Source organism: Pinus tabuliformis, chromosome 6, assembly GCF_031772625.1.
Source record: "Pinus tabuliformis cultivar Carrire ecotype Pingquan chromosome 6, CPIR1, whole genome shotgun sequence".
NCBI classification, from domain to species: Eukaryota; Viridiplantae; Streptophyta; class Pinopsida; order Pinales; family Pinaceae; genus Pinus; species Pinus tabuliformis.
In genome coordinates this window covers 488,731,641-488,803,729 of record NC_142292.1, presented here as the reverse complement: position 1 = coordinate 488,803,729, position 72,089 = coordinate 488,731,641, and the positions used below count along the sequence as shown (strand labels likewise).

The 72,089-nt window shown below is 37.2% G+C and overlaps 1 protein-coding gene and 1 pseudogene across 1 annotated transcript; one reads left to right on the top strand and one right to left on the bottom strand.

The window, feature by feature from the left end:
* Positions 1 to 20,886: 20,886 nt before the first annotated feature.
* LOC149259449 (uncharacterized) lies at positions 20,887 to 36,177 on the bottom strand (annotated as a pseudogene).
* A 3,021-nt stretch (positions 36,178 to 39,198) lies between these two features.
* LOC149259448 (polyubiquitin-like) lies at positions 39,199 to 41,562 on the top strand. The gene is made up of 2 exons (XM_089375776.1): positions 39,199 to 39,289; positions 40,033 to 41,562. The coding sequence occupies exon 2, from the start codon at positions 40,065 to 40,067 to the stop codon at positions 41,436 to 41,438; it is 1,374 nt and encodes a 457-aa protein (XP_089231902.1). The 5' UTR covers positions 39,199 to 39,289; positions 40,033 to 40,064; the 3' UTR covers positions 41,439 to 41,562.
* Positions 41,563 to 72,089: the final 30,527 nt, after the last annotated feature.

Sequence of the window (72,089 nt, the reverse complement as noted above, 5' to 3'; positions counted from 1 at the left end):
ATTCATGGGGTTTTGGATAGATGGTAATTGTGTGCTTTGTTAAAGCACTTTTAGAAATTAAGTCACTAGTTCAATGGAACAAAATTCTAATCACGGAAATTTAGCCACACCTTACCATGAAATCCTGAATCTATAACGTCTTACTTGTCCATACCACATGCCCAAAAAATCATAACTAATTTCATATGACACTTGTTCATATGACATTTTTTAATTAATCATTGTAATTAAAAGGGAAAAAATGGCATAATTTTTTGGAGATAAATCTCAACCTTTGATTTGTGTATACCACTAAGATTATTTTAAAATATTCCATGAAGGTTAAATCCCTACCATCCACCTAATCCCTACCATACAGCTTGAATGGGCCTAATGGCTAAGAGCATGTGTTTCCTCCTAAGAGGTCACATGTTCAAAACCAAGGGGGGTAGGGTATGTATTCCTTAGTAGACTTAGCATTCAAATCGCTCCACGGAGGTGGGTCCCTTGTCCCACAAACAAGGGGGTCTCATACACTAATTTGGTGTTTGGCTTGGCCGTGACCTTAAAATTGGATAATAATAATAATAATAATTAAATTAAAATTATGGAAGCCTTATTTCAATTGGATAATAATAATAATTATTATTAAATTAAAATTATGGAAGCCTTATTTCAAAATAGAAACACCTATCCACTTAATTACATGTAACTAATAATAAACTAGAAATAGAACTCATATCACTTGAATTCATAATTATGTTGGCATGGAAAGAAGTAGATAAAATAATGTATCCACTAAAATTTGTATGCAAATGGATACATTGAATTATAGATTTTGTTTGCAATATGTTTATGTTCTTTTAGGGGTTCATGGACTTGAACATGAATATTGGTACTGATATGGTTCTAAAACTGAGACGAAGTTGTGGGAGTAGATGACAATTTATATCGTGAAAAATACTAAAAATTGAGTAATGAGTATGCTGAAAGAAAAGATTAGGAAGATAGGGTAGATAGAATGTAATAGATTCATTTGATGAATAAATTAATAGAATAATTAGAAAAGAACAAAATAAACATAACACTCCCCAGATGGGGTGTTAGAATTGAGAGAGGGTGGGGGGCAGGTCGTCGTCGTCTCACTAGGCCACATGCTCATGAGGCGTAGTAGCATGCCCCCGTAGTGGTATGAGAGGTTTCATGTAGCGTGCATGGGAGAGTATTAATACATGTTGCCTAATGGTCTGCATGGAGCTTCACCCTTATTATGACATCCACTACTCGATGATAAGCAATACCATCTAACTAGATTTCGTATCTTTGGACGAATTTAAGTTCTCACGGTGTTTATTTGGAGAACACTCCTCAACTCTTTCAGTCTCATTGTCATTTCTTTCTTGTGAAGAGAGGGTTCAAGATTTTGTCTTTTATGGTTTTGTGTCCTATGGCTATTTTTGGGCAACATAGGCACTGGCAACAAAGTCAGACATCTAAGCTGACATCTTTGGCCTACCTCAGCGGTTTCTTGGTGACCTATGTGACAACCCCAACACAGGTTTCCTGATGAAAATTCAATGTAAATATTTTTACAAAAATATATAAAAATGGGTTGAGTAAAAGGGACACGAATTCCAAGCTGAGGAGGTTACTTTCTTGGGATGTATGAGGTTTTCTTGTGCAGGAAATAGGGATTGTTTTGCCAGCCATTAAAAGTTAGCTTGTGTGTGTGTTTAATGGATTGACTTTTTGAAATTAATGGGACTGAAAGAGAAGGACGAGGACCATGCTTTCTTCGAAAACGTTGCAAGGTAACAAGGATAGTAACATCAACCTCAGCGCAAAAGAGGAAAAAGAAGGGTGTCTAACCTCAGTGGGATAGGCATGATTCGATTCAAGCAACCACAAAGCAAGACAAATTTAATATTCACAGAGAGACAAAACAACGCAAAAGAGGAGGAACAACAAGGAGTTCTACAAAAGAGAAGAGAAGATGGTGATATTAGTTCAGTTTGCAAGATTGGAATGAAGAAGGCCTCTCCTTGGTGAGGAACAATGGCCACTCGATTCCTTGTATAGCTAGATGGTGCAGATGGGATTTCTCAATATTTCCTTGATGGCTAGGATAGAGGGTTGTTCCTTGGATTCCTAGAGGGAGGATCTTAAAAGCCTTTCTTGTTGTTTATTTTAACAATATGTTTTGGATTCCCCAAAGTGGGTGGAACCACTTATTTTGTTTGAAGGGTGGATACTTGCTTCTCTAAACTCCCTTTACATTCTTGGGTGGAGGCAATTGGCCTATGGATTCCTTGTTTGTGCTTGAGTGGAGAAGAATCCTTTGGATTCCCTGTGTGTTTGATTGGCTTCCATTAGGTAGCTGGAGGGTGGAGGCAGTTTGCTTTTGGATTCCTCGTGCATTGTTTAACTATTGGGTGGCTGAAGGGTGGAGGAAGGAGGTCCTCTGGAGTCCCTGTTTCAGTTGGCAGTTGGTGTTTTAATCCTTTGAGCAAGTCCCTCAGACTCTAGAATCTGGGTGATAGTTGTAAGTGAGCTTGGCTACAACTCTATGTTTGAGTGGAGATTCCTTGTCCGAGACTTAATTTCTTTTAAAATTACAAGATAAGTGATTTTTTGCATTTTCTTAACTAATAATGCATGTACATGTCATTATTGAATTGTAATGGTGTTGCATAGTATGATTTATGACTACATTTAGATATTATGATAATGAAGGGTTTATTGTGCAATGCCTTCACATGATAACAATAATTATGTTGCATTTCTGGATTGAAATGATGTGACGTGTGAAATGCTTGATTGTGTTATTAATAACACACAATAAATAACATAATGTGCAAAGTATAAAGGCATTGAAAGGATCCATAAGGATCTAGATTAAATCATAGCAACAATTGACATAAGGATTTAATTTATTAAAGTATAATTATTACAATGGAGACAACCTATTTGACATTGTTTGTGTGTAAATACTGGTCACAAGCCCATTGATGAGTCCCATCAATAGGTACATTTTGAAGATCATTATGCCATCCTCCAATCTTAAAATTATCCTTCTCTTACATTAATTCATATTTTTTGTTATATTATGCTTAGTAAGTGGAGTAAAATGTGTTTTTCATAGCATGTGGCCTAATGTGGTTTAATTGTAGGAAAATGAAGCATTTTTTAGGCTATTACTATGTAGGGTCTTGATGGAGACAACTAGGAGTGAATCTAGGGGGTTTGTCGATCTCCTTAACTCCCTAAACTCATCTTGGGATCAAAATATTCTCTCTCACCAGTTCGAATTCATTGGCAGCCGAGTGACTCCTACTCCAAGTGAAGACCAAGAGGGACAAGATCCACCATTTTCGAGATCAAGGAGGGTACCACTCCTACTTTCAAGGGAGCTGCTTCAGCTGTGTTTTTGTATAAATAAACTAAAAGAAGAGCTCATTAGGATTCAATTTTTTTTTTCATCTAGGTGTAGCTATTGAGCTTCAAGCTTGACGTTGTTACTTTAAACTTTAATGTGATGTATTATACCTGCAATTTTTTATAATGAGAAGTTGGATTTTAAGTTGCATCTGAGTTAGTTTCAAAGGGATGAGACCCTTAGGTTTGGGCCCAACCCAAAGGCTTTGGTCCCTCTTCTTGAACTCATGTTTCTTCTTGATTCCAAGCCGTTCATAGTTTCTTGCATATCAATAGACATTAATCTACAAAATCTTGTGGTTACAGCCTCTACATCACCTCTCTTGTGGGAGATTGAGTGGAAGGATTCACAACCATAATGCAAAAATATTGTGTTTATGATTTCTTGGAAATAGATTAGTGTTATTTGTCCTATTTTACATTTTATTTTTGTAGCTTAGAAGTCAATTTAGTGATTAGATCAGTGTTATGGCATAAATTAGATGTTATTTAAATTCAACTCATCTTTTCCATCATAAGTTATTTAATTTTGTTAATGATAAATGGATGCATGCATGTGATTGATTGCAGGGTTGGTTGATTTGCAGGGAAGGGCACCTTTACCACTTCCATATTTAGCTCCTTCATCTTCTCTTTCCACTTCCAAATTTTGTCCCAAAACCTTGTTTTATAAGCCATTTTTCCTAGTATACCGAGAGCACTCATCCTAGTGCAAGACAGGCCTCTAAGAGGTCCTAAGCTTGGCTAGGGGCTCAAACCAACCTCCCTCCATTTGCTTCAACTTCCATCCACCTCTCCATACCCTCAAGACAACATTTCCACCTTCAAAAACCACTCACATGCTCTCGTGTAGCATTACAGGCCTTTCGGTAGCATTACAGGCCTCCTGTAGCAAAGATGTAGCATCACTTTCCTTCATTAGTTTGATCCCTGACTTAGTCTAGATGAATGACGACCCCCAACTGTGATTTTATGATCAGGGGAAGCTCTTAGGCTACTCCAACCATTCCTTTTCTTCACTGCAAAAACATAGTAGAGATAGATTTTTATCACAAGTATGATGCAAGTAGGTTAATGATTTACAAGCAAGTGTAAACTAGGTAGATGGTACATGCAATTATGATTGATAGTTTGATGAATTATGCAAGAAAAAATAGTTTCCTTTCTGTAAGTAGATTTGGTAGTTTGATAGATTTTGCAAGATAAAATAACTTTCTTTCTGCAAGTATATTAGCCTTTGTCCTTTAATGAGTTGATTAGTTAGCATTTACAAGTTGAGTCAATGGCATTTCCACTTTCATAGCTAGAAGTAATTTCCAATTGGAGGAATGGTCTTTGAGCCCTTTTTATCTAATGTCATAATTGTGGGTGGCATGAGTGGAATCCTATTTGATGTGCATATAAAACTGTCACCTCGAATTTTGTATGAACCTCAGGTCGCTAATTGGAGTTGAGTAGCCCTTGGGAGTTGTAACATTCTTGGTGCAATACCAGGGCTCACCACTTTTTGGCGTCGTTCTCGGGGAGGTGTCTAAGTAGATGTTGTTTCTGCTTAAGCATTATTTTATGTTTTACATACATTTTTTGAAAAAGTAAAAAAAAATAAAAAATATTTCTTCCATGCCTCGTAGGATTAGGGACAATCAAGTAAAATTCTTACCAAAAAACCCCACACCCTAAAAAAGTCAACCTTCACTCTTCTTTGGTGACTACGAGATTACCTCTCTAATTACAGGGGAGTTAGAAGACCCTCTAGGTAAGTAACCTGAAATTTTTGAAAACCCTATTGGGGAAGAAGAAAAACCCACTTCACCTACCAAACTATGGCTCAAAACATGGATAATGAGGTTTTTCCTATCAGAAAGACTAATGGAGAGGCTAGAATGAAGAACATAAGCCCTACTTCCCTTCCACACTTCCATGGCTTAACCTCTGAGGATACTGACACCTTCATGTTTGAATTTGTTGTTGTCTATAGGACCTATGACTATGCCTCTAATGAGAAGAAGTTAAAGTTATTCTCCTCTACCCTTAAAGATGTAGCCTTGTGCTGGTTTATGGGTTTGCCTGGGGGTAGCATCACTACCTGGGCCCAAATGCAACATGCCTTCAATAACAAGTACAGGGACTACTGTAGGTCCAAATAAACCAAGGAAGAAATCTTTAGGATGACTCTTGGACCTAATGAATCCCTAGAAGACTATGAGGAGAGATTTCAACTCAGTTATAGGAGGCCAACTGTACTCTTGATCCTGTGTCACTCAAGCCAGTTCTTCTTTGAGGGATCAAGGAGGATATCTTGGAAACCCTCAACTTTTTGTCTGGAGGAGATATCTATTAATTATCCTATGATGACATTAAAAATATGTTCAAGAATCACTCTAGGGCTTCTAGGTAGAAGGGTAGGGATATTCAAGGCTTGGTTAGTTCCTCTCCCTCCACAACATCCATTAAGAATGATATAGGTAACTTGTTAGAGGATTTCAAGAGTGAAATGTTGCATACCTTTGCATTGCAAATGGATACCATACAAATCAAAAGAAAGTAGGAGGAAGTAGAAAGGGAACTAGCTATTTTCTGCCCTAGATGCACCAAAAGACATCCTAGGAATGAATTCCCATTGAATGTCATAGAAGTCTGCCTAGTCTGTGAAGAAAATCACGCAACAGACAAATTCCCTTCTTTTCCAGGACTAAAAGCTATATATTAAGGGGTAGAAGGGGGATCAAAGAAACTTTGTTTCATTAATCAAAGAAGACCTCAAGGACCTCAACCATATCAACAAGGCATGCAAGGTGCACACTACTCTTATTATAATACAAATCAGAATGCACCCTTGCAACCTTGGTACTCTTCCACTCTTCCATCCTAGTCCACAACTTCTTCTTGGCCTTATGCTCTTCCATATCCTCCTCAACCTGTCAACCATCCTTTTCAGCCATATCCACTACAATCTTTGTTAAAATAGCAACAAGAAATGCTAAAAATAGAAGTGCTAAATTTAGCACTACTATAAATAGCATTTCGGGATACCTTCGTATTTTAGTTAGTCCCTGAACTAAAATAGAGAAGTAAAATTAGAATTTGATCTTAGCAGATGTTTGTAAAATAATTAATTAATTCATCTTGAGTTAATTAGTTGTAGAAAATCAAACATGACGTGAAGACATGCAATAGTTTCTCCATTGATTGAGGAATTTATCCCTTAGTTAAAGAGATAAGGATGAGTTGTAATTTGAGTTGTAATTAGTTAACTCGGTTAACTGAGTTAAGTCTAGTTAGATTAGTTCAAATAGTTTGATGAACTAATTGTGAGTTCAGTTAGTTAATGCATGCATGCATGTAACTGCTGCACTTCAGATAACTGAATATTCTCTCATAAATAACTCATGCATGTCAGTTTAGTCAGAGACCCAGTTGAGATCAGATGGAGGGACACTGTACTATCAATTGCAGGAATATTCCATTAAGAATATCTCTTGCATGCAAAAGGAATTCATTCCTTGGAGATTACGCAGTTACTTCTTCAGTTTAGTGAGTGTGTGATGAGGCCAATCACACAGGTGGCATCATTGGACCCCAAGAAAAACTGCGCAAGGAAATAGGAGGCTTGGAGGGCTGAGGGAAGACATATCTTATGTATATTCAGTCCGTGAGCTGTATTTTTTTGATTGCAGAGAGAGCAGGATAGCTTGTGAGCTGATTCTTTTTGTAATCTGAACATATTTCCACTTGTATGATAATACAGAGATTGGGGTTTTAGGTTGAGGCTTCCCCCAGGTTATTCTTTTGTGTTCATGTGTGATTGATTTCTCGTTCTCAGTTATATGTTTTCTATTTGATCTTGCTCATATTCAATTAAGCTTCCGCAAAGTTTGTTGTAGAAGTAGATCATGTATTTTTCTTTAGTATATTGCATAGTCTGTTGATCTACAGTGGGAATTTCTACATGGTATCAGAGCAAAGGTGATCAAAGGAGAGAACAATATACAAGAAGTGAGAAGTTCAAAGTTTGAGGTTCCTGAATATAGAAATCGAGTTCTTATCACATCTCAATTTCACCAATGGAGTTTAGCGGTTTAAGACTCGAGTATGCCCTTGATGGCAGCTCAAATTATATAGCCTGGAAGGATCGCATGGAAGCAGTGTTAGAGGATAACGGTCTAAAGGAATTCATTGATTAAGAAGTCCCCAAGCCTGCAGCAGCTAATGCTACATCATTGGCAGAATGGAAGAAATGTGTGGCTAGAGCAAGGAGAATCCTCCTGGAGGGAGTTCGAGACCACATTGTGTCGAGCCTCCATGGGAAGGAGACACTGTTTTCGATGTGGAAAACATTGAAAGATCTATATCAGAACAACAATGATCAGAGGAAGTTGGCGTTGAAAGACAAGCTTCGGAAAAATCAAGTGTGAAAAGGGCGACATGATCTCTACATATCTGAACAAGCTCACCACCTGCAGGGATGAGCTTGGAAGTGTAGGGATCACGACAGGCGATGATGACATGGTGAGTCTTGCACTCCTCGATCTTCCTAAGAGCTGGCATAGCTACCAAGACTCGATTAATGGAAGAGAGAAACTGCCAGATTGGGAACGACTTTGGTCGGATCTGATGCAGGAGGAGATAAGAAGAAGCACTAGAGATGGATCCTCATCAAAGCAAGATGATGAGGAAAATATAGCCTTAGTGAGTAAGGCGAAGAAAGGGAAAGGGAAGGCGTCCCATTCCAAATATAGTTCTTCCCATGGTGGGAAGAAGTTTGAAAAATCAAAAGTGCGATGCTTTCATTGTCATGAAGTGGGCCATTATGCTACAAATTGTCCACAGAAGAAATCGAAGAAGGGATCCTCGAAGGGATATGATGGACGACATCTTGTGACCCTTCGCTAATGCATTCATGGTGGTGTATTTATATGACATCTTGATCTTCGACCAGAGTTGGGAAGAGCATCACCATATTCGACAAGTCCTTCAAACCTTGCGACAACACAAGTTGTGTGCCAATTTGAAAAAATGCACTTTTGGCATAACTCAAGTTCAATATCTATGGTACATCATTGATGAGCAAGATGTGCATGTGGACCCACCCAAGATACAAGTCACTCAGGATTGGACAACCCGAACCACTCTAACAGAGCTCTGCATCTTTCTGGGTCTTACTAATGTCTATCGCAAGTTCACGTTGGGGTTCTCTCATATCACTTGGCCTTAAAGTCAAGTCACCAAGGGGAGAGCGAAGAAAAATTTCTTTTGGTTTGAATACCAACAGAAGGAATTTTCCAAGTTGAAGGATCACTTCTTCTCTGCACTAGCGCTCACATTACCAGACCTGTAGTAACCATTTGAGATTGAGATAGATGCCTCTGACTATGCTATTGGTGCAACTCTTACTCAATAGGGGCATCCAATGGCATATTATAGTGAGAAGCTTTCAGACACAATCTGAAAGTATCCCACCTAAGACAAAGAGATGCATTCCATTGTGCAGGCTCGCTGACAATGGAAGCATTACATTCTGGGGAAGGAAAATGTCATCCACACAGACCACTGACCCCTGTAATTCATACAAACTCAAAGGAGGTTGCAGAACAATCGCCATCAGAAATGGTCCACATGCCTGCACCAGTTCCATTTTAACATTAAGTACAAGAAGGGTAGCACCAAAAATGTTGCAGACTACCTTAGCCGACCACCGGCCATGGCATTGACCACTATGCTCGACTCTTGTGGGCACGAGACTGCGGGGTGGCCGCATCCTTACAAGAGTGATCCAAAATTTGGCAGCACATACCCAACACTCCTGGAAGGTAAGCAAGTTCCAAATTTTCACCTCCAGGATGCATATTATGCCACCTGGGACACATTTGCGTTCCTTCAAGTGAGCGCGCCAAGATGATTTTGGAGGCGCACTATAGTCGGGTCCCTGGACATTTTAGGGTAGAGAAAACAATGGCAGTGCTACTATAGTATTTTTATTGGCCGAACCTTCGATAGGATGTTGGGAAGTACATCAAATCATGCATTTCCTATGCCATTGCGGTCCTTTTCCTCCTCCTAGTTGAACTTTAGAATCCATCTCCATGGATTACATGTTGGGACTTCCTTCTACTAAGCATGGAAACGACTACGTTTTCATGGTCATCGAAAAATTCTCTAAGATGACCATTATGGCAGCCTACAAGAAGAGTATCACAACACAATCCACTACTAATATCTTCTTTGAACGAGTGTGGGTGCATTTTGGGATCCCACAGTCCATTGTCTCAGATCGAGACAACAGGTTCCTAAGTACATTTTGGTCAAGTCTCTAGTCGATGTTGGATACCAAGCTCAATAATTCCACGAATTTCCACCCCCAAACTGATGGCCAAACAAAGGTCGTCAACATGATGATCATACACATTCTACATATGTACAACTCGAAGCATCCACCCGCATGGGATGAAATCCTCCCCTATGTCCAACACAACTATAATAGAGCTCTCCATATATCAACTAGTCATAACCCCTTTTAGGTGGAGTTGGGATTCCAACCACTATGTCCCATTTATGTGGCCATACCATTTTCTACTACTCAGGGAGATTCGGCTCATAAACTAACGAGGCTAACAACTTCATTAAGTGCATTCAGCACATCCGCCAGCAGGTCCATGACATATTGGACAGAGCCAATGCTAAGTACAAGCAGTGTCATGATCAACATCGGGTGCCACACAAGTTCCAGGTGGGCGACAAAGTTTGGTTACATTTGTAGAAGGAGTGCCTCACTGGGCCCCACCGCAAGCTTCACCCGCTCCGATATGGGCCTTACACCATCACTAAGGCTATAGGGGACAATTATTTCGAGCTCAACATTCCACCATTCCTTGGCCTACACCCAGTGTTCAATGTGGATCGCCTTCGACCATACTTTCCACCATTACTGGACACATCAGATATTGCAGAACAACTCATGCCAACAAAGTTAAACCCAGACTAACACGCTACAACTGATTAGATCATGGACACACAGATCAAGAAAACTCACCAGCAGAAGATCCAACTATATCAGGTTGTCAAAGCTGGCCAACTCTTGCACCAAGGCAAGTGGCTCACCAAGGACCAATTTCAGTAGAAGTTTCCCCATCTCATGGAGGCACTCAACGCAATGGAGACCATTGCTTCCTAAGGGGGGAAGATAGATCCACGTGGATATTGGTGGCCACCTGCCTTTTCCACTTGGACCTCCACCATTGTTTCTTTTCAGTTTCCTTAATTGTAGCATAACATACTATTTTTGGCAGTTTTTGGGGTCCTAAACTTCCAGAGCTATTTTGAGGGACTAAAAGTCGTTTTAGGGAAAACAGAGATACCAAAAAAGTCCCGAATTGTCTTGCCAAAATTTTTTCAGCCTCCTCTTCGAGATCTTCAAAACAAAGTATTATGATAGCCAAACAAAGATCGTATGCCAATGTTACAACCCCCGGAATTTAAGGTACCAATTTACCCAAACGGGGCCCATAGTTTTGGCACTTCATATCCTAGGGTTAGGTTTTTGGATGTTTAGGGTTTTCCATAGTTTATCAATCATAAATAGGCCTTTGAGCCTCATTGTAACACAATTCATAGGCATGTAGTCGCCACATCTCTTCCCAGAGATAAGCTAGTTTATTTTTTTTTTCTCTATGCAAGCATATTTCAGTTCATTGATATTAATGAAATGAAGTTTTATTTCTGCCGCATATCTGTGTATATGGGTATTTCTGTATTTTGTTGCGTTCCTGCATAAGTCTAGATTACACTTCATGGGTGTTGCTAAAAGGGTCGATGTTAAGTGTGTCTTTGTTGGCCACTGTGTCACAAATCCTGGGTTTGTCAGTATCCCGCACACCAATAAGGGTATGTAAGAAAATCAAGGCTTTGAGGTATGGTCCCTTCAAGATAATGGAAAAGGTGGGCGATGATGCCTATTGAATCATTTTACCACCATACATGCAAATTTACTCAGTTGTGAATGTGGAGAATCTCAAACTCAATGAGCCTTCTATGCTAGATGAGGAAGAGGAACAGGTCCTACCTTTTTTGGATGATTTGGCACCAAATGCTTAGGCAGAGTTGACAGAAGAAACAATTTTGCAGAAGAGGTCCAAAACTACAAGACATGGGAAACATGCCCTTTGGTCGATTGGGTTGAAAGGACAACTTCCAAGCAAAGATAAATGGTACACCCGAGAGAAGGTGGAGAAAAAATTTCCTCACCTTGTTTAGTAGAAGCTTTTGGGGACCAAAAGCCTCCCAAAATGGGTAGGTGTGATCCAGATTGGATCATTATATTATTTTTCATCCATGTCGATGATTTTAGAGTGGAAAAAGTGGAGGAAGAAACTCTTAGGACCATTTTGATTGGCGAGACCCAATTAGGAAAATTGGGGTCTGAAATCTTTTTGGAGCATTTTGAGGCATCAAACTATGTTTTTTGGGATTAAAACTTTGTTGTTGTAGTGTGACACATTTTTTACCTATTCTACACATAGAGACCTTTCCAATGATGCAATTGTGTCAATCAGAGTTTGTATCTGAGAAGTTATGTCACTCATAAGTTGAACTTCTTGTTTTCACCACCATAATTTGAGAGGATGTCATGTTAGCCCCCATTATTCATGAAAAAGGGGCTAGCCATGTGATTATGATGTAGAAGACTATAGAAGAGTCTATATTGTAACTCTGGTTAAAAGTTGAGATAGTCAAACCTAACCACTAGTAGGCTATCGAGTTGTGTTATAACTAGGTCACTAGGAGGAAAAGGGGTTCCATTCTTTCGAGTGCATTTGTTCCATAGCTTAGAAAAAATAGCCAAGGGGGATAGCAGATAAAGCGCACATAGAGGATTTGTGCATTGTAGTAGCCCACTGACTACAAGCCATACTTATTTGTACTTGAGACATTTTCTATTCAGAGAAAGAGAGCATAACAACCTCACCTTCCAGTTGGGTTTTTCTCCCAAAAGGGTTTCCCAAGTCATATCTTGTGTCAAATGTGTGTGTGATCTTTTATTTCTCTATTCTTTATTTTCTACATAATTTTAATTTGCATACATATACTATTAACAATAATCTATATATCTATAAATCTAAAGAGAAATAAAACTGCAATAGTGTAGAAGCTTGGATTTTTCAGTATAATTTTATTAGATCTGTTGTGACGAAATGTCCAGTGAAATATCCATAGTAGTTTATGAATCAGGTCAGGTGACTCTTCACCTTTCCCCATGACCTTTTAATTACCTCATGACCTATTCGACTTTCGTATGAATTTTTTATATTCTTATGATGAGTTTGGTATTTCTCTATTTACAAAATAAGATTTATAATATGCCAAAAGAAATTATAATGATTCAACCTTTATGACACATGGTCGTGGATGATGAATCAAATCAAGGTTATGCTTGTGTCATTTTTGTTGAGCTATGCCCAATCATATTGTTTCCCTAGTTGTTCTTGGCATCACCTAGTAGACCGATATACTCATGGTGTGAGTATCTGATGTACTTGTTGTTGTTGTAAGCTCATAGAAGTTTGTATGGAGTCTATTCGCTGGTTGATACATTTGATCCTTGATTGGAACTAGCATCCTACATCTTTGTTGACACGGTGAGATGCAAATTTGCATATATAGTGGGAAACACATGGGGCTATCTTGCAATACCCTGCTTAGCTATTGCATATATAGGCAAACCCTTGTTATGCAACATTTCATGGAATTAAATATCAAACCAATATGCCATGCCATGAACTCAAATGCCATAGATGAAATACAATTCAAGAGAATGTCAATTTCATATACTTTCATCCCTTGACTCTTTGTAACATGAGTTGTGTGAGAAATGGGAGGGGCCACCAACAATCTTGAATTAAAAGTAACTACAACAAGATGGAAAAAATAGCCTTAAAATGTAGAGCCATGAAATGGTCTTAAATCAACATCATAGTAATTTTTTTGTTGCCAAAATAAACCCTTGTTTACCCATACAATTTTCTAGGCTAGTAGATGCCAAATCCCTCTAATTGTAGAGCTTACTGCTAGCAAGTTGACTTTAGTATTTTTTAAATTGTTTCCATATCTGTCTACCTCAACATTCTTAAGGATATTATCATTCCCAAACTACATTAAAGAGCTTCTACTGCAAGAAAGGATATTATTTTTGAATTTCACCCCAAATATTCAGCATTTTTATCCATGATTTGATTCAGGTTGATCTAAGTAGGTGGCAATATATACTTCGGGAGCACTTTTTAGGTGACATTAATGGCCCACAAGCTCCTTGGTTTGGAAAATAGTAACCCCTTTTCTGGCTCAGAAAAGATGAATTTCAAGAAAGTTTGTTGGTGCATTGATAATATTGGATCCTACTGCCTCAACTCAATCCCATCTTCCCTTGTTTATGCATAGATCAACATTTTTGTTCTCTCCTTCCTACCTGCAAGCATATAACCTTGCATATTACGTTGGTTATATACATTTACAGTAAATGGATAGCAACAACATAATATATCCAAGGAAATCAAAGAACCAATTTTAGACCCTTGTATAGTCCTTCTCTACACCACAAGATTATTAAGATATGGGTAGTATTTTAACTAAATCAGTCAATAATTTGTTGAGATTTTCTGTTTGTAATGAAATAGGAAAAATCTCAGCTGGTGACAACAATAGGAATTCAGTTCCTAGATTAGCTCCAGTTTGTTGGGAGGGAGTTAATGCCTCCTATATTTGATGTGAGGGAATTAATGAGGCTGTTAGATTCTCTGTGCTATATAACAGGCAACCATTCGGATGTTTGCTAAAAGAGAATGTGAGGATTTCTTGATGTAATCTCCAATTTGATTAATAAATTCCTGATGCCTATGTTTGGTGGACGTAGCCCAGATTGGTTGGGTGAACCACGTTAAAAATTGTCTCCTATGTGCTTGATTGTTCTGCTGTGTTAATTCTGTGTTTATTTAATTGATTTGCTGTGCCTCTGAATTCCAACAATTGGTATCAGAGCAATGTTGGAGGTGCTGAGATTGCATGCTGGAGGGTGAATATCACTGCTGCGCGGTAGAGACCAGACCTGCGTGCTGGAATTGGGCGCATAATTGAATGCTGGTGCGTTTGCTGTGCGTGGTGAGGAGCAGCCGCTGAGGTGAATGCTGGTGCGTTTGCTGGGCAGCCCTGGCGTGGTGAGGAGCAGCGCGCTGATATACCTGGTTAGAGTTGCAGCAGGTTATCGAGGAATTGAGACGAGTAAAGGTTCAAGCCTCGGTCGATCGGCACAGTGGAGGTATTTTTTGCTTTGTTTTTGTTTAACAAACCTGCGTTGAAAACAAAAATTATGGATTGAGCATGGACGCTGTTTGGCATGGAATTATGAGTTGCTGCGTGGAACTTGTGGATGTTTTCTACACGACAGTTTATCTTTTTTTTTAAATCATATAACATATATATATGCTCAAAACCTGTGTGGCGTTATATGTTATAAACCATTGCTGCGTGGAGTTTGTGGCAGTTTTTTTAAAGGGCAGATTTTTTTTAAAGTTATATAACACATATTTGTTAAAACAAAAAAAACACAGCAGAACGCATGTTGGAAAGTATACCATGGTCTTTCACATAAAAGAATTTGATTTTTTCTTTTAGTGAGGAATATACAACGATGGATTTATGAGAAAGCACTTACATTGTTGCTTTAAAATATGGCTTTGACCATTACGCATGTGGACCATTAAGGAAGCACTTACATTGGTGCGTGGTTTGATTGTTGGTGCATGGTTTGATTGCGTAATTTGCATGAAAGGGATGTAATGCTTTCAAGTGTGATACTCAACGGCAGGAATTGTTTTTTTTTTTTGTAAAGCGAAGACAGCGAAGCATAGGCAGTTTTCTTTGTTATGTAAAAACAAAGGCATAGGCAATTTTTTTTTAAATTGCTGGTTTGATATTGGAGATTATTGTGTTTTTTGATACAAAATGGCGAAAACTCAAAGTGCTCAGTTTGAAATTGAGAAATTTAATGGCAAGAATAATTTTGAGATCTGGAAGGTGAAGATGCACGATCTGCTGGTTCAACAAGGTGTGGCAAAAGCACCGTTGGGGAAAAACAAAAGGCCTCCTTCCATGACGGAGGATGAATGGGATGAGATGGACGATAGAGCTCTGAGTGCAATTCGGTTATGTCTGGCGGACGATGTTCTGTTCAACATTGTGTTAGAGAAATCCGCCACAGGCTTGTGGTCAAAGCTTGAGAAGCTCTATATGACGAAATCTTTGACAAATCGGATTCTCCTGAAACGACAGCTTTACGGTTTGCGGATGAAAGAAGGTACCTCAATTGCTGATCATCTGAATGTTTTTAATACCTTATTGGTGCAATTAGACAGTCTAGATGTGAAATTTGATTCAGAGGATAAGGCAATAACTTTATTATGTTCATTGCCTGAATCCTGAGATCACTTTGTTACTTCCATAAGCTTTAGTACATCAGATATCCTTGAATTTGACGATGTTGTTGGAGTCTTGTTGGCTGAGGAGACGAGGAAGAGGTCAAATGCAGACACCTCTACATCAGAGGTAATGATGGCCAGAGGTCGCTCACGGGAGAGACACTCCGGGGGAAAGCATAGCGACTCTCGCTCAAAGTCCAAAGGAAAGAAGCCAAAGGTGAAGTGCTGGCATTGTGGCAAGGCTGGACATCTGAAAAAGGATTGTTGGAAGCGAAAGCAGGCTGCTAAAGAAGGCTCTTCGACAGAAAAGAAGGAAGCCAACACCACAGATACAGGTTCAGTATCTGGTTCAGGTATGAGTGATGAGGTATTGTCAGTTAATATTTCAAAACATGATCAACATTGGTTGTTAGATTCCGGGGCATCTAACCACATGTGTATTCATAAAGATTGGTTTAAAACATATAGATCAGTTGATGATGGAGTCGTGTACATGGGTAATGATGTCACTTGCAGTATTGTTGGAATAGGAAGTGTACAACTACAAATGTTTGATGGCACAACCAAAATATTAACTGATGTGAGGCATGTACCAGATTTAAGGAAAAATTTGATTTCATTAGGAGCACTTGATTCAAATGGATATAAAACTATAATTCAAGGTGGAGTAATGAAAATTTACAAAGGCATCTTACTAGTTATGAAAGCTAAGAAAGTAGGAAATCTATTTCAGTTAGAAGGTAGAACTGGGTCAGATCATGTGTCTGTCTCTGAACATGACAGTAGTTCCATTCACTTATGGCATCAAATATTGGGGCATATGAGTGAAAGAGGATTGAAAATTTTGGCTGACCGAAAGTTACTTTCTAATCTAAGATCTGGAAAATTGGATTTCTGTAAACATTGTATGTTTGGTAAACAAAGTAAACAAAAGTTTAAAACAGGCAAACATACTAGTAAAGGCATACTTGATTATATCCATTCAGATGTTTGGGGTCCAGCCCCTACAACGTCATATGGTGGCTCGTCATATTTTGTATCATTCATTGATGACTTTTCTAGGAAGGTCTGGGTCTACATGTTGAAGAGAAAGTCTGATGTTTTTTCAGTTTTCAAGCAGTTTAGAGCATTGGTAGAAAACAACACTGGTAGAACTATAAAATGTTTAAGAACTGACAATGGTGGTGAGTTTTCCTCCAAGGAGTTTGACAGCTATTGCAAGGATGCAGGGATCGAAAGACATAAGACCACGGTTTATACTCCTCAGCAGAATGGAGTTGCTGAACGCATAAACAGGACCCTTCTAGAGAGAGCAAGGTGTATGCTGAGTAATGCCGGGTTGCAAAAGGAGTTGTGGACGGAAGCAGTGGAAACAGCTTGTTATGTGATAAACCGATCTCCATCAACGGCGATAGGCTGCAAAGTTCCGCAAGAGGTATGGAAAGGACACCCTTGTGACTATTCTAAACTTAGAGTGTTTGGCTGTGATGCATATGCTCTAGTGCCTAAACATCAGTGAACTAAATTAGATCCAAAGTCTAAAAGGTATATCTTTGTTGGGTATGGTGATGGAACAAAGGGATATAGATTGTGGGATCCTACTACCCGCAAAATCATCATCAACAGAGATGTAAAGTTTAATGAATCCTCTCTTGTACAGTTAGATGTAGATAGAAGATTGAAACAGGATGATGTATCTGATTTCCAGCATATTCAGTTTGACAGCATTTCTAATGATAGTCATAATGACCATAGTTCAGATTCTAATCATGAACAGGTTTCAGAATCAGATTATGAACAGGGTTCAGATGGAGGACATGAACAGGTCTTAGATGGCGATCATGAAGAAATTCCTACAGTTGATAGACAGCCACTTATGGAAGCACCAGAAACTTTCTTAAGGAGGTCTACAAGGATCAAACGCCCTCCGAGAAGGTATGATGATCATGTTACTTCAGTTGCTTTGATCGCTAATGATGATGAACCTTTGTGCTATCAGGAAGCTGTAGAAGGTTCAAATAGTGACAAATGGAAAGCAGCTATGAAGGAAGAAATGATGGCCTTAGGTAAGAATGGTACGTGGGATCTGGTTGAACTTCCGAAAGGCAGGAAAACTGTAGGGTGCAAATGGGTCTTCAAGCTGAAACGGGGTGTGAATGATACGGAAGACAGGTACAAAGCACGGCTGGTTGCAAAAGGGTTTTCTCAGAAAGCCGGTATTGACTTTCATGAGATTTTTTCACCAGTGGTTAAAATTGTTTCAATTAGAATTGTGTTAGCATTAGTGGCTTTGTTTGATTTGGAGTTGCAGCAGTTAGATGTAAAGACTGCATTTCTACATGGTGATCTAGATGAGGAAATATATATGGAACAACCGGAAGGGTTTGTTCAGCATCGCAATGAGAAATTTGTCTGCAGGCTCAAGAAGTCATTATATGGCCTGAAGCAGTCGCCTCGGCAGTGGTATAAGAAGTTTGATTCTTTCATGTTGAGTCAGAAATATGTAAGAAGTGAATATGATCATTGTGTTTACTTTAAGCAGTTAAATAATGGCATGTTCATTATCTTAGTGTTGTATGTTGATGATATGCTTTTAGCAAGCAAAAGCATTGAAGAAATCAACAGGTTGAAGACTCAGATGGCAAGGACGTTTGATATGAAAGATCTAGGAGCCGCAAGACAGATTTTGGGCATGGAGATTTTCAGAGACAGGAGTAATGGTAAGCTGTGGCTATCACAACAGAAGTATGTTGAGAAAATACTTTTGAGGTTTGGTATGAATAATGTGAAGCCTGTGTCAGTCCCTTTAGCTTCCCATTTTAAGCTTTCTTCGAGTTTATGTCCTAATACAGATGAAGAAAAGGATTATATGTCTCGAATTCCTTATGCCAATGTAGTAGGATGTTTGATGTATGCGATGATTTGTACTCGACCAGATATTTCACATGCTGTTGGGGTTGTCAGCAGGTACATGGAAAATCCGGGTAAAGAACACTGGTCAGCAGTGAAATGGGTGCTTCGGTACTTGAGAGGCACAAGTAGTTATTGTATTTCTTACAATAAGAGTAGTGAATTTGTTTGCGGATATGTTGATTCCGATTTTGCAGGTGATTTGGATAAGAGAAGATCAACTTCAGGGTACGTCTTTGCTCTTGCAGGTGGAGCTATAAGCTGGATGTCAAAGCTACAGAATATTGTTGCTTTATCCACTACTGAAGCAGAATACATTGCTGCTTCTCATGCTTGCAAAGAGGCGGTTTGGTTGAAAGGTTTGCTTGGTGAGTTTGGTAGGTTACAGGACAACATCAGGTTACTTTGTGACAGTCAAAGTGCAATACATTTGGCTAAGAATCCAGCCTATCATAGTAAATCAAAGTATATTCCAATCAAATATCATTTTGTAAGACAGGTTATCACTGAAAGGGGAGTCTCTCTGGAAAAGGTGCATACAAAGGAGAACTGTGCAGACATGTTCACGAAACCAGTTTTGTTGGAGAAGCTACGCTGGTGTATGGCTTCTCTTGGCTTGCAGAAAAGATAAAATAATAATAACAGGGCATCAGGTGAATTGTTGTCAAGGTGGAGATTGTTGAGATTTTCTGTTTGTAATGAAATAGGAAAAATCTCAGCTGGTGACAACAATAGGAATTCAGTTCCTAGATTAGCTCCAGTTTGTTGGGAGGGAGTTAATGCCTCCTATATTTGATGTGAGGGAATTAATGAGGCTGTTAGATTCTCTGTGCTATATAACAGGCAACCATTCGGATGTTTGCTAAAAGAGAATGTGAGGATTTCTTGATGTAATCTCCAATTTGATTAATAAATTCCTGATGCCTATGTTTGGTGGACGTAGCCCAGATTGGTTGGGTGAACCACGTTAAAAATTGTCTCCTATGTGCTTGATTGATCTGCTGTGTTAATTCTGTGTTTATTTAATTGATTTGCTGTGCCTCTGAATTCCAACATAATTCGCTGCATCAAAAGCTGCCATTTTTTTTTTTTTTTTTTGAAAATGGTGGTTCCAAAACATCAAGAAGGGAATAATATGTCAAGGCCCTTAATAAGTGCACATTACCACCTTTTGTTAGATACACAATAGTGGCATTGTAGAGTGCGGATATTTCATAACCTTTCATCAGCTTTACTGATTTTACTAAGTGATTATTCTTCTTGAGATGGATTAATCTAGTCAAGTCCCTGGTATGCATTAATCCATCCACCTTTATCTTCAAAATCAATTCTCAATAAGTCTCTTGGTAGCTACACGATTCTAAACAGGATCACACCAGGCAATTGTCTTAATGGCTGATTTTAATGGCTGATTTTGCAACAAAAGGGAGCATTTTCAACCTCAACCCCAATAAACTTTGCTTCACAATACTTGGGAGCCAACCACACTCAAGAACCTCGACATTATGCACATCCAGTTATTAGCATATCCGAGAATCAAACCCCGTTCATACGTTATGTCAAACATTTTGCATGCTCATGAAAATGGATTGTGTAACTGCAGTTTTATTAGGTGGGAGTTGATGCGTTTATTAGATGGCTATTTTGGCGTTTACGCATCTCTGAGAAATTCAAATAGTCGCAGCACAAAGAAGCTGAAAATAGCTTCCCTAGTTTGCGATTAAGCGTGATTTGATTCCCTAACTTGTGATGTGTCACTGTTCTTGAGATTAGCGGCAGCGCAAAAACTAGTACTAGGATGAGGCTTGGGCATAATGCATATTCTCCTGGAAATAAAGGCGTAATGAAGATTCCCTTTTTGCGATGAGTGTTATTTGATTGGCTAGTCTGCGATCAAGGCGTTGCTTGCCTCTTTAGTATGTGGTTGATTGCAATTTGCCTTGCTCAGTTGCAATTGTATCACATTTTGTCTAGCTTCTTTGTGGTTGCATCATAATGAACCCCTCAACCTGGTGATACAGTGCTCCATTACCAACTCCCCTTGCTTAACCTCTTGCAGTGTTTGGCTGGAAAGTCCTGTATAAATCGTGGTATGTATTCATCTTTCCATTTTATACAATCCCAAATCATGTTGACTTGGGTTAATATAAAGACCATGTAAGGATCTCAATATCACAAAGACAAGGTACATTAAAAAATAGTAGACCTCAAATATCTCTGATCGTGCAAAGCATAGTACAAGCACACCAACAAATTTTGTAATTTTTATTCTACTGAAGATAGAAGTCTCCATGATTGTAAGTGCTTCTTTTGAGTGTTGTGCCCTGTCTCTTTCACTCACAGAAAATGCATGGGTAATGTGGATGCAGAACTCTATTGCAATACCAATTGACATCACAAGGTTCAGTAGCGAAATCACATTTAATTGAATACTTAGCAGTGCCATCAAACCCATGATATCTAAAACAATCATTGCCCGTATAAGCAAAATTATTGTTGAAAGCAATAAACTGCTGGTAATGACATATTTTGAGTACAACTGAAAGATTAATCAATGTTTTCCTCCAAATGTCTAAGTATTACTCAAAGAAAATATAGAACACTGAGTATGGTAGACTGAAATCTTTAAAGAATCTAAAACTCTTGCAACAAACTCCTTTGGAGCCTTGATGGCATTTTCAAAATCTCTCTGTTTGTTTAAGGGTGTGTGATATGCATGGAATTATGATGCTTGAATTACTTCATTCTCATATTCTTTGAGATCAACACCATTGGTATAAGCACCATGACCCCCTTTTGTACAATCTGTAGATGCCCATGTAAACAAAAACCACGCTAGTTTATCTCTGAATTGTATTGTAGATGGTAAAATTCCAATCAGATCTGAATGTAAGAAGCACGTTGTGCAGTCCTGGAAAGTCCCACTTATACCACAAGTGCCATCTCTAGATGTACAACAAGGCGGTTAATCATCAGGAGGACAAAAGGTCCTATTGGGAAATTTCCTGCAGCATCCAAATGCTTCTGGTGATAACCATACAAGAAAGTCATCTAGTCAAGGTGCAGCCGGACTTGCAATGCACTAGACTTTGGTGTTAAGCAGCCCTCGATATATCATTCTATAAGAGTTTGATTCACATTTATTAATAGAGCACAACAAATTTGCGTTGTCTGATTCCAGGCTGTAATTGTAGTCTTTTACAACAAAGTAAAGTGGGGGTATGACATGTAGATACTCAGATATGTTATTGAAATAAACCTGGAGATAAGAGTCTTGTGGAAGCATCACTTGTTGCTCTAGGCTCGATTGAAGTCTTGTAGTTAGTGCAATGCTTGGGATAGCAAAATCACTGATCACCCCTGCAACTTTTATAGTCGGCATGTTTAGAATAGGTGCATGGATATTGTTCATGTAACGTACCGAAAGATCGGGTTTATTGCTGCTTCTTGCCTAAATTACCATGTTCAAGTTTAGTTTCAAATGAACAAACTTTTATGCAGGAAATCAGTCAACTTTGTTTTCTTCTGTTCTTCTGAAACCAAATGTCATAAGGGAAAAAAATGCAGTCACTTGAAGTAAGAACTCCAATAACATGGCAAGAGCTACAAATATCAAGAACAGTCTACATGTAGCAATAGAGATGAAGCTTTCAACTACAAATGCCAGAACCTCTGAGAAGGTTGAGAGTGTTATGGATGGCCCCACTTCAGCAAGTGTGCTTCCCACTTGTTTTTCCATGGACAACACTACCCGTTGGTGTTTAAGTGCATGCACTAAGATACACATGTTGTCAACTCCCACCACCAGCACTAGAAAAGGATTAACTTCAGTGATGATTGGAGTGGACTTCACTCCAAGCACACTGAATAACCCAATTTATCCTAGTGCAGAAAGGACAACAAGAACGCCTGACAAACCGTGTAGCACTGTGGGCAAGACTCCATATTTACTACAACATAACCATTGCAATCCATCCTATGAATCTGTAATAAGAAATATGAGATATTTCATTCAAATCTAAAATGAAAACCTAAGCCAATCAAGTTAACATGGCAGGGAGCATTTGCTTTGAAATCGATTGCAGCCTCGACAAACCTTAGACGTGGGTAAATTTGAAAGTCAATGTGCAGTATCCTTCTCATGATAATGATTTACCGAGGGCTGCATTCGGTGACAACTGGGGCCTTTTAAAGAATTGGTCTAAGTCAAGCAACAGGCCCAACCGTTATTGTGTCCTCTGGTGTATCCTCAAGAATAAGCATGAAATGAGCTTATCATTGGAGCGACATGAACCCTATTGGAGGTATTATTGGCACCCCTCCTTCATTGACTTGCAAAATGCTACTGCTGACAAATTTGCAATTTTTTTGACCATTCTTGATCTATGTGAGTTTCATTATTTTTGTATGTATTAAAGTACTTATGCTAGTAAAAATTGGATGTTCAGGCCTTGATATTTTGTGTTTGGGAGTTGGTCTCATGATGAGTACCAAATAGTGTTACATGCAGAGGAAACTAGCTAATGATACCCACAGGGTTCCTCGGAAGATGTTTTCTTTTTTAAGAAGAAAGGATTTAATTATATTAACATATACTACAAAGAGTGAGAAATGAAATTCCTTTGACCTTATTCCTCTCAAATCCCTCAACCTGTGTCTCTAAATCTACACCAGAATCATGAAAGTTCACTGTTTGACTTTGTTTATAAGTAAAGGCAGAAGCCATACAACCATTATTACTAGAGATTTGTATCTACTACAATTTAAATGCCTCAAACTAACTACTACAATAAAAAATTATCAACATAGTTATTAATGTCACTCTCCAAAAAAAACAGCTTACCTTATTCTCTTAAAGGATAACAAAACCAAGAAAACAAAAGAGGCCATCAACATAGATTTTATCAAGGCAGAGTACCCTTTGCCCCTCTCTAGAAGTGGTGAGAATCATTCATCTCATTGTGGATTAGGAGCTCCCATAGGTGGTTTAATTACTCCTCGTAAGGAGTCAATAGGGTGTATGCTTTCATTTGTTTGAAGTATGCGGTTTTATTTACTCATCTTGCTCCGAGGGTGTAGCCTTCCCTAGTAGAGGGGAAGAATGGTCCTAATTTGAAGTAATGTAATGGATGTTAAAGTATTACACCTTGAAAGAAATATGCTATTTGAAATCGTGAGAAATAGTTATGGTTTCCAAGCTTTGAAGCCAATTTTGGGTAACTCCTAAAATTGAAATCTCACCTCAAGTTGACACAAGGGTTGGAACCCCGAGTGAGCAAGAAATACTTCATTCCCTGAGAAAGTTCACTGTTTGACTTTGTTTATAAGTAAAGGCAGAAGCCATACAATCATTATTACTAGAGGTTTGTATCTACTACAATTTAAATGCTTCAAACTAACTACTACAAAAGTAGATGTAAAAAATTATCAACATAGTTATTATTGTCACTCTCCAACAAAAAATAGCTTACTTTGTTCTCTTAAAGTATAAAAAAACTAAGAAAATAAAGGAGGCCATCAACATAGATTTTATCAAGGCAGAGTTCCCTTTGCCCCTCTTTGGAAGTGGTGAGATTCATTCATCTCATTGTGGATTAGGAGCTCCCATAGGTGGTTTAATTACTCCTCCTAAGGAGTCAATAGGGTGTATGCTTTCATTTGTTTGAAGTATCTGGTTTTATTTACTCATCTTGCTCTGAGGATGTAGCCTTTTAGTAGAGGGCAAGAATGGTCCTAATTTGAAGTAGTGTAATGGATGTTAAAGTATGACACCTTGAAATGAATATGCTATCTAAAATCGTGAGAAGTAATTATGGTTCCCAAGCTTTGAAGCCAATCTTGGGTAACTCCTAAAATTGAAATCTCACCTCAAGTTGACTCAAGGGTTGGAACCCTGAGTGAGCAAGAAATACTTCATTCCCCGAGAGAGATGACGAACAGATAACAATGAGCCTTCTCAAGGGAGAAGCTCTTTTATGGTGGATAAATGAAGAAACTAAATCATATGTCACTCCTTTGCATGGGAAATGTTTGAGGAATTTTTTAGAACTAGGTTCTTGTCAGAAAAATACAAACACCAACAATATGTCTTTTGTGATAAAATATAAATTTATGAAATTCCTACTACTCATGATGTGGATTTATTATATTGACTAAAAGAGAGCCAATTTATTCAATAAACTCATGGAAGCTAATTTAATTGATGATGGATGGTATGTAATAAATTGATAAATCACGACAAGAATGCTTTTGAGAATTATGGGTTGTTCACTCCATAAGAGAAGTGTTTATATATGATTCAGGTCCCTATATGTCAAAAGACAAATGAAGGGACGAAATAACATGAGGTGGTTCCCTCATACCCCGAAAATCAATACTAACATATGAAGATTATGATATCATGTGAATTCATTTATTATGTTGATATGCCTGACATTATAATGTGATGATATGGGGACATCTCAATCTATTATTTCCAGTATTTCCTATGCCTTCGGGTCGTGATGACAAGTTTAAAAAGGAGGAGGAAATTACAAATTATATATCAACCATAAATGTCTTCCTTCGTGGCCAATGATGTTCCTGTCTTGGTGACAAATGCTTGCCTTGGTGGAAGATGATGTTCCTATCTTGGTGAAAGATGTCCACCTTGGTGGAAAATGATGTTCCTGTCTTGGTGATAGATGCATGCCTTGGTGGCAGATGATCTACCTATCTTGGTGATACACGCTTGCCTTGGTGGTAGATGATCTACATGTCTTAGTGACAAATTCTTTCTTTAGTGGCAGATGATCTTCTTGTCTTGGTGACAGATGCTTGCCTTGGTGGTAGATGTTCTTCTTGTGTTGGTGGCAAACGATGTTCCTGTCTTGGTGACAGATTGTTGCCTTAGTGGCAGATGATATTAAGGAATAATGAATTGCATAACTTTGGGACAAAGTTCATTGAAGTGGGGAAGTATGGCATGCCCCAAATAAAATAAATTAATAAAAGAAATAGAGATATAGGGAAAGAAAAACAAGACATAGGAAAATACAAATTAAGATAAGGATAATTATGACAAGTAGAGTCTTGGGATTGAGTCCTTTATGATGGAAAGACTTTACATAAGAAAGGGAGAAATAAGAAGAGGGCATCACGAGGGTGAATGAAAAAATGGGTACATATGGTAATAATAGATTGAGGTTCGGGGGTGGCTGGTGGTTGAGTTGAGCCTACGGTTGGGAGGAGAGTTGTTCTCATACCATCATTGCAGAGTGAATGAAGTAGCAGGAAGGAGCCAAATTTGGATACCAAGTAGACATCTTAGTATTCATTTTTTTTTGGTATTACATTTTCATTTCCCTCTCATTGTGTCATTGCAACCATGGCACTCCTAGAATATTTTTACCTTTAAGTGCACTTGTAATTTGTTAATATTATTTTAAAATAATACTATTACAACTCAAGTCATAGAATGTTTACCTTATTTACCATGTGAGTATTATACCCACTTCACAAAGCCACACCATTTAGTATGCTTGATTTCTTGCCATTTCATAAGAAGCCTTGGCCTCCTTCACACACTTGAAATATAAATATATACATATGTTCCAAGGGTCTATATTGGGGTATTACACTCCTAAATAAAATTACATTGATGGCAATTTAATACATCTTCTTCTAGGTTCTATAGTCCTTAAAGGACCTTCCTTTTAAAAGTTTCATCATTTTACGGACAATGTTTGACGTCCATGGATATGATTGTAGCATGCAATTGATGCATGTTGCTTAGCACTCTCTGTTCAAATGGGGACTATCCTAGACCTTGTAACTCATCCATCTCATTTATGAAAATTTTGAATTATATAAGAGAGTTTAGGAATCTCTCATTAGATACACAATACATGGGCTCCTTTCAAGAGTTTTTGATTAAGGATTGTGACCATGTTGTTCCACAATTGGATTAAACCACCCATGTGAGTTGAAAGGGTTCAATGCCTAGCCACACATTCTAAATTGAGCAATGCTACATACCTAAGAACTAGTCATGATTCAACTTCTGTGAGAATGTGGTTGAATATCCTCCATCATAGCTCATACAAAGTAAAGGTGTAAGTTTTGTAGAGTAAGGAGAGTGTATGACGAGAACATGAGTGAAGAATGGACGTTGGCAGATAACCCTTCCCATGGTTAATAAGGCACTAACAATTAATTGTCAAGGTGTCATGGAAGGCTCCATATTATATGTACTATGAATGCCTTGCAACAACACACAAGGGCGGGGTGGGTGCTTGAGAACACAAACAAGCCAATAGCATTGAGACTAAGGTTGACAACAAGTAGAGGGAAAGGGGGATCATTGGATGCTGCGAGTTGGGAGATAGATGATATATGTTTCTCAATTTCTTGGCGGCATAAGAAAGGGGTTTCTAGCAAAAAGAGTTTTGGTTCCTTTGGCAGTAACAAGCTTATTTTCTAGTGAATTGAATAATTGATTGAAACTTCTCCTTGTTTGGATAAATTTGTTATTTTCTAAAAGAGATAACTTGATTTTTTTTTCTTTTTCCAGAGAAGATAATTTGATTCATCTTATATGACTAGCTTGAATTTATCAATTGAGATGATTGATAATACGACTCTTATGAAGCCTTATTTTAGTGATTCCTTAATACTACTAATTAAGGCAATGCTATTTTTGTTTGGTTAGTTTCTTTAAGACTAATAAATTCGAAGATATAGTCTTTATGATTTCTCAAAATCCTTCCTACTCTGATAAAACTTAGATTGTCAACATTGTACTCAATTCATCCTCTTAAAAGGGAGCATCTTGGTCATATATTCATTTTGATATTGCTTAATATCCACCCTTTAACAATAAAGGATGTGCATGTAATTAGTTAGGCACATATTTTAGTATTTGTCGCACACCCAAGAACTATACATTTCTTTAAAATAGTTTGTAATAAAAATTTTCTCACGTGAAAAAAATAGCATCTCATTTTATTTCAAGTAGAAGTAGGTAAGGATATATTCAAGTATGATTTTTCAATTGACATTATAAAAGTGCTAAGATACTAAAAATAATATTAACATTATAAATAAATCAATGATAGTTCCAAAATTTATGGATAAAACATCAAACAACAATTATATCGGCAAAAAAGAATTAACTTGGTGTGATCTAAAAATCTACTTATGGGAAAGAGAGGAGACCTTTCTTTTTGTGCCCAATTATAATTAGTAAACTATATTATAAACTCAACTATCTTATTAGCTGGATTGTTAGCATTTGCGTTGTTGTTGTTTATTTTTTAAGCTAGTTCAAAATGATTTCTATTAATATAAAAGTTTTACATTGATTACATAGAGATAGTAATTGTCCATTTAAGGACTTTGACATAGGCTCAGAGAAGAGACTATTATGGAATAGACAGAATGTACAACATCACCCAATTTGGGGATTGCCTTTGGAATGACACTTTTTTGCCTTTCTTTCTCACAACCTTGGTCCAACCTTTAGGAGGCAGATCTACCAAGGTAATCTGTAGGTTATTGTTAAGAGTTGAGGATGGTTTGTAACATCCCTATGCATAAATTATTCATTTACGAAATAGTAATTCTTAAAAAAAAAAAAAAAAAAAAAAAAAAAGATTACGAATTAGTTTTGAGAACTAATTCCTGTTACCCATAAAGCTGTCAATTAAAGAACGACGGAGGTGGCGCTAATGGCGGTTTGGAAACCAGAAAACTGGACAGGTGAACTCCTTTTTGCTTTTCTTGCGCTACGTGTTAGTGCCATCACCCGAATTCTAGGGGTAACTGAATGAGGGTAAATCAAGTGGATTGCATGCATTAAATATGGTTGATGATATCTAGTGCCAAAAACGCTTCAACAGGGGAAAGACGTCTCTATAATGGGGTGCCACAAATTGTGGGAGGTTATGCGATTCGAATCGGAAAATCGTGATATAAGGATTCATCCCCTGTTTATGACCTTTCCGGGGAACACTCCAGTTCACAGCGCGCCCATATCACCAACTCAAATTGCCGGCGAGTGATAAGGGGAAGCCATTTATTTGTTTTGGGTGCGATATGAAGTTCAATCCGGGGGGTGGAGATGTCATGGCCGGAGACGAAATGTAGGGTTAGTATGGATATGAGCTGCACCAAAACATATATTTATGGACGGCCAGAGTCGGACCCCGATAGTGTTGAACACACCGCTTGCGGAAGGGGGGTTGCTGGACATCAATAGTAGCAATGTTGTTGCTAACTTCAACGATTCTGGTGACACACGCTGGAGCTGAAGCTGCAGCTGCGGCCGCCATCATGAGCGCATCCATTGTGCACTGTTACGGTTCCCCAAGCTTCCTCGGCTGGAGCCAAAGAAAACTAAGACTGTTTGAACGGCGCGGCGCTTTCTCTGGTCTTCAAGGGGTTATTCAAATATATTACCATCAGATAAGTAATTATACTCGTTATAGAGAATAATAAGCTGCGTTTATTAATCAGTTGGAAAAATATCATGTGGTTGCCTTCTGCAGTAAAAGATTGATTGTTTTATGTGTTTTCTGAATAGAGAAAATACGATAACGCATGCATTAAAGATGGATTGTTTATGTGTTTTCTGAGTAGAGAAAATACGATAACGCATGCATTAAAGATGGATTGTTTATGTGCTTTTCTGGGTAGAGAAAAGATGATAATGCATGCAATAAATATTGATTGTTTTATATGTGGTTCTTGTCCAAGAAAACATGTTAATGGGTGAAGATAAAGACTGTATTATTTTATGTGTTTTTGGTAAAGAAAGCATGTTAATTTATGCAGTTAAAGACTGATTATTTTTATATGTTTTCTTTGTAAAGAGAATAGGTTAATGCATGTGGTAATGCATGTGGTAAAGGAGTGAATGATCTATTTGTTTTCTTGGTTAAGGAAGTATTTAATGAGTCCATACTTGTATCATTAAAGGATTATGTGTATTGCATATACTAAATAAGGGATACTAGGATAAGCTAATGGATGCTCAAAGAACAGTCATCGTGTTATGGAGATGTGTTCTTTGTATGTTAGCAAAACTATGATAAATCTTGACCATTGTGTTATATGTTTTAGGAAGAAACATGGACTTGTAAACTAATGGTTAGATCTCTTAGAGAGAGATATGCACCAGTGTGAATAAGCATTGTGAAAAGTAGAATAAGATTTTACTTGAATAGATGTACTAGTTAGTAGTATGTGATGCTTGCTCATGCAGATGAGTAGATGATAAAAGATCATTTTTAGAGGTTGTTTAATGGATTATTGATATTGTAACTAATCTTGTTGCCAAGATTGTTGTCAACAGCATTGACATGAAAAGATGGCGGTTGGTGCCAAAGGAAAGTAATGTTTAATATTGGCAGGAAAAGGATTATTCGTCCATGCAGATGAGTTTAGCTGCAGTATTGTCCATTGCTAGAACAATTATGCCACAAGGAATGTTGCAGGTGGCGGTATGTAAATAAAAGATTACATGTAAATTGTATTAGCTTTTAGCTAGTTATGTGACAGCTTAATGATAATTCATTGTAAAGATTTTAATACAATGGTTAAGGGATGGAATCCCTTATAAGCCATTGAGTGAGGGGTGAAAACCCTCACGAGCGTTTAATAATAAGATTAAACGTTTGCTGGTTTTCACCCTACAGGGTTTCCAGGGTATATCCGTGTTCAATGGTGTGATTGATGTGATTGCCTTATGTGTCCGTTGATAATGATGGGTCCTTGATGATGATGGTTCTTTATTTGATGTGACAAGCATAATGTCTTAGTACATGATTATCTAATATGGTTAAGGATATCAAGAAATGAATGCATGGATTCAATTACACAGTTTATGTTATTACAGTGATGGTTAAAGGTCATGCCATGGTTATGAAACTTACTGTCTTGATGGCAATTTACTTGATGTGTTAATGAACACTATGTTTAATGGTAATGATGTTTGTGGAGTAATGAATTGGTTATTTACTTGTGGTAATTTGTAAAGAAAAAATTCTAACTCCCTACTTTTACATGCGAGGTTACCGGGGTATGTGACAAGTGGTATCAGAGCTAAAGGTTGCAGCACTAGCGCCTTTGGGAATTGGTAAGCGGAAAAAGAAATTGAGGTACGCTGCTAGTGGGCATTAACTCAGGTATGAGTTTAATCATTCACATATTGATTTACATAGTACACTATTTTGGCATGATATGTGTGATTCATGTTTATAACTGCTTTGAGTAGTAAGTAATAAAGTTGCTGCATAACTACATTCACAACATTGGATTCCTGATGAGGATAAAGACAATGAAACTTTCGTCACACCTAGGAACAATGTTAAACACTCATTACACGTAAGAACAATACTGAACAGTCATTGAGGAAAGTGACAACGAACTACCAGCTTTTGATTTGCAAGTATGGTAATAACAATGATACATTCATTAAACAAAATTGAAGTTACCATGAACAAAACTTAATGAGTCAATGCGTGAATATAAATTATGGGGAACATCCTTGAATAGGATGACAAATTGTTTTAAAAGGACATTAGAAGAACCCTTAGATATTGAAAACATGCAATGAGTCAAGCAGCAAGACTTGATTGTCATAACTAACTTTTGATTCAGTCTTGTCATGGATGCATGAAGACGATTGGTAGTTGAGATTGGTTAGTATTGTATGACTAACCCATAGAACTTATATGCATTAATTGAATTGGATTTAAGATTATTACAATTCGAAAACAAGTGAAGGTCGGTTGATGTCACATGCATGGAATGTGTGTATGAAGATTCTTACTCTCTCTGTGCTATAGTTCCGGTTGTTTATGAGAAGAGTTCTTAATTTTATTCATCATGGGAATGCATGATGAATAGTATATGTGTATGTCCTAATAGATTTAATGATGATTGCCCTCTAATTAAGTGAAATCCATTAGCATGGTATGTGTTTATCATTACTTGTTGAGAGATAAAAACCATTGGAGCCTCGATTTAATGATGGTTGAATTTATCTCTACTATGGGAATGATTGATTTCTTATGCATGTTGCATTCCGGTGGGAAGTTAATTGAAGAAGCATATGCAGTGAGTAACATTTCTAGGACCCATTCATGGTATAACAACATGTGATAATTATTCATAAATAGACTACCTGTGTTAATACAGTTGTCAGTAAACTCTAACTACCTTCCCCAACTATAGATGCTCCCAAAGGAAAAGGAAGAAAGGAGAAGGAAGAAGACCGTGCTGTAGGGACAGACGGAGATGGGAAAATAAATCGCTAAGTCTGGTGATGACCAGATAGCGCAAGCTTTGGGTGACGGAATCTTGCAGAAGACTATAAGTCTGGGGATGACTAGATAGCGCTTGTTGTGCATGTGAGTGTTCCCTTGACCATGCTCAAGGAGTTGGAAATGATAACTATAGTGTATTCTGAAAAGGTCACATAGTAGTGTTATGATAGTAGTTGCATCTAGCATCAAGTGGTAACTCTGGTGCATGTGCGACACTTAGGAGATTATGCTTCTAATCGCATAAGTAGAGCAGATTGCTTCCGGTAAGGGTGGTTTAATTTGTTAATTATGCATGTTGAACCAAGGATAAGATAAGTATCTTACTCACTTTCTTGAAGAACATGTATGAATGTTTTATATGATCTCTTAGTAGAGAAAGTATTTGAATGCATGCAGTAAAAGAATGGTTCTTTTATAGATTTTCTTGGCAAAGGAAATGTGTTAAGGCATGCAGTTAAAGATTGATTATTTTATATACTTTCTTAATAAAGCAAATAGGTAGTTCCTATTAGGAAGACTCCACGTGAGTCTTGTGTGTGAATGCTTGTCTCTCGTCTACAAAATCCTTGATAAATATAGCCAAAGTATCTTCTTGAGAAAAGAGGATGAGGCATATAAATGTCCTGAGGACAAAGCATGGAAGGTGGCCAAGTTTTTCTTGAATTAAAATATGTATCTTTATTTGATAAAGGCTTCTTGGAAAATATATATATATATATGCTAATTGCATTATGATTCTAGTTAGTTTCTAAGTTCTAGTGAAATGATTATGCATTACATGCATGATAAAAGATAGCTAAGGATGTGCTTCTAGGCACATAGATATTCATTTCTAACTTCTTGAGGAAAGAGTATATTACATATATACATAAATATAGTCTCATCCTAAGAGTATGCATACTTCATGTATGAAGATGCAGGATTTTATGAGAATTTTCTTGAAAAAATAGAGGTTCTTTTCTTAAAGACACATTAGAATAGTGTTCATACAAGAACCAAAATCCTTACTTGTTTCATGAAAAGAACTATGTGCATTGAAGTAAGGTAATTGTGCTAGGAGAACACATGTTGCATATTGGTAGCTATTGTGACTTTGGAATTATAAGTCTGTGTGTACTTAAAGAAAGTGGTCATGTTAGCTTCCTTGAAAAATAATAATCTCTTGGAGAGATTGTCTTGTTGGATGAACTGTGTTGATTGCTTGATTTTGATGCATAAAGGATAAGTAAACCTTGTTTTTATGCCTAAAGATGGATATCTTTAATAATTCCCTGAAAAGGAAGATAGAAGAATGAGGTTAAAATGACTTCCTTTAAGAAAGAGGTATGTGGTTTGTTGTATAAAATGATGGTAGTCTTCTAGTGAGGGGAATAAGTGTTGCATACATTAAAGAAGGGCTTATATGATAAACAATGGTATGCACATAGATTAGTCATTATGATATAGAGTTATGATCTTTGTATGTTAGAGAGATTATGTTTAATTACATTAAACAATGCATGACCCAAGCTAGCCATAGTAAACGTAAGATAATACTCCATTAATGATGATTTGAAATGGGAACAACAGACTATGGCCAAATTGGAAATGCTGAGATTATTAACTCAACTGTTGTTGGCATTTATACATTAATGAATATTTGCATATGCTTTTATACATGATAATATTGTATGCATGAACATTCTTGGAAATGGAATACGTGATAACTGATGCATATTTATAACTAACGTTGCTGATGGGATTAAGTAGTGGTAGCTTAATGGCAACAAGAAAACTCATCACATAAATTGCTGCAATGTGAAATGCAACTATAAATGAGAAAGAATGATGTTATATGATATGCATGAATTATGTTATTTGGAAAATTTGCATGCATACAACGTGTATGATGGATATGTTTCCCATCAATCTTGATGTTGTGGACCCATGTTGGGGGTTAAGTGTAAATGCATGATATACACGCATGTTTGTTGTGCTAATGATAAGGATTATATGGTTCATTGTGTAAATTACTTTGAGAAAGAGTAATAAAAGAGAAATTTAACATGCCAGACAGTTGTGGATAGTTGGGCTGATGACAGTTACCTGCCTGGAGGGGTTGATGGTACCTGTCTGCCCGGATTGTGAAAGGCTTGAATGCCTTGGGTTGATGACAGTTACCTGCCTGGAGGGGTTGATGGTACTTGTCTGCCCGGATTGTGAAAGGCTTGAATGCCTTGGGTTGATGACAGTTACCTGCCCGGAGGGGTTGATGGTACTTGTCTGCCCGGATTGTGAAAGGCTGGATTGCCTTGGGTTGATGGTACTTGTCTGCCCAGATTTACTCTCCCTGGAATTCTTGAGCTGGTTGGCCAGTGGAATTCCATGTTAGACCTGGTAAGGTCTCTATCAAAGAAACTGTCTGGATGTGAAAATGACTCGGTTTGGTTGTGGAAACCAGTTCCCATGGGTTGGGAATTCTTTAGTCCATTGTGGTCTCATGGCTAAAGGAATTAACTAATCAGCTATATGTCATGTTAGAAATGAATTTTACATATAGTTGTGTAAAATATGTTATGCACATTTAACAAGAAATGAGCTTAGTGCTCAATAAGGAGTAATTGGAAATTTTAATTCCTTTATTGTATTATTAATTTTGTGAACATCTTAGTGGGAGCTAAGACAATTTTTTTTGCTTGATGCAGTGATAGACTGTTTTGATGATTAGAGAGCTAGGTGCTCTTTTGGTACATCTAGAAGCACTTTGCGAATGTCTTTAGTGAGAACTCGTTCAGTGATTCATCATTTGATGATTAGTGTTAGTGCTCTTTAAGTACTTGTAAAAACACTGTGATTTAGAAATCATCTAGCATTGCACAATTGTTTGATAGTCAAACGTATTTCATTTGACTTAAAATATAGTGACTAATGTGATTGAATTTGTTAGTCATATATTACAGGAATTACTTACCATGGAGGAATGAACAGTTTCCAACCATTATTAAAATACTTACATGAAAGTATTCATGGTTTTCAAAATAGATGGTAAGTAATGGTAAGTTGACACAGAGAATTGTTTATTATAAATGAATAAGGGCCAGGTGGTGGCGATTAAAAGTTGCATATCTTGCAATTACGAATGCTTATGACTATTGATGCTTATAACTAATTATATTTCTTATAATTATATCATTACTATTTCAGTTATTGTCATTAATTGGAATGAATCTTGGATTCTAAAGAGGAAGGATCATCATTGTGTGTGGATTAGATGATTATACATTGAATACAATCTAAAGTTCCACCAAAAGATGAACACCGAGGACGGTGTTCCTGTTAAGGGGGGGAGTATGTAACATCCCTATGCGTAAATTATTCATTTACGAAATAGTAATTCTTTAAAAAAAAAGATTACGAATTAGTTTTGAGAACTAATTCCTGTTACCCATAAAGCTGTCAATTAAAGAACGGCGGAGGTGGCGCTAATGGCGGTTTGGAAACCAGAAAACTGGACAGGTGAACTCCTTTTTACTTTTCTTGCGCTACGTGTTAGTGCCATCACCCGAATTCTAGGGGTAACTGAATGAGGGTAAATCAAGTGGATTGCATGCATTAAATATGGTTGATGATATCTAGTGCCAAAAATGCTTCAATAGGGGAAAGCCGTCTCTGTAATGGGGTGCCACAAATTGTGGGAGGTTATGCGATTCGAATCGGAAAATCGTGATATAAGGATTCATCCCCTGTTTATGACGTTTCCGGGGAACACTCCAGTTCACAGCGCGCCCATATCACCAACTCAAATTGCCGGCGAGTGATAAGGGGAAGCCATTTATTTGTTTTGGGTGCGATACGAAGTTCAATCCGGGGGGTGGAGATATCGTGGCCGGAGACGAAATGTAGGGTTAGTATGGATATGAGCTGCACCAAAACATATATTTATGGACGGCCAGAGTCGGACCCCGATAGTGTTGAACACACCGCTTGCGGAAGGGGGGTTGCTGGACATCAATAGTAGCAATGCTGTTGCTAACTTCAACAATTCTGGTGACACACGCTGGAGCTGAAGCTGCAGCTGCGGCTGCCATCATGAGCGCATCCATTGTGCACTGTTACGGTTCCCCAAGCTTCCTCGGCTGGAGCCAAAGAAAACTAAGACTGTTTGAACGGCGCGGCGCTTTCTCTGGTCTTCAAGGGGTTATTCAAATATATTACCATCAGATAAGTAATTATACTCGTTATAGAGAATAATAAGCTGCGTTTATTAATCAGTTGGAAAAATATCACGTGGTTGCCTTCTGCAGTAAAAGATTGATTGTTTTATGTGTTTTCTGAATAGAGAAAATACGATAACGCATGCATCAAAGATGGATTGTTTATGTGTTTTCTGAGTAGAGAAAATACGATAACGCATGCATTAAAGATGGATTGTTTATGTGCTTTTCTAGGTAGAGAAAAGATGATAATGCATGCAATAAATATTGATTGTTTTATATGTGGTTCTTGTCCAAGAAAACATGTTAATGGGTGAAGATAAAGACTGTATTATTTTATGTGTTTTTGGTAAAGAAAGCATGTTAATTTATGCAGTTAAAGACTGATTATTTTTATATGTTTTCTTTGTAAAGAGAATAGGTTAATGCATGTGGTAATGCATGTGGTAAAGGAGTGAATGATCTATATGTTTTCTTGGTTAAGGAAGTATTTAATGAGTCCATACTTGTATCATTAAAGGATTATGTGTATTGCATATACTAAATAAGGGATACTAGGATAAGCTAATGGATGCTCAAAGAACAGTCATCGTGTTATGGAGATGTGTTCTTTGTATGTTAGCAAAACTATGATAAATCTTGACCATTGTGTTATATGTTTTAGGAAGAAACATGGACTTGTAAACTAATGGTTAGATCTCTTAGAGAGAGATATGCACCAGTGTGAATAAGCATTGTGAAAGGTAGAATAAGATTTTACTTGAATAGACGTACTAGTTAGTAGTATGTGATGCTTGCTCATGCAGATGAGTAGATGATAAAAGATCATTTTTAGAGGTTGTTTAATGGATTATTGATATTGTAACTAATCTTGTTGCCAAGATTGTTGTCAACAGCATTGACAGGAAAAGATGGCGGTTGGTGCCAAAGGAAAGTAATGTTTAATATTGGCAGGAAAAGGATTATTCGTCCATGCAGATGAGTTCAAGCTGCAGTATTGTCCATTGCTAGAACAATTATGCCACAAGGAATGTTGCATGTGGCGGTATGTAAATAAAAGATTACATGTAAATTGTATTAGCTTTTAGCTAGTTATGTGACAGCTTAATGATAATTCATTGTAAAGATTTTAATACAATGGTTAAGGGATGGAATCCCTTATAAGCCATTGAGTGAGGGGTGAAAACCCTCACGAGCGTTTAATAATAAGATTAAACGTTTGCTGGTTTTCACCCTACGGGGTTTCCAGGGTATATCCGTGTTCAATGGTGTGATTGATGTGATTGCCTTATGTGTCCGTTGATAATGATGGGTCCTTGATGATGATGGTTCTTTATTTGATGTGACAAGCATAATGTCTTAGTACATGATTATCTAATATGGTTAAGGATATCAAGAAATGAATGCATGGATTCAATTACACAGTTTATGTTATTACAGTGATGGTTAAAGGTCATGCCATGGTTATGAAACTTACTGTCTTGATGGCAATTTACTTGATGTGTTAATGAACACTATGTTTAATGGTAATGATGTTTGTGGAGTAATGAATTGGTTATTTACTTGTGGTAATTTGTAAAGAAAAAATTCTAACTCCCTACTTTTACATGCGAGGTTACCGGGGTATGTGACATGGTTCTTTTTCGAAGTCAGAAGAAGCCGATTCATGACCATGCTTCAATTGTCAACATACCAGAAGAAACATCTTTAGTAACCAATTCCCTATTTATAGGGTGCACTGGGATCCCAGGTGAGTCCTCATAACTCTGAGTGTAGTGACATTTTGATCTTCATCTCCCAACAACATATCATCGTCGCCCTCATCCTCTTGATCAGAAGGAGAGGAAGGCTCGCCCACCACAAAGGGTCTATTATAAGGTTTCCAACCTTTTGATTTTGACATTTTCTTGTGCCGCTTCTTGATGGAGGTTGACCTAAGGTAAGAATTTTGTATATGCCCAGTTGAAGACAAACATGACACCGAAATGATGTATTCTCATAATCTAGGGACTGAGTCTAATAGTAATTGCTAATTTTTAAGTTTATTATATCTAACAACCCTTTACTAATGTTTATTTTCACACAAATTCTTCAATAAGTATACAATCCAAACTATCCTAAAAAATATAATACATTGCTTTATTTAGAAATATAACAAAAAAAATAATATAAGAAAATAAGATATATTTTATTATAAATAATTTGTAATATAAAATAACAAATAAAATATTTTCCAATAAAAAGAAAAAAGAAAAACACACACCTTTATATATTAATATTATAAATTAGTAAATACAACTCAAACATAAATTGGAAATACTTAAATAGATTATTAGGCCATTAAAAACCATATGATTTTTTTCTTAATTTCAAATCTTTAGAAATACTTAAAAAATCATATTAAATCTTTGGAAATACTTCATAATCTCTTAAAAAGATTCTTATGCCACTAAAAGCCATATGATTTTTTTCTTCATTTAGAATCTTTAGAAATACTTCAAAAAATTAGATTAAATCTTTGAAAATACTTTAAAAAATTATTAGGTAATTAAAACCCACATGATTTTTTTTAATTTCAATTTTTTATATTTACATTCGAAAATTCTCCACACTTTTTCATTATTAATAGATTAAATAAATTAAATTATTAATTATTAATAGATTAAATAAATTAAATTATTAACCTATACTATAAAATAAAGTCATAAAAAAAATTAAGAGAATGAAATCCATAACTTCCCAAAAATGAAGAGAATGAAACCCATAACCTCTCAATTTAAAAAAAAATTAAAAAAATATTAATAAAAAAATTAATACGTAACTCATTGATCCCTTAGCCTCCCCAATACTAATATTAATTTAAAATGCCTCCGGAAGGATGATGAGAGGTCACATTTTCCCTCTATAAATGCTAATCTTGTCAGCTTACAAGGCGAGTTACAGTAAAGAACGAAATAAAGAAAGGGTCTGCTGCCTCCACCTCCGTCATATAATTGTGCAGGTATTCTTCTTCTCCTTCTCTCTCGTGAATGTGTAAAGATTGGTGGTGTGTTAAAAGTTAAAGCTATAATCTCTTGTGTTGAGCCAGAGCCATTAAACGCTCAAATTCTGCGTGATATCTCCCAAAATCGATGGTCTGTTCTCTGTTTCTCCTCTATGTGTAGAATACATGCAACAGTGAAGTTGGCCTATTTCTTTACCTCTGCATTAAATAATATGAAATATGGTTCACAGACCTCACTTTCAATGTTTAATTCCGGATGGGTTTTCCGTTAAACCCCATACTTTGCGGTTATAAACCAGGAGAATTTACATTTTGATACGCTACGTTTTCTTGATTGCATGGCCGAAGTACAAAATTGGGTTCCCCTGCTCAGATTCAAGGGCTGGGAATCCAATACGTAAGCGTTGGTTGGTTACTGGTGAAATTGAGCAAGGCCTATGGATTTAGCCAATCTTATAAATTGTCATTTCAAAAATAGCAATAATCTGTGTAGAGTCTTTGAGTCATAATTTGGTCCGCATTATGATACCGATTTTAATTTTCAGCATGTTTAATATAGTCGTGAAGAATATAATATCTGTGATCTTTTTGTAAACTATTTGTACTGGTTGGAGGAGTGTTTACATGAACATTTGGAGTTAAACCTTTCTTCAACCATTACCTTAAAACCTGATAGTGGAAGTGAAGTTTACTTGCAGTATTCAGGGTTAGAGAAGGAATGATGTTCTTTTTTGGCACAGGTTAGGTTTGTTTTGTACCATTTGTTGCCACTATGCAGATATTTGTAAAGACATTGACTGGAAAGACTAGAACTCTGGAGGTAGAGAGCTCTGACACGATTGATAATGTGAAAGCCAAGATTCAAGACAAGGAAGGCATTCCCCCTGATCAGCAAAGACTCATATTTGCTGGAAAGCAGCTGGAGGATGGACGGACCCTTGCTGATTACAATATTCAAAAGGAATCTACTCTTCACCTGGTCCTTCGTCTCAGAGGCGGAATGCAAATCTTTGTTAAGACTTTGAACGGGAAGACCATCACTCTTGTGGTTGACAGTGCTGAAACCGTTGATAATCTGAAAGCGAAGATTAAAGATAAAAGTGGTGTACCTCTTCAACGGCAACAGGTGATCTTCGCTGGAAAGCAGCTGGAGGATGGTAGTATCTTAGCTGACTATAACATCCAGAATGGATCAACTATTCACTTGGATGTGCGTTTGAGAGGTGGAATGCAGATCTTTGTCAAAACTCTAACCGGGAAGACAATTACTCTTGAAGTTGAGAGCTCAGATACAATCAACAATGTAAAGGCCAAAATTCAAGACAAGGAAGGAATTCCCCCAGATCAGCAACGATTGATCTTTGCTGGAAAGCAGCTTGAAGATGATAGGACTCTGGCTGACTATAATATTCAGAAGGAATCCACCCTGCATCTCGTCCTTCGCCTTCGAGGGGGTATGCAGATCTTTGTGAGGACCTTCACTGGGAAGACTATCATTCTTGAAGTTGAGAGCTCTGATACAGTTGACAATGTGAAGGCCAAGATTCAGGATAAGGAGGGGATTCCTCCGGATCAGCAGAGACTGATCTTTGCTGGGAAACAACTTGAAGATGGAAGGACTCTTGCAGATTACAATATTCAGAAGGAATCTACCCTTCACCTTGTTATTCGGTTGCGTGGTGGTATGCAGATTTTTGTCAAGACACTGACTGGCAAGACTATCACTCTTGAAGTTGAGAGTTCTGACACAATTGACAATGTCAAGGCCAAGATTCAGGACAAAGAGGGAATTCCTCCAGATCAGCAGAGGTTGATCTTTGCTGGGAAGCAACTTGAAGATGGAAGGACTCTTGCCGATTACAACATTCAGAAGGAATCGACTCTTCACCTTGTTCTACGGCTGCGTGGTGGTGTGCAGATTTTTGTTAAGACACTGACTGTCAAGACAATCACTCTTGAAGTTGAGAGTTCTGACACAATTGACAATGTCAAAGCCAAGATTCAGGATAAAGAGGGAATTCCTCCAGATCAGCAGAGGTTGATATTTGCCAGGAAGCAACTTGAAGATGGAAGGACACTTTCAGATTACAATATTCAGAAGGAATCTACCTTGCATTTGGTCCTTCGTCTTCGGGGAGGGTTTTAGAGGTTGTACGGGAGACCTTAAATTTTCAGTTAGGGTGCAGTTTCTTAAGATTTATGTTTGGTTTAGTATTTCAGTTTGTTTTGGAATATACGTTGGTATTCATTTTTAAGGTTGTTGACTATTATGTAGGGAACTTATGAAGTTATCTTTGTAATCGATTTGGTATGCAACTTCATATAAAATACCTATGTGATTTTCCTTTTGGAAAACTCAAATTGGATACTATGCTAGGTTTACAATATATATGTTTATGGACTTGTGTGAATGGTTGGGTTTACAGTATTTATGTTTATGGATTTGTGTGAATGGTTGGGTTTACAATATATATGTTTATGGACTTGTGTGAATGGTTGGGTTTACAATATTTATGTTAATGGATTTGTGTGAATGGTTGGGTTTACAATATATATGTTTATGGACTTGTGTGAATGGTTCATTCGATGTATCCAACTTTTATCCGTTGAGAGAGTGAAATGTTACTACAAATGCTTTATATGAATGCCAGTATGAGTTTAAGCTATCTATAGAGAAAAATATGCTACCAATAATTTATCTGCTGGGGCTGAGAGAGTGATATTTAGTGCAAAGTCTAGTAACTTTAGAGTTATCATATATTTTCTACTGGTTATCAAATTGCAATTCTCTCACATAGATATAGCTTGTAGTTTGCGTGCGCTGTCTAAACCTTTTTGCATGCTTTCCGAGTCCTTAAGCGGTATGAAATGTTACTACCAATAGTTTATAAGAATGCCATGTATAGGGTTGTCATAAATTCTACTGGTTATTAGATTGCACTTGTCCTACATAGGTATAGCTTGCAGTCTGCATACCATGGCCAGGGCTTTTTGCATGCATTGAAAATCCTTAAGGAGTCTGAAGTCGGAGTCTTGAACTAGTATTAACTGGTCATCAGTTAGCACTTGCATTTCACAGGCATTGCATGTCCTGTCCAGATCGTCTTGCATGCCTTCAAAGTCCTTGCGGATTATGAATTCAGAGACCTTAACTCTATTGTTCACCATCATTTCGTTGAGTGCAGTTTCAACTTGGCAGTGAGAAAGCACATTATGCAACCCGTGCTACATACAAATTTAATAGTGGGCAGTCTAGTCACCATTTTGCAGAGCACTCACTGTAGCAGATCCACATCAAACACAGGCTACTCATTTTCTTTGGTTGTGAATGTGATTGTCCAAACAGACTCTTTCCCCTTGTGTTTTTCTAAACGATGTATATGCCAGACATGGGGTAGAACGGATATCGACTTCAGCCTCTAACTTCTCCAGTTGATTACAAGAATTTTGAACTCTTCTGTTCTGTTAGTGTCTCACTATTTTTATCTCACTCTGTTCAGACCGACATTAAACACTGATATTGAAGCATAATATTTAGAAAACATTAAAGGGTAAGCAAAATTCAGAAAGTACTGCCAAAGATGAAAATGTGGCCGACGTAACCTTTCATCGAGGACATACTATATTTTTCTTCTAGTATAATAATTCAAGCAAATAATACAGACATTGGTTGAATTTATTCCGCTATTACTTTTATAAAACTTTTCATTGAGGGCATACTATATATGGGTCTATTATGATTCAAACAATTTAAAGATATCTACTATGATGCTTGGTATCTCTCTTACGTCGTTGAATATATTTTTGGTTTTATTTTACATCAGTTTATATTTATTTTAACTTTGGATTTATTAAGTGTGCTAGAAAGGAGTAAATTTCTCAAAGTGCAAACTTTTTTTTAATGCAAAACTTGAAAAAGTATTTACACTTTAAAAAATTTGATCCTCTTAGTACTTCATAGATCCAGAGATTGTTATTGTAAAAGCTACACACAGAGATTGAAAATGTTCACATCACCACCCTGCACTAATCCTCTTGGAATACAAATGGCCAGGGGTGACAGCAACCTTGTCCAGAATATCGGCATAAACTTTTTATGGAATACAAATTGCTTACAAGCTTCATATTTTGATCATTGTATTCATCAATATCATACACAATCCTGGCATTTACGCACTCGGATCATCAAAAAAGCACAAAAGAGAAATAAGCATCAACAAAAGTCCAAAGACAAAAAGACCGCTGTCCCAATCTGGGTCTTGTTATAAAAACTGACAAAACTAAAAGTAAAACTGGATTGAGGAAAGGTTTGTGTTCTCTTTACCCGAAGCCTCAGTCATCTTCAGTTGGCCAACCTGTGAGGCAACTGCATCTTTACACTCTGCTTTTGCATTCTTTTCAATGTAGATATGAGATACCGTAATCTGAAGAAAGCTCTTTCAGATCTCTGGCTCTCTTAATAACATCCTGCAGCAGCCAATTATTATTACTGTCACGACCATTCATCTAACCTACCACCAACTTGTAATCTCCGGAGGTTTGGAGCTTAATTATTCATCTCTCCTTAGCAGTAGCCATAATAATGAAGACAGCCCCCAGTTATTAGAGCCTTGTCCAAGACCACATTAAAAACAAAGCTTCTGCCCGTCAAATAAATATAGTACCTCTCCAGCATCGCATGTTCCTAGATTTCCACTTGACGCTGCATAAAGAATCTCCAGGGAAGGATTGATCAATATTTCATCTCTGTTAGTCTTCAATTTAAATTTTGACAACGCCTCATTTAGGGATTTTAGTCATTGAAGGTTTGTATTGGAGACTGTTCTTCGTCTCTATTGGAGACTGTTCCTTGAAAGCCAACTGAACCAAATCACTACGATCTGATTGCAGGTTATTGCATGATAATTATTTTGGAATAAGATTTATAGAAAGTTAATTTAATTATCAAAAAATATTGAGTGGATGGTTGTACATATCGCGATAATATCAGAATTATTATGATATTGCCGAAAGATTCTCTGTCGATATTATCACGATATTTTCAAAATTATTATGAGACGACCAGAAATTATAAATTATTGTCATGCTAGAAAAAATATCGCGATAATATTCATAGTTTTTTTTGTCATCAGCTTAAGCTTTAAGGGTTTTTGGAGTAGATATTTACTCCAGTATACCATATATCCATATTTATTATTTCCATGTAAAAAAATTGCCTTCATTTCTTTTGTTTTCCAAGATTAGTATATACTATAAATTTAGAGTCTACCTCTTCTTATCCTCTTGAATTTCCACATTTGTTTTGTGTAGTAGGTCTGAAACCTGAAAATTTAATGACAGCTCTACAAAATGGCAAAGCCATTGGACCAAATGGGCCATATGAGGTGCAATCTTTGTGATCCGGATTTAAACAGGAACGCAACAAATTACAGAGATAACCATATACACAAAGATGCAGCGGAAATAATACTTCATTTCATTAATGGAAAATACTGAAATATGCTTACAACCAGAAATGGAAATAAACCAGCTAGGGCGATGGTAGCTTATCTCTGAGAAGAGATGTGGTGGCTACATGCCTCTGAACTGTGTTACAATGAGGCTCGAAGGCCTATTTATTGTTGAGAAACAATGGAAAACCCTTAACATTCCAAAACCTAACCCTAGGAGATGAAACGCCAAACTGTGGGCCCCGTTTGGGGGTAAATTGGTACATCAACTTCCCGGGGTCGTAACTTTGGCATATGATCTCCGTTTGACGTGTACAATAGTTCATTAGAAAGATCTATCCGAGCACTATCATTGTTGGAACGGGCAACATCGGTCTATTCCATGGACCCATGTTGCCCCTGGATTCCCAAAAAAACGTCGTTTAGGGCCTCAAAACGGCTCCGGAAGTTCAGGACCCGAAAAACTGCTAAAAATAGTAAGTTGTGCTACAATTAAGGAAACTGAAAATGCTGAGAAAGACAATGGTGGGGGTCCAGGTGGACTTGGCAGGTGGCCACCAATATCCACCTGGATCATTCCTCCCCCCTTAGGAAGCAATGGTCCCCATTGCGTTGAGCTCCTCCATGAGATGAGGAAACTTCTGCTGAACTTGTCCCTTGGTGAGCCACTTGCCCTGCTGAAGGAGTTGGCCTGCTTTGACAACTCGATACAGTTGGATATTCTGTTGGCGAGTGTTCTTGATCTGTGTGTCCATGATCCGATCAGTTGCAGCTTGTTCCATGCAATCTGGATTTAATTCTGTGGGTTTGAGCTGTTCTGCAATGTCGGATGTGTCTAGCAATGGTGGAAAGTATGGCCGAAGGCGGTCCACATTGAACACTGGGTGCAGGCCAAGGAATGGGGGAATGCTGAGCTCAAATGCATTGTCTCCCATAGCCTTAATAATGGTGTAAGGACCATATCGGAGTGGTCTCAATTTCCGATAGGCTCCAGTAAGGCGTTCTTTTTGCAAATGCAACCAGACTTTGTCGCCCACCTGAAACTTGTGTGGCACCCGGTGTTGATCATGTCGCTGCTTGTACTTGGCATTTGATTTCTCAAGAATGTCATGGACCTGCTGGCGAATATGTTGGATGTGCTCAATGAAGCTGGTGGCCTTATCTGTTTCGGACTGGACATGAGCTGAATTCATGTGAGTCGCTGCAAGGGGCATGGCCACATCAATGAGGCATAGTGGCTGGAATCCCAAACCCACCTGAAAAGGGCTATGGCCAGTGGAGCTATGAAGAGCTCGGTTGTAGCTGTGCTGAACATAGGGGAGGCTCTCGTCCCATGTGCGTGGATGCTTTGAGTTATACATGCGCAGAATGTGCACAATCATCCTGTTGACAACCTCTGTCTGGCCATCAGTTTGAGGATGGAAGGCTGTGGACTTCGTGAGTTTGGTGTCCAGCATTGACCAGAGACTGGACCAAAATGTGCTGAGAAATCGGCTGTCCCGATTTGAGATGATAGACTGTGGGATCCCAAAGTGCACCCACACTCGTTCAAAGAAGAGTTTAGCAGTGGCTTCTGCTGTGATATTCTTCTTGCAGGCCATCATAATGGCCATCTTTGAGAACCTGTCGACGACCACAAAAACACAGTCATTTCCATGCTTAGTGGAAGGAAGGCCTGACATGTAATCCATGGAGATGGATTCCCAAGGTCGACTAGGGGTAGGCAACGGGGTATAGAGGCCGTGCTTCTTAATGGTCAGTTTGGCAATGGCACAGGCAGTACATGATCGGATGTACTTCCCAACATCCTGTCGAAGATTCGGCCAATAGAAATAATTTTGCAGTACTGCCACTGTTTTCTCGACCCCGAAATGCCCAGCAGCCCGACTGTAGTGTGCTTCCCAAATCATCTTGGCACGCTCGCTTGAAGGAACACAAAGGTGACCGAGGTGGCATAATAGGGCGTCCTGGAGGTGAAAATCTGCAACATGCCGACCCTCCAAGAGTGTCTGGTATGTGTGGCCGAATTCTGGGTCGCTTTTGTAGAGAAGTGGCCAATCAACAGTCTCGTGCCCACAAGAGTTGAGCACGGTGGTTAGCGCCATAATCGGTGGCAGACTGAGGCAATCTGCAACATTATTGGTGCTGCCCTTTTTATACTTGATATTCAAGTGAAACTGTTGCAGGTATGTAGACCACTTTTGATGGCGATCATTCTGCAATTTCCCTTGGGTCTGTATGAACTGCAGAAGTCGGTGGTCTGTGTGGATGACCGTTTCCTTCCCCAAAATGTAATGCTTCCATTGTCGGCAGGCCTGTACAATGGAATACATCTCTTTATCATAAGTGGGGTACTTCCGGACTGTGTCTGAAAGTGTTTCACTGTGATATGCCACTGGATGTCCATGTTGAGTAAGGACTGCCCCAATAGCATAGTCAGAGGCATCTGTCTCGACCTCAAATGGTTGTTGTAAATCTGGTAACGCGAGCACTGGTGCTGTGCAGAGGCGATCCTTCAATTCCATGAATGCCTTCTGTTGAGATTCAGACCAAAAGAATTTTGCTTTCGCCCCGCCCTTGGTGACTTGACTCAAGGGCCAAGAAATATGAGAAAACCCCAACACAAACCTGCGGTAGAAGTTGGCAAGACCTAGAAAGCTGCGGAGCTCTGTTAGAGTGGTTGGAGAGGGCCAATCCCGAATGACTTGGATCTTGGCCGGATCGACATGCACCCCCTGTTCATCAATGATGTATCCCAGATACTGAACCTGGGTCATGCCAAAAGTGCATTTCTCCAAATTGGCACATAGCTTGTGTTGCCGCAGTGTTTGGAGGACCTGTCGGATGTGGTGGAGGTGCTCTTCCCAACTCTGGCTGAAGATCAGGATGTCATCCAAGTATACTACTACAAAGGAGTTGGTGAATGGCCGCAAGATGTCATCCATTAGCCTCATAAAGGTTGCAGGAGCATTCGTCAATCCGAAAGGCATGACCAACCATTCGAAGAGGCCCTCCTTGGATTTGAAGGCAGTCTTCCACACATCGGAGGGTTCGATTGGTACCTGGTGATATCCTGACTTCAGATCGATCTTGCTGAAATATTTCGCCCCCTTTAGTTGGTCTAGGAGGTCATCAATCCGCGGGATCGGGTACCTATTACGGACAGTGATCTTGTTCAGCGCCCGATAGTCAATACAGAGTCTCCACGTCCCATCCTTCTTCTGTACCAACACGATCGGGCTCCCACAGGGCGATGAACTCGGACGGATGTGACCTTTCTGCAGGAGCTCCTGAATCTGCCTCTTGATTTCATCGTTCTCCAAAACGGAGCGCCGATAAATTGGTCCATTGGGTAGCGGCGCACCTGGGGTCAGATCGATGGAGTGCTTGACTTGACAGTGCAGAGGAACCCCTGCCGGGGAGGTGAAGATGTCCTCGTACTCCTCCACAACCTTGTCCATCTGTAGTTGTCGTGCAGAGGGACCCCGTTTGGAGGCCGCGGCCACTGTCTTCTTCTTTCCTTGAGGGCGTATCATCAGGAAAACAAATTTCCTGGTTTTGGAAATGATCTTACTGCATTGTTTTGCAGTAATCAAAGAGATGGCGGCAGGTGGTGCTACCTCTGGTATCCTGAACAACTTATTTCCCAATGTAATAATAACAGCACGAGGCCTTGATTCATACACAGCATGTCGCTTCCACAAGTATGGTTGTCCTAGTAATACATCACAAACTTCAAGGGGAGCAATGTCACACAATACCTCATCCGTGAAGGGCTTGATGTTGTATGGAAGGCGACACTGCTGGCTCACGCGAAGATCTCGTCCTTGGTGAAGCCACCCAATGGTGTATGGTTGTGGATGTGCTGTGGTCGGTAAGCCCAACCGCTTCACGACCTCTGCCGAAATGAGGTTCTTTTGACTCCCGCTATCAACAATGAACTGTATCGGGGAGCCCTTTACCCACATCTGGGAGTGGAAGAGACGCTCCTCCTCCTCTGGATCTTCGGGTTCATTTTTCTGGATCTTTGCGGTAGCAACAGTGGCGCTGGGATCCGCATCAATGATCTGCTTCCCTTTTTCATACCCCTTATCGGGTTCTGACTCAGAGTCGGAACATGCATCTGATTCTGAAACCTTTAGCTCAGCCACCAGTGACTGCTTGGCCCGACACTCACTTGTGTTGTGAGTGGAGCTCTTATGGAACTCGCACCATTTTCCAGTGTCCTTTCTCGGCTTCGCGGCGCTGTTCTTTGCTTGCGGCTTCGGCTGGTTGTCTTGGGCTGTCCCGCCTTGGCTTTGTCCTTTGTTCTGTGGTTTAGGGGCACCTTTCCCCTGCTTTGAATTCGCAGATCCAAAGTCTCGCTTCTTTTGTTTAAACTTGTGCTCGACCTTGACGGCATATCGGTACGCTGCGTCGAGCGAGGGGATGTTTAGGAATTGTATTTCTTCCTGGATGTACTTGTGCAGGCAGCCACGGTATTTGAGTATCAAATGTTGCTCTGAATCCTTGATACCCAACTTTGTGCGAAGGGTATGGAAAAGATTGGTGAACTCCGGCACGTCTTGGTCCCTTCCCTGCCGCAGCGTGGTCCACTTTATGTATTCATCCTCATAGCTTCCGACAGAGTAGTACTGCTCCTTGATGGCATCTTGGAACGAATCCCAGGTGGGTGCGGCTGAAAATAGTGAGCCAGTACTTTCATCCTTCTGCTCGCAGTAGGTTTCCCACCAGTCCTTGACGTGGGGGGCTGCTTTGAGAAGAGCAAAAGCAATCTTTTCCCGACTCGAAAATTCATGAACAGAAAAATAACCCTCTAGCAGATTTAACCATTTATCTACGGCATCTGCGTCTATCTGACCCTCGAATATGGGGATTTCAAAATTAACTTGTACCTTAAAGGGTGTGGCGTTTCCAGAGTAGCTGCTGGAAGCCGATGCGTTGCTTCTGGGTAGCCGCTGAAGGATCTGGGCAAAGCTGTCCATCATCGTGTTCCGTTGTCGCTCGAGGGCTTCTTCGAGCAAGATTTTGATGGGATCTCCTGCCCCCTCGTCTTTCTTCTCGTCCGCCATGGGAGGCCGTCGGGATTTGCGAGGCTGGTCTTGCAAAGGTTCAACCAGTTCAAGCCCTAACTCCTTATACCCCGACCTTGTTGGGGACATGCAAAGAAAAACAGAGAAAAAGCAGACCGCTCTGATACCATTGATCCGGATTTAAACAGGAACACAACAAATTACAGAGATAACCATATACACAAAGATGCAGCGGAAATAATACTTCATTTCATTAATGGAAAATACTGAAATATGCTTACAACCAGAAATGGAAATAAACCAGCTAGGGCGATGGTAGCTTATCTCTGAGAAGAGATGTGGTGGCTACATGCCTCTGAACTGTGTTACAATGAGGCTCGAAGGCCTATTTATTGTTGAGAAACAATGGAAAACCCTTAACATTCCAAAACCTAACCCTAGGAGATGAAACGCCAAACCGTGGGCCCCGTTTGGGGGTAAATTGGTACATCAACTTCCCGGGGTCGTAACTTTGGCATATGATCTCCGTTTGATGCGTACAATAGCTCATTAGAAAGATCTATCCGAGCACTATCATTGTTGGAACGGGCAACATGGGTCCATAGAATGGACCCATGTTGCCCTTGGATTCCCCAAAAAACGTCGTTTAGGGCCTCAAAACGGCTCCGGAAGTTCAGGACCCGAAAAACTGCTAAAAATAGTAAGTTGTGCTACAATTAAGGAAACTGAAAATGCTGAGAAAGACAATGGTGGGGGTCCAGGTGGACTTGGCAGGTGGCCACCAATATCCACCTGGATCACTTTGTGGAATGGAAATGTTTGGCAGAATAACCCGCTTGAAATATCACCTTGCTAGTATCCCAGGGCATGATGTGCATATTTTCCATAGAGCTACCCCAAACTTTGTCCTTAATGAAAAAAACTCAATTTCGTGATACTACCAGAGGGAGAGATTAGAGGGAGGAACTAAGGAATTTCATGGGAACCACAAGCTTATCGGATTATCGTTATAGACTTATAGTATGTAGAATCTAGATGCCTCATGATAATCATCTCGTGAGACACATTTATTTTTGTTTTAATGTGATTTTGTATCAAGTTTTAACTATTATCTTATTAGGACTCAGAACTCATGACCGAGGAGTCAATACAAAATGACAAATATCATATTTCAGACTTTAGTATCTAGTATCTACATCTTATACAATTTATATTGTAGTTTTATAATTTTATTTATAAATGTGTGACAATGTGTTTGTTAATTGTTTGATGTTGATGTTTACTTTAAAAGAATAAAAATTTGAAAAAAAAATGTCAAAGCTCAAGATATCATATTTCAGTGCCTATTATCTAGTATCAATGATTGATAGACCACTTTGACATCTTATACATTTTATATTGTAGTTTTATTTTCATATTTGTGTGACAATGTGTTTGTTTGATGTTGATGTTCCTTTATATATATATATATATATATATTGTATTTTTTTCAAGTTTCATGATAATTTCAGATCTTTTATCTGATATTGCTGATAATTTAATTTTTGGACCCTCTATGATAAATTGTCGATAATGATAAATGTAACATTGATTTAACCCATACAAAAATTCTAAAATGTTCTTAATAATATACACAAATCAAAGGTTGATATTTATTTCCAAGTAGTTATTTTTTTTTGCCCTTCTAATAAAAATGATTATATAAAGAAAATGTCAAATGAGCAAGTGTCATATGAAATGAGTTATGTTTTTTTGGCATGTGGTATTATAACAAATCATATTTGTAGATATGAGAAAGTGGTTGTGAATTTCTTTGGTGAAGAATGTGGTTACATGTTTCCATAGGAAAACGACACATAATTTTTATTCATCAAATAGGAAGAGAAATTACATTTTTTGTATGCACATTTCGGGAAGCATATGACAATTGGCAGGCATGGAAGAAGATATTACATTCAATCTGAAACCCTAGGGGCCGATAACCCTAGGCCATAGAAACTGCTAAAAACAAAATATGGGCACGCAGGCCGGCCAAAAAAACTTCAAAGGGAAGCTTGTCAAAAACCCAAAAACAAGACACAAAAACAATACAAAACGGGTTGAAAAACCCCAAGAAGGGTAACAAAGCCCACAAACACCCTGAAACACAGAGGCACAAACCCGTTGCCATTGAAAACACTGCCTACCAAAAGCCAAGAAACCTAGGTACAGGCCGCCCAGGTAGTCGAATACAATAAGCCTAGAACAAGGTTGCAGAGAAAAAAAGGGCTATAAAACCCCAACGAAACCGCAAAAGCGGAGGCAAAGCTCGAGACAGGGCAACAATATGCAACGCCTGAAGGGCCATTGCATTCAGCGACAACTCCAAAGATGGCAACCACAGATGCATCAAGAATCTCAAGACCATAGGAACCAAGGAAATGAGTGGTGACAAAAACCCTAATAGATGAAATACCATGTGGACAACCAACACACGCAACAACATCAAATGTCGAAGCCCCAACACACCTGAAACCCTACACCATAACAACGACCACCATGAACCATTGTCCATAGCCGCACCTGCAAGGACAAACCATGGTGGATAGAGAAACAAAGGAGGTATGAAACATGGGAGGCGACTAGGGCAGCCAAACCTCCCTCGCTCACTCAACTCAAATAATTTATTTTTTTATAATTAATAATAAGAATAATAATTTATAAAAAATTTACAATTTAATCAGTTTTTATGATTCTTAAAATTTTAACAATGTGAGATGTATCTCACATTAAAGTAAATGTTTTGATGTTTATTGTGAATTGATGTCTTTCATGGATTGATGTCTATTCATATTTATCGACCATTTAATTTACATGGCTATGCTAATATTCTATATGATAAAACCAACCATAAAAAAATGTTCTTATACATAAAGATGCTTCAATCTTCCATAAATCTTACCATCACCATTTTCAATCTTCCATAAATCTTACCACCACCATTTTCTCTCATCTTCCATTTCTACCATATAAGCCATTACATATCCAAGTCTTGTAGTATCTCCAAACCGAATTTGCATTCCATACCAGTGCATCATCTTTCTTTAGAGTCTAAATTGAAAGATATGTTTTTTGTAAATTGTAGCAATTCTATTTCTTCAGAAAAACATGATTACATGGCTTTTCATATATATCTCTAGAAAATCCCATACATACCCCCTTAACCCAACCCCAATACCTCCCCAAAGGAGGGTGCTTACAACAAACTAAAACAAAGATACATCATTTATCCACAATGGAAATCACCATATACCAACTACAAATCTTGAATGCTAGGAATTAACTCTCAAGACAGGACCCTGGTTTTTATTTTTTCCCCTTCCGCCTTTGAACGCCACTCTAGCTTGTTGAATTATCAAGCCCAAATAGCTGGTTCGATGACCTCATTACCTTTAAATACTTACAATGCCATGGGATCAACCGTGTTTTTCATTTCCTTGTCATTGTCATAATGGTCTGATTCATGGGTTCTTTTGTGCTCACTTGTTGCTGCCACAATAATGGCTAAAGCTCCTTCCTCCTTCCTCAAATGGTTCACACCTATTGGGGAATGAGACGATGCCCTTAGAATGAGGTGGGGGGGGGGGGGGGGGGGGGGGGGGGGGGGGGCGCGTTGAGTTATCTGAACCTAACTTTGGATGTTGTGGGTTGTCTCTTCCTTGTCTAGTTGAATTTTTGGATCCCTTTCTTTCCATAGGATTCCTCCAACCATGGCTAGAGTTCTTAGACATCTGTGAGAAGGAAGCCCCTTTCAGAAAGGGACATACATTCTGAAGGTGTTCAACTTGTTGGCAATTCCTACATTGAAAAATTGTATTTTCATAGTCAAGGGGTTGGGAATACACAATGCCCAACCAATTGAGCTCTATTTTATCTGGTAGAGCTTTATTGAGATTTACCTTAACATATATGCAGACATAAGTGACAATGGCTTTTGAAAGTCTTTCCCCATCTACTTTAACGAATCTTCCAATTAAATTGCCCAATTTTTCTAAGAGATTTGGATGGGTAAAGTGAATGGGAAAAATGGGCAATCTTATCCAAACTGGAGTAGACATTGGCAACATAGTGAGAGGATTGAAGTTGGGAAACGACAACTTCACTGAAATACTAGCTCATCCCCAAAACCATGAACCTTGGTCAGGGCTTTTTGCTTATCCTCGAGGCATTTGAAGATGTCAACCACAAAAAAAAAATAAAAAAATCTTTTGAGCAAATATCAATTCTAGATTCTGGGTCCAATTTTGATATATCTAGTCCTTGAGGGCATATGATGAGGGGACAAAATCCATTTAAACGACATATGATTTCCTAATTTAGATACTATGCAACCCTCAAATTGATGCCAACCTTTGTCAGTTCCAAGCTAGGAGTGTCCACAGAGTGCTCAACCACAAAGCCCAACCCTAAAAGATCCTTAAAAATCAAAGATTTGGGACTAGGCTTGAGGGCTTCCTTAAAAGACATGGATTTGGTGCCAAAAGGAGCCCCCTTCCCCAGGCTCCCCATTTCAATATGCAACAAGGGACATTGAAGCCTCATTTTGAATGCCATAGTCACTTAGAAGGAATTCCTCTTTTGAAATCATGCTTTTGTACAGAAGCCTCGAAAGTGCAACTAGAGTTCATGTACGTTCCTGGAGTTTTGTAGCAAGCTTGGCTACTGAGTTAGTGGTTGACATTGTGATACGGATAATCCCTTGGGGAATCTTTGATATTCTTGGGGAGCCCAAATTTGACTGAGTTAGAAAGGGGTCGAGTTTACATTCGGATTTCCTGGTTTTTCGCCAGGATTCAATTGTGTAGTCTGTTTCTTCAGTAGAGATGTGCATTTTTAGGCCATCCCAGGAAGTGAAGGTATAAGATGAATTACTGCCATGTATTCTTTTTATTTTTGTTGAGATGATGATTTGATGTTGAAATCCATGTATGCCACATTGTGAGAGGATCTTTGTATGCCACTTTATGTGAGAGATTGCTATTTTTTCATGCTGAAGGAGAGATTATATGAGTGAGAATTTTTATAGAAGAACGTCTTGTGGAGAGACATGCCACTCTAGTTAAGGAAGTTCATCCTTGTATTTGACAAGCAACACATCATGTACTCATCATCATCTTGCAACATTTAATGAAGTGGTCTCCCCACTCTTGACACCGAGCCCGGAGATGTAACCCACATTAGGTGACCTCTATTATCAACTTGTGTGTGTTCTCTGATTTGATGGTTTCCCTTATGTTTCCTCTTCTTTAAAGTATGCACATGTAGTTTTTCATGCTCTTTCACATGTAATTCTGCTAACATCACATAAGTAAAAGATCTTGGTTAATTCCAGTAGCTAAGAGAATCTAGATCATGTCCATACGCATGACATATTTCATAGTCCTTAGTTGAATATGTACTTTTATGGACGGGGAAGCATGAAATTGAGTATGACCTTGATATAAACTATGCACACCAACTTGCGTAACTCCGACAACGGGGGTGGAGAGGGACCTGCAATCATGGAGGATGTACCTAGCCCCCTCAGTGTCGAGCACTCCATAGCATGATGTCCTTCAATATGGTAATTGGTACACCACACTTGAGGTTGTACATGGCATGCAGAGTGCATATCTTTTAACTTCTTAGTTAGATCAGAAATCTGATGTTATAGTTCACTAAGGGCATGATCATTGGAAACAGATCCCACTCGGTGCTGATGAGGGTACCCTACCATAGCTTCAATCTCGGTTGCTTGTTCCAACGCATCTTAAAGAGTGTTGATCTTTTGTTGAGTCAATGGTGTCTAGGTTAATGGCAACAAAGTATTGATGAACCAATCCCGCTGGTGAAGGTAACTCAACTTACCTATAGTGTCCTTAAACCATTGCATCATCTCCCATGCAGTTTCCCCTTTGTGTTGCTTGATCTCCCACAACTCAGACAACCCCTACTGATTTGTCTGTGGAATTTTGAATTCTTGAACAAATTCTCGATGAACCTCATATATTGAGGGATTTTGGTGCATAGCATACCACTTAATGAACCACCTAAGAGCCCTCTCTCTCAGGGTGGTCTGAAACTCAATGAGTTTAGTAGCATTTGGAGTTTGGAAAGTTCTCCATATGGCTTCGCACAAGTACCAATGTTGCTCAACATCTTCATTCCCTTGCCCCGAGAACTTAGGATATCGAGTGAATGAACCCACTATGTTACCAGCCATTCTTGATTGACCGAGCAATACAAGTACGAACCCTTGAGAACTAGTTTGCAAATATCGTAGAGAAATTGAGTGAAAACTACTACCACTACCACGATAAGTATTGGTTGTGTAGGTACTATATACTTTCCGAACCTTTATGACTTTAGCTAATTTTGAAAGAAAATGAGCAAGGTCTTGATAACATACCAGGGGAAGGTCAGGGGAGGTGATACATATGCTTCTGGGCAATGAATTTTTCTTTCAAGAGAAAAATAATCTTCGAAAAATAATCTCCTCATCAAAAAATGCATGTCATCATCGGGGGAGTTGTCATGGTTCACTACTGGGACTGTAAGCCCCAATCCATCTGGTGTCTGTATTATTTATTATACATGGCGATCTTCGTTGCTTCCCTCCATCCATTCTACAACACTAGTTTCAGATCCTCCTATTTGGTCGGAACTTGCCCTGTCACTACCCTTCACTTGCCACGACTCCAACTGATTTGATCCTCCTTCCCGCAACTTTAGACTACTCAACACTACTCTTATTTGGTGTAGTTGTTTTTTTCACCTTCATATTTCCTACAAAGTTTTCTCCCACCATTCATTAGAAATATGTACCCTCTTTTGTGCTCTCAAATCTTGAGTCCTCCACAAGTCATTTGCATCCATTATGTCAACATCTTCATCTCCCGCAACTAGGTAGTATTTGCCCCCAGATCCTATTCCCCAGTACTCAGAGTTTTAGCAACCATCGTTTGGTCTTGGAATGGTAGTAGATTCTCTTCTACCATAAAAAAATTAACCCATAGGGGGATCTCCTTCAACAACCTTCCCTACAACCCCGATCTGAACATAACTTCTTCTTTGGAGGACATATGGTCTCCTAAAACAAACTCGATGATATAGCTCTCTAGAGTTTCCTGTACCCAAAAATCGAGGACTCTTGTCAGTTCTGTATCTAGCATGTGTAGCTCAACTAGATTGAAAATGATCTAGGTACAAGGGGATCTACATTGATTCCCAACTCCACCTTTTACCTGAAGCCTCCACAACCAATTACAAATCTCTTTAGGGAACTTGCACCATAATATATCATAATGGTTACCAGCAGGTTTAGAGTACAAAACTTCTTCCTTCACCTACTTCACACTATTTTGGCGTAACTACGCTTGTTAAGAAAACAAGCGATCCACCTGCTCATGCCACCAATCCTGAAGATATCCCTTAAGGATCCTCGATACCATGGTCAAGATCCCTTGAAGAAAATCCAGGTCCCAACAACATAACCATTTGTTTAGATAATCTTCGGCGAAATCACATAATTAATCTTTTGTCGACGCGTTTCAAACCAACAAGTGTGGTTCATCGTCAGGACAAGTTGTCCTGACGATGAACCACACTTGTTGGTTCGAAACGCGTCGACAAAAGATTAATTATGTGATTTCGCCGAAGATTATCTAAACAATGTTATGGATCACAGAAGTCTAAATTCCTTAACATAACCATTTGTTGGTTCGAAAATTTAACGGAGGGAGAACTTGGGTTTAGGCACAGGGCACCAACAAAGGGATCCGATATAGTCTAGAATTATGTCATCTTGATAACGTACCAGGGGAAGGTTAGGGGAGGTGATACATATGCTTCTAGGCAATGAATTGTTTCTTTCAAGAGAAAAATGATCTTCGAAAAATAATCTCCTCATCACAAAATGCATGTCATCATCGAGGGGGTTGTCATGGTTCGCTACTGGGACTGTAAGCCCCAATACATTTAGTGTCTCTATTATTTCTTGTACATGGCGATCTTCATTGCTTCCCTCCATCCATTCTGCAACACTAGTTTCAGATCCTCCTATTTGGTCGGGACTTGCCCTGTCACCACCCTTCACTTGTCACGACTCCAACTGATTTGGTCCTCCTTCCCACAACTTCAGACTACTCAACACTACTCCTATTTGGTGTAGTTGTTTTTGTCGCCTTCAGATTTCCTACAAAGTTTTCGCCCACCATTCATTAGCAATATGCACCCTCTTTATGCCCTCAAATCCTGAGTCCTCCACAAGTCATTTGCGTCCATTGCATCAACATCTTCATCTCCCGCAACTAGGTAGCATTTCCCCCCAGATCCTATTTCCAGTACTTAGAGTTTTAGCAACCATCGTTTGGTCTTGGAATGGCAGTAGATTCTCTTCTACCATAAAAATTTTTACCCATAAGGGGACCTCCTTCAACAACCTTCCCTACAACCCCGATCTGAACACAACTTCTGCTTTGGAGGACATATGGTCTCCTACAACAAACTCGATGATATAGCTCTCTAGAGTTTCCTGTACCCAAAAACCGATGACTCTTGTTAGTTTTGTATCTAGCCTGTGTAGCTCAGCTAGATTGGAAATGATCCAGGTACAAGGGGATCTACGCTGATTCCCAACTCCACTTTTTACCTGAAGCCTCCACAACCAATTACAAATCTCTTTAGGGAACTTGCACCATAATATTTCGTAATGGTCACCAGCAGGTTCAAAGTACAAAACCTCTTCCTTCGCCTACTTCACACTATTTTGGCGTAACTACGCTTGCTAGGAAACAAAGCGATCCACCTACTCATGCCACCAATCCTAAAGATATCCCTTAAGGATCCTTGATACCATGGTCAAGATCCCTTCAAGAAAATTCAGGGCCCAACAACATAACCATTTGTTGGTTTGAAAACTTAATGGAGGGAGAACTTGGGTTCTGGCACAGGGCACCAACAAAGGGATCCGATATAGTCTAGCATTATGTCGGCATTTTCACCTTACTTAATAAGAAATCAAAGCATCTCACCCGAGGCATTCCGAGGCTCAGAAAGGTTAGGGATCACGGAAAGGCATCAAGGAGTAACACACCAGACAATTTGGTTCACACATTCATAATAGAAGTCCCCATTAAAAGAAATGCATCACACAGAAAATATATATTCACAACATCACTAGGAAAAATAAAGAGCATCCATATCTTATACGAAATAAATTTTTAAAGGGCCCATTAATTTTATCACATTTCATGGACACGTGACATTTTTGCAACTCCTCTTTTATTAATAGATAATATCATTAGTACATCACAATAGCTTTGTGATTACAATAGGAACTTCAATCACATTACATGCTAAAGCTTAGAAAGGGGGAGAAATGCACAGAACAAGTCTCAATTGACGCAATGATAACCTCTCGGCATAGGGTCTTCTATCTCTACTTTTGCTACCATCCCTTTAGCTTTTATAGACTTTCCTCCCAATTCCGCTCAGTTGATATGCCCGTTGTCACCTTAGATTTCAAACCCATTCCTCTTTGGTGGCTTCTATAAGCTCAGCCTCAACTACTCGTTTCCGTGCACTTATATTTTTCTAGCAGTTTCTGTGAGCTCCACCTTAACTGCTCCTTCCTTCTTCTTTTCCACACCTTTCTCATCATCTTCGACGTATGATTGTTCTTGGTTTATTCCTTTCATTTTCTTCGGTAATCTTTTGCGCAACCACTTTCCGATTAGACCCGGTCAAAATATGCCAAAATTTTGTTCCCCAAAAATGAAGGACCCAACAATTAGCACCATTTTGTCACAAAAATTAGAGGATTTGTTTGTTTTTAGGTATTCATACTATTAGTAAATGAACACGTTCTTAATGCTTTTCTTTTGAGGGAGAATGGAATGTAATAATTCATGATATTATACTATTTTGTTCATTTTCATCATGAGGAGCAACCAATAAATAAGGATCCAAGTACATCTAACACTTCATTTATTTTTCTTTTTCTTTGTCATATTTATTTCTAATTTGTGTCATGTCACTTTCTCATTGCATAAGTAAAGCTTTTGATTGTAATTATTGACCATTTAATTATTATAAGTCCCCTTCCCCAAAGCTTAACCTCTCTTCCTTTTAAAAACACACTTTCATATTAATAAATGGCCTTATTTATCTGCTTAAATAGAATATTTCTTCAATTAACAATATTACCAGGGAATACCCCATGTGGTGAAAGGGAGGCCATCCCTTGTCACCTAAAGCAAGAGGATTCTTTGAATCCTCAGTGAATGTGTTCTTGGGCTTTTCTCAGTAACTAGAACAATATGAGAACCAACACCTTTCCAACAATGGTCGCTACAAAGGTAGGACCTCATAGTCTAAGAACCCCAAAACATCTTAAAAAATGCCCTGTGCACCTCAGAATTGAGAAAACCCTTCCCCCCCTGTGACCAAACCACTTTGAAAGAGTCTAGTTTCTGCCATGAAATGGGATGAGCCCCTACTATAAAACCTTCTAAAGTAATTCCAAGTAAATTCTTCGTTGCGACAAGAGATGAGATCCCCATGGGCAAGCTCCTAGAGTCAATATGGATTCCACCATCTGAAATCCAAAATTGTGGTTTGGGTGCCTAAAATCCTTCCACCTATAGAAATTGCATGCTAGGAAGATGAATTGATCCACCCTCCAAACCCTAAAGTACCCTCCAGTGCTACAAGGGAGAAGCTCCAACTAACAACACCTATTTTGGAGCCTAGCCCTCGTCTTCTTGCTCCAACATTGACTCGATGTTTGTTGTGTAAAAGTCAGCTAGCTCTGTCCAAATCTGGCTCGAATCATAAGGGTCCAACAAATAATCCACCAATATCTCATATATTTGCAAACAAAGTGGGTTCATTTAACTCCCCTGCACTACCACATCCACCTAACCCAATGAAAGTACAACCTTAGAGGCCACATTGAAATATTGTATTTATGGACCACATTGTGCACATTAATTTTTTTTTTAATAATATATTTTTACATAAACCTCAATATAGCTTAAACCCACATTTGAAATATTTTATATATGATCCACATTATTTTTCTTTTCTTTTCAAGGAAATATCCAGGAAGATCCACTTGAAGGGATCACATCCCGTCAGCTTATTAGCATAGCCTAACCCTAAGGGCTTAGAGAAGATTTGACTCTGTGACTTCCCATTAGGAAGGCACTTTTAGTGATAGGAACTCAACCAATTAAACTAACCCCTGGGGCTAAAATCTACATTAAATTTATTATTATTATTATTATTATCATTACTACTTTTTAAATGCCAAATAAAATTTTTATATTAAGAATTAAATGAATTATATACACACATACACACACCATATGCAAATTTTCATTATTTAAATGACACTTTTGAATGCACGAATAGATTCAACATTTGAAAATATCTTTGGACATTTGGATTGTATAGACTATATAGCTTAAATTTTCAATTTCAACAAGTCTTTGTTGAATTTCACATAAATTTGACACAAAAAGACTTGTTGAATTTCACATAAATTTGACACAAAAATATAAATGAACAAGGACCAAATGTAAAGTAGTGAGACTAGTTGAAATGTTTTAACCATAAGATTATTTTTTTCAATTGCTTTATACAACATATACATTTTCTTTACCATATATAATATATATTTAGATGGCATTGAAATATTTTACTTAACATAGACATTGAAATATTTATTTATGGACCATATTGTGCATTTTAAAATGTTTTTTTTTGTTATTATGGTATGGGAATATGTATATTTTCTTTTTTACTTCAATTACTTTATATTTCATCTACATCCTAGCCTAACCCTGAGAGTGTCAAGAGAGTTGAACTCATGACCTCTCAATAGCAAAAATTTGACACAAAAATATAAGTGAAAATGGACCAAAATGTAAAGTAGTGAGACTAGTTGAAATGTTTTAACCATAAGATTTTATTTTTCAATTGCTTCATATGATATGTGCATTTTTTTACCCATGTATAATATATGCATTTTATTTATCATATAAAATATATGTGTAGATGACATTGAAATATTTTACTTAACATAGACATTGAAATATTTTATTTATGGACCATATTGTACATATTAAAATGTTTTTTTGTTATTATGGTCTTGGAATACATAAAATATTTTTTTTTCAATTATTTTATATTTCATCTACATCTTAACCTAACCCTAAGAGTGCCAAGATAATTGAACCCATGACCTCTCAATGGCGAAGGTGCTTTAACGACAAGGACTCAACAAATTGAGCTAACCCTTTGTTGAAGAATGTAACTAGGTTTGGTCTTCATAAAATGTATTTAAGTCACAATGAAATACATTTATCAAAAGAATGGAAAATATATTTTTGTTATTATTATTATGACTTATTAAAGCATGGGTTTCATGCTTTGGTCATCATGTTTTAGGTCAAAGTCCCCATTAAGGACTTCCAGGATTTGCATTGAGTCATTAGAGCCATTGTACATTTAATGAGACACTTCTTGGGCTTTTGAATCGTGTAAAGAGAATTAATATTGTGTCAAATAGACAATTTGTCCCCTCCACACCAAGTCAACCTCAAGGAGATCAATTCGGCCTCAATCTGGGTAATTCAACCTCACCAGAAGCATATATATACAAGCAGTTCGAATTCATTTGGAGAACTCACTCTCTCACACACAAGTTCGATATCCAGAAGAAAGAGCTGGAAAAGTGCGAAGTAGGAAAATAAGGCTAAAAGGAGTGTGAAGTTGGAGAAGAAGAAAAAAAGGTCAAGATCAAAATTTTGGGCTATCTATCTCTCTCTCGTGTGGATTCCTCTAGGAGATCGAAGTCTCTTTTGTCAAATTGAAGTTGTTGTTACTACCAATTGCTGGGTCGAAATTGTTTCTGCAAGGATGAAGTTATTACTGAAGGGTTATCATCTACGAGAAGGAAGAAAGAGTTGACTTGGTGTGGAGGAAGTCTGTGTATAGGTAAAAATTCTTGGATTATCTCAGGAATTTATTAAGGAAGAGTTGTTGACTGGGTTTTTCCCTGGTTGTCCACCTATATCTGATGTCTTTGATCTTTGTGATATTGGTTTTGGTAATTGCTTGATGAACTAAAAGATAAAAAGAAGAACATAAAGATAAGAAAGTCACAAGTAATTATTTATATAAATAAAATATTTTTGCCTTTGTGATTTTTTAACAATATAGAGTCACAGCTAAGGTGGAGAAGGAAAACGGCAGTTTGAGGATCTACTGAAAGGAGTCTAAGAAACCTAAAAATGTTAAGCAAGGGATCATATAAGGATACCTTAAAAGGAAATATGCTTACTACCTTCAAGGACAATGTTTTTCACAATAAAGGGAGAGAATAAATTAGAAGGAGCATCAAATTACAAGTCATGGAAGAAACAAATTGATCTCATTCTTGAAAAGTACAAAGTCCTCGATTTGGTTAGAGGAAAAGTGAAGAAACCTACCGAAGGATCTAGTGATGCAAATAAAGTGAATTTTGAAGAGTAAAAAATATTGGCTATGACACTAATGGTAGAAGGTATAAAGGACAATCTCGTCCCATACATTTCCAACATGGACCCTGCTCAAGAAATGTACTTATCAAAATTGTTCACTATCAAGAACATTGGTCAAGTAACAAGTCTTAAGAATGAACTAAGGACCACAAAAATGACAAAACATGACACTATGGATTCTTGTAAGGATAGAGAGAATTAGAGATGACCTTCAAGCCATAGATGAGATTGTACCAAAAAAAGAGCTAGTGATTACTACATTATTGGGATTACCACCTACTTGGAGTGCTTTTGCTTCCGGAATCAACAACTGGAAAGAAACTCCTTCATTCAAAGAATTATTGAATGCTTACATCCAAGAAGAGATGAGAATCTAATTAGTAACCAACAATGAAGAAGAGAAAGTTTCAAATGCCTACTATGCTCATCACAAGAAAGGAAAGTTCAAGAAGTCAAAAGGGTCAAGAAGGAGGGTAGACTTGTCCAAAATAGAACGCTACCAATGTCATAAAATGGGTCATTATAAAAGTGACTATCCTGACAATCCGAAGAATAAGAAAAGGAAGAGGGACCAAGCTAATGTTGCTAAAGAAGGATCTCCAAAGAAGAATAAGATATAAGGGACTTACACTACTAAGTCCTTTGCTCTAAGCTTTAGTTGTTTCATTTTTTATTTCTAGTATTTATAGGTTTACATATTTTTGGAGAAACATTTTTGAATTATTTTCATAAGGTTATAGGTATCCCTCGAGTCTGGAGGGATCCCTCACCAACTTCCAAAGATAAGTATCTTACTCATTGTATTACCTTTTCATTTTTGGTTTCCCTTATTTAACTAAGTTTGTTTGTATTAAATACTAATCACATTTCTATTCATATTTTCCTTGTTTAGGAAAGGCTTGTTAAATACTCAAGGGTTATGGAAGAAGGCCTCACAAGACAAAGCATTGGAGTTACAAGGTTTTTTAAGAAACAAAAGGAAAGACTTGTTGAATACTCAAGGATTATGGAAGAAGGTCTCACAAGACAAAGCATTGGAATTACAAGGTTTGTTAAGAAACAAAAGGTATGCCTTAGACTATAAATTTTTCTCTCTTCATGATAAAGGTATATTCATTATTGATAAAGTATTCTACATTACTAACATTTTCAGAAAAAATCACATCAGAAGCATTAGGTTGACGCGTATTGAACCAACCTATGTGGTTCATCATCAAGACAAGATGAGAAATCAGATCATCACTGTAGGTTAAATAGGGAGATGTGCCTTCTAACAGTTGAAAGGAAACAACTATAAAAACAACTATATTTGACTGGGCGAGGAAAAATATTAAATTGAGAAACCATTTTTAGTTAGTTTGATTGGAAATTATTATTATTATTATTATTATTATTATTATTATTATTATTTTCTATGTTAAGACTAACCTAAGTACCCACGGGGGATTTGAACCGGTGACCTATCGCAAGGAGTGTCTTAACAAGGCACCCATTCACCATCAATCCAAAGCCCCGTAGGTTTTATTATTATTATTTATTATTTTTAACTTATTTTTTTTTAAATATAAGTAAACTAAGAGTCAAATAAATAATAGATATTATTTTAAGGGAATTCAAACTAATGGTCAAAGGGTAAAATAATAATTACTAATAGGTATATTATCAATTAGATAAATTCTAACTAAAAAATAACATAGTAGTAAAATAAACATTTTTTATTATTATTTATTTATTTAATAAATAAACATTCTTTAATATTTATAGTTTAGTATTATTTATTTATTTAATAAATGTATATCTAACTAAAACCATAAAAATAATAAATTTAAATATATCAAAATAAAACAAAAATTAATATATATATATATATATATACACACACACACACACACACGAGAGAGAGAAACACCTTAACCAAAAAAGTAGAAAGGGGAATGAAAAGAGAGAAATAGAAAAGGAATCAAACAAGAAAGGAAAAGAAACTAGAAGGAAAGAGAGGAACCCAACAACTACTAAGGTGTTTCTCTCGTTTTCTATATATATATATATATATATATATATATAGTTTTATTTTGATATATTTAAATTTATTATTTTTATGGTTTTAGTTAGATATACATTTATTAATAAATAAATAATATTAAAATATAAATATTAAAGAATGTTTATTTATTAAATAAATAAATAATAATAAAATATAAATAATAAAAAATGTTTATTTTACTACTATGTTAGTTTTTAGTTAGAATCTATCTAATTGGTAATATAACTATTAGTAATTATTATTTTACCCTTTGACCATTAGTTTGAATTCCTTTAAAATAATATCTATTATTTGACTCTTAGTTTACTTATAATAAAAAAAAAATTAAATAATAATAATAATAATAAAATTCCAATCAAACTAACTAAAAATGGTTTCTCAATTTAATATTTTTTCTTTGTTTTCCTCGCTTAGTGAAATATAGCCAATTTTTTATAGTCATTTCCTCTTAGATGTTAGAAGGCCCATCTCCCTATTTAACCTACAGCTATGATCTGATTCCTCATCTTGTCCTAATGATGAACCACATAGGTTGGTTCGAAGCGTGTCGACCTAATTCTTCTGATGTGATTTTTTCCCGAAAATGTTTCTATTATTTAGAATATGGATCACATAAGCTTAAATTCGAATATTACTAGCATTATTGTGTCTAACTCTTTTGAATCATAAAGATTCTTGATTGGGTGATTCATCATTAGATAAATCTACCCTCATATATTTGATTATTCTTGTGGAACCCTAAAAAGGTTCTTTGTAAAACCCTAACTTAAGGGTATATCGATGATAATGTGTGAAACCCTAGCCTACTTAGGGTTATTAGTGAAGTCTAAAGAAAATGTTTGATGCTTTGATAATGTCATGTTTGGGGTTTTGCTATGGTTATGAAAACCCTAACTTGTTAGGGTTGAATGGTGATTTTTGAAATCCCCATTAGGGGACTTTTGAGGTCTAAAATGGGCCTCCTAAGAAAAATGTACAACCAAAATAAAATTTATAGGAACCAATAGAATTCAAGATGATGATGTCAGCCATGGGGGATGATTCACCATTTTTGGAGTAAAAAAGTAAAAATATTAAAAAATAATAAAACTATTTTTTCAATTCATATTTCTAACTTATCTCCGTAAGGTTTTACTCAAATTTTGAGCAGGAGTATTTGTTGGATGCAAAATTTAATTCCTTGTCCAATGAGTACCCATGTTGCATACTTTCGATGGACCATGCTACATAAAAAATGAGATATACATGGAAAAACGTGATTGCAATAATGTTTTTCATGTTGTAGGGTCCATCGAAAGTATGCAACATGGGTACTCCTTGCATGAGGAATCAAACTTTGCATCCAACAAGTGTTTCCACTCGAAATTTGAGTAAACTAATAGGGAGATAAGTTAAAAATACGAGTTGAAAAACAAGTTTTTTTCTTTTTTCCCTCTAAAATTTGATGATGTAATCTAATATTATTTTATTATTTCCACTGTTATTTTATAATTTCCTTAGGAGGCCCATTTTAGACTTCAAAATTCCCCTAATGAAACCTTTGAAGTATTGATAAATTAGGATTTTCTGTTGAAACCTTAGATCTTTAAGGTCTGGTAGAGTTTATGAGCAATACCCTTACTTTAGATAATGTCCTAGGAATGAAACCCTAGGCATATGTTTGTCCATATAATCAAATATGTTAGATATATGAATGTGTTTTTGTCATTAGGTTTGCCTAAAATATGTTGTTATGATATGCTTGTGCATGATGATGGAATCCTAGATATATGTGTTGACCTAATTGTTGATGGTCATAAGTCCTTTGGTTTGGAACTAAGTTGAAGTTTGATACTCTAGGATGATAGTGTTTGTGAATTCGAAGGTTTTGTAACTAAACCTTAGTAGAAGTTCAATTCTCTAATATATGATGACAATGTGATAATCTGAGATTTATGAAAGATTGTTGAAATTTGAAATTGAGTTGTGATTGGCTTTGATTGTTGAAGCTTAATGACTCATGTATGAAATCTAGGATCTTGCACCAAATCCTAATAGAAATCTAACATATGAAAGTTGTTAGATGCATTGTTGAATTATACTTGTTTGAACTGTTTCTAGGGTTTTCATGTCGTTGAAAGCGATATTGCAACCCTAGATATAATGAGATTGATATCTTGTCTAAGATGCTGATGTGATTTAGGGTTTATAACAAAACCCGGGCAAGAAGTCGAAGTATGTAGCTCTTGCTGATTATGAACGTAACTAAGGTTAGTCATCTAGTGTTTAAAGTCTAATGCTTCCATTATTATATGATTATGATATGGTTAACTTCATGCTTCTATGGATTTGGTTGTACTTGCTATCTAAGTTGTGCAGGTACATAATCTTCTAGATAATGAAAATGTTTGTAAGTAAAGTTTATAAGCATGACGAAGAAATTTATATGAATGACGATGGTCATGATGACTCCATGAAATATTCTTTGATGTTATAGACAAAAGTTGATCTCTCTAAATTAAGAGGGAGCCTGGATAGAAGAAATCTTCCCAAGTTGAGAGGGAGGGAATATTATAGTCATGATGGATACCTTGAAGAAGTAATTGGAGAATGCATATTGAGGTGCTATTGAAAGAAGGAAATTAGGATCAAGTTGTAGAATATATTACTACATGTGAAGTAGGAAAGGAAGTTGTATAGTTAAGCAATATTTTGTCGAGATTCGTTTGGAAAGTCTCTAAGTCCTACTATGATAAATTGAGACAATCAAGGCAACATCAATATGTCTTAAGACCCCAAAGATTTGTGTTTAATTATGTATTTGAAATTTTGTTACAGATTGGGGTTGTAAATGTTAAGGTAAATCTCTCGAAGTTTTGAAAGCATGCTTGATGTTACTGATCGGTTTGATCAGGAGAGATTTGATGTGTTGAGGCATTATGTGTAATACAAAATGCCTGGAAGGACATCTGGTCAGCCTATGTGTTTATGTCTACTTCCTGAAGTAGGGAGGGTGGCGTTGGTCATAGAGATCTAACCTCGTATACACACCTGGATCCCTGGGTTGATGGTTAGCAAGTAAGCTTGATGGTACCTAGAGAGGCTGAATGATTTAGTGCATCATAGTTCCACCTAGATAGATTTCCCCGACCAAGAATCTAGTCTGTGGTATTTCAGTTCCTAAACTCTTCATAGTTCATATGTTTTGAGATCTTCCACGTACTTGTCACTTATGAATACCTCCCTAGTTAAGAGGGTGTGTTGAAGAATGTAACTAGGTTCGTTCTTCATAAAATGTATTTAAGTCACAATGAAATGTATTTATCAAAACAATGAAAACGATATTATTATTATTATGACTTATTAAAGGATGGGTTTCATGCTTGGGTCATCATGTTTTAGGTCAACTTCCCCATTGAGGACTTCTAGGATTTGTACTGAATCATTAGAGCCATTATACATTTAATGACACCCTTCTTGGGCTTTTGAATCATGTAAAAGAATTAATATTGAGTCAATAGGTTATTTATCCCCTCCATACCAAGTCGACCTCAAGGAGATCAAGTTGGCCTCAGTTTGGGTAATTCGACCTCACCAGAAGCTTATATATACAAGCAATTCGAATTCATTTGGAGTACTCACTCTCTCACACACAAGTTCAATATCCAGAAGAAAGAGCTGCAAAAGCATGAAGTAGGAAAAGAAGGTTAAAAGGAGTGTGAAGTTGAAGAAGAAGGAAGAAAGGGTCAAGATCGAAATTTTTGGCAATCTATCTCTCTCTCGTGTGGATTCCTCTAGGAGATCGAAGTCTCTTTTGTCAAGTCAAATTTGTTGTTGTTGTTGGGTCAAAATTGTCGATGCAAGTTGTTGTTGCTAGGACGAAGTTATTGTTGAGGGTTATCATCTACAAGAAGAAGAAAGTGTTGACTTGGTGTGTAGGAAGTTTGTGTCTAGGTCAAAAGTCTTGGATTATCTTAGGAAGTTATTAAGGAAAAGTTGTTGACTGGGTTTTCCCCTAGATAGGTATTTTTCCCTCGCTGTCCGCCTACCTCCAGTGTCTGTGATCTTTGTGCTATTGGTTTTGGTAATTGCTTGATGAAATAAAAGAAAAAAGAACATAAAGATAAGAAAGTCACAAGTAATTATCTATATAAAGAAAGTATTTCCGCCTTTCTAATTTTCTAACATCCTCAAGGCTTGAAATATTTTATTTACAACTAATAGTTATAATGAAATATTTTTACCATATCTCTTTCATCCTGGTTGTAATATCAACAATGAATCAAGTTAAAATAATAAGAGAGATATTCTAATGTTTTATAATGTCTTTAATTAAAATTAACCAAATATGTATATTCATTTTTTTGTTTTTTTATTATAAAGGACAATGTTTTTTTAAGAGTATAATATGTGTGTGTGTGTGTTAACTCTGGGTTGAGCACAAACAAAATCACACATCTCCCTCATACTGGGTTATAAAATGCCCCTCTCTACACAACAACGAACTGAGAGAACATAGTGAAGGTAAAATTCTTGTTGTTTTACAATGATTTTAATTAAAATTAACTATTTATTCCCAAGCTGGGTGTGATCCACAAGTAATTTTGAAAACTTCTATGCTTATGAGTCGTGGTTTCTCAAGCCATAGGTCAAGCCTAATGTAATCTCTTATAAACTCATACCACTTGACAAACAAAAAACAGATTAAAATTATAAATTATGGAAAAGTGTCAACTTACCCTTTTCCATTTACCTCCAAAGAAAAATACTTTTAGGTTTAATTAAACAAATATGTAATGAATGGTGAACTAATCATTCTCCATTATTCTTAATTTGAATCAATAATTCTCTAATCTAAAAAAAAAATAAGATTAAAAATTATTTAATCTAAGAAAAAATAAGATTAAAAAAAAGTTAGTCACTCTTTATTTTCTATAAAAATGAAAATCCTTCGATAAAAGGCATAAATAAATTTTCTAAATAATTATTGATAGGTAGAAAGGTTGACAAATACTTCTTATTTATTTCTTATTGGTAAAATATGTATATAATTGGGGAGAATTATACACATGAAAATCCTTACATAGAAGGAGACACTTTCTCAATAAATATTGATGTGTAGAAGGGTTGACAAACACTTCTTCCTTTATCTCCTATTGATAAAATATTTATATAATTAGGAGGGGATAATTAAATGACAATGTATATGGAGAAGTGTTGGTCAAACCGTTCTTGTTATTTCAATATGGACTCTTTTTTAATACAGTGGAAAACTATTAAAACTATAAATGATCGGGAAGTGTTTTATTGATCTTTCAATTTGTTTTGAGACGAAAATATTTTTTTAAGAATAAAGTTAATGTATCTAGAAAAAATTATAGAGAAAGGGTATAATTAGTTAGTTATTATTAGTTTTGTATTATCAATAATTTGAAAGTTTTATTACAATTTTTGTATAATATAATATTATATGGATAATTGACTTACAAATTTCTGTCATAATTTATGAATATAGTTGCAATAAATCCTTGATAATAGCTAATATTCATTTATATAACATATTTACATGAGTTACTTCTTAGTGTCCACCACAATTTAAATAAGTCTTTACTTAAAAATAAATAAAAATATGATGTAAATAAATATATTTATTGGGAGTTCCTTGTCACCATTATTTATATTTTCTCAGCATATATCTAGAAGTAAAGCTATAAATATATAGAGTTACTAATAGTTACCACCCACCAAAATTTATACAAGTTTCTATATCCAAATTAATTTATCCACCTCATGTCTCAATTTATTAATTCCTACCAAAAAAAAATTATAAAATTTATTTAAACAGAGTTAATAAATATAATTATTATGATATTCGATCTCTGCGCTAGTTATATGTTTTTTACTTACCCTCCGAAAGGGCTATGTATCCAATTTGATTAACTAAGCGATATGCAAATGGTACGTGTAACATAAACCTTGATTTTGAAGTCCATTTTTAATTTTCTTTTGGAAATATGTTTAGGAGTATATATATACTTTAAAGATGTAATCAATTTTTTTTTATTATAGTTATATTATTTTAATTTCAATTTTAAATATTAAAATATTTTTAAATAATTTTGATGGAATTTATTTTATTTATAAGATAAAAAGATTAATTTTATAAATAATTAGTTATATAAATTGTTTTTATCAGTTAAATAACAAAGAGTTTTTGTTGGTTGTTGATCAATATCGCAAGGTTGAAGAAAATATTGTACAAGAGATAGAAAATACCTTAAACAAGAGAATGAAATGATCTGTCACTTTTTTCAATGGAAGAGATAAAGAGATGCAGAAGTGGGGTCCTGTCGAAACCAAACTTCAGGGGTCCAAGGTTGGTCCTTTTGGTGAAAAATATTTAAAGATATATTAGTTTGTGGAAGGTTGAATTTCCATTTTTCCCTTTCAATAAAACTCTTCCGTGTATGGTATATAACAATTTTTTTTTACATTTCCCACTTGAATATGCATTTATTTGGGTGGGAAATATAAAATAAAAGATTATTTAAAAAATATATATATTTGGATGGGAAATATAAAATAAAAATTATTTAAAAAGGGACAATGCATACCTCAAAAGGTCCCCTTTTCTATTATTCCATTATCAAAATCAGGAAAATTTGAAATAAAACCACCTTTCTCTATTGGTCTCCAAACAAGTATACTTTTATACAAGTGACAATG

Excerpts from the sequence above, each read along its gene's own strand:
- LOC149259448 (XM_089375776.1), top strand. The coding sequence starts at position 40,065 with ATGCAGATATTTGTAAAGACATTGACTGGAAAGACTAGAACTCTGGAG.